Source organism: Glycine soja, chromosome 11 (assembly GCF_004193775.1).
Source record: "Glycine soja cultivar W05 chromosome 11, ASM419377v2, whole genome shotgun sequence".
Lineage (NCBI taxonomy): Eukaryota > Viridiplantae > Streptophyta > Magnoliopsida > Fabales > Fabaceae > Glycine > Glycine soja.
Genome location: NC_041012.1, coordinates 7371735 through 7430015, shown reverse-complemented (window position 1 = coordinate 7430015; position 58281 = coordinate 7371735). Strand labels below are relative to the sequence as shown.

The 58281-nt window shown below is 29.5% G+C and overlaps 6 protein-coding genes across 7 annotated transcripts; 2 read left to right on the top strand and 4 right to left on the bottom strand.

The window, feature by feature from the left end:
• Positions 1-8081: 8081 nt before the first annotated feature.
• On the bottom strand, positions 8082-8480 carry LOC114376891 (auxin-responsive protein SAUR64-like). The gene has a single exon (XM_028335201.1). The coding sequence runs from the start codon at positions 8478-8480 to the stop codon at positions 8082-8084; it is 399 nt and encodes a 132-aa protein (XP_028191002.1).
• A 2535-nt stretch (positions 8481-11015) lies between these two features.
• Positions 11016-11438, bottom strand: LOC114376887 (auxin-responsive protein SAUR68-like). The gene has a single exon (XM_028335198.1). It carries the CDS (start codon positions 11436-11438, stop codon positions 11016-11018), a length of 423 nt encoding a protein of 140 aa, XP_028190999.1.
• Positions 11439-15688: 4250 nt separating this feature from the next.
• On the top strand, positions 15689-17930 carry LOC114377455 (expansin-like A2). The gene is made up of 5 exons (XM_028335968.1): positions 15689-16258; positions 16359-16468; positions 16591-16769; positions 17250-17382; positions 17453-17930. The coding sequence occupies exons 1-5, from the start codon at positions 16141-16143 to the stop codon at positions 17690-17692; spliced, it is 780 nt and encodes a 259-aa protein (XP_028191769.1). The 5' UTR covers positions 15689-16140; the 3' UTR covers positions 17693-17930.
• An 11370-nt stretch (positions 17931-29300) lies between these two features.
• On the top strand, positions 29301-31433 carry LOC114373034 (NAC domain-containing protein 22-like). Its single transcript, XM_028330588.1, has 3 exons — positions 29301-29598; positions 29742-30010; positions 30685-31433. The coding sequence occupies exons 1-3, from the start codon at positions 29406-29408 to the stop codon at positions 31129-31131; spliced, it is 909 nt and encodes a 302-aa protein (XP_028186389.1). The 5' UTR covers positions 29301-29405; the 3' UTR covers positions 31132-31433.
• An 8762-nt stretch (positions 31434-40195) lies between these two features.
• LOC114376127 (scarecrow-like protein 23) lies at positions 40196-42288 on the bottom strand. Its single transcript, XM_028334060.1, has one exon. It carries the CDS (start codon positions 42006-42008, stop codon positions 40680-40682), a length of 1329 nt encoding a protein of 442 aa, XP_028189861.1. The 5' UTR covers positions 42009-42288; the 3' UTR covers positions 40196-40679.
• Positions 42289-45436: 3148 nt separating this feature from the next.
• LOC114374974 (myosin-2-like) lies at positions 45437-56326 on the bottom strand. 2 transcript variants are annotated; one of them, XM_028332702.1, is made up of 7 exons: positions 56159-56323; positions 51824-51926; positions 47780-50965; positions 47384-47626; positions 47088-47246; positions 46597-46752; positions 45437-46149 (listed from the first exon to the last, which is right to left on the bottom strand). In XM_028332702.1, exons 2-7 carry the CDS (start codon positions 51905-51907, stop codon positions 45904-45906), a joined length of 4074 nt encoding a protein of 1357 aa, XP_028188503.1. In that variant the 5' UTR covers positions 51908-51926; positions 56159-56323; the 3' UTR covers positions 45437-45903. The 2 variants fall into 2 exon arrangements, with proteins under 2 accessions (XP_028188503.1, XP_028188504.1); XM_028332703.1 differs by lacking the exon at positions 46597-46752 and having other exon boundaries at positions 56159-56326.
• Between the last annotated feature and the right edge of the window lie 1955 nt (positions 56327-58281).

Here is a 58281-nt window from a genome sequence, read left to right as displayed (position 1 = left end):
GTTGACAACAACTAATTCTCGAATGAAGTGATCAAGTTCTTGTCGAAAGCCTTATACCTAATGGTAGCTCTATGTACACTTCTTTAAAGTGGTCATCATTCACCCTAGGATGAAGCATTTTGGGAGGGTAATGTATTTTTTTTTAGGGTATAGTATTTTAATTGCTGCTAATTAAAATGTTTAGTTTGAATGTTTAGTAAGAGGATATGAAGAATTCTCCAAATTTTGTATCTTTTGTTAAGATTAGGAATTTAAAATTCTCCCAAAATATATGGAATTTAAAAAATTTCTTACTCTCCATTTTTATTTAACCTAACATAAATTTATTGTCTTCAATCTTATCTTTTACCACTTTATTCCTTTCATTTTTTCAATGACTTAGTGACTGAATGGTGCGATGAAGATAACGACAGTCAAGGAAAAGCAAGTTTACACAATGGTTGACAAGGTTGAGTCATTAAAGCTTAAGTTCAACCGTTATGCCTCCACTCTATGAATGTTCCATTCACCACGTAGTCATCAACACTATAAAGAATTTTTGTTACATTGTTATCATTGTCAATGTCATGGATTTCTATAAGGTCTTTGATCATGTCAACACCTCTATTGATAATTAAAAGTGGTCGTGAATGAATATGTTTCTTTAATATAAGATAATATAACTTGAAATTTGTTGAAGTTTTTGGAATTCAATTTTTGAGGTGAGATTTGTGCTATAATAATGGGATTGATGGTTGAGATGTGTGATAGAGACACAAAGCATGAGAAGAGAAAAGAAAATCACGAGAAATATTTGTTTTAAAATTTAATTATTTACAAAATTTTATAATCCAAATAAATTATTTTATAATTAATTGGAATTTATTTTTTCCATTAAATTTCTCTGCATTTAAAATTCTGTCATTTAGAAATTCTTCATCCTGGGTTAAAGAAACAAATAAAAATACTATCAAATTGAATTAATTGTCATTGCTTGATTACCTTTTGACAATGATAAGTTACGCTACTCGAGAAGAAATGTCTGAAAAATCTATATCTATATTCAACAAAAATACTTAAAATAAATTCTCTAACATATTCTTTTAAACACACTTTATCATATATCAAATATATAACTAATAAAATTAAAATTGAGATTGCAATGTTAATATTTATGTTTAAGTTTATATATAGGGAGATATTTTTATTTAAATTAAAAACATTTATAGCATAATGAAATTTATTTTTTATTGAGAATTTTCATTCACTAATTTAAAAATCTAGACGTTATTTATAGAAAATAAAAATTATATACATTATTTTTTTACAACAAGTATTTACATTAATTAGTTATCAACTGATTTTTACATCTCTTGTTTTAATGTTATTTGGTGTATAACTTAATAATAAATAAAAAATAATCGAGAAAAGAAACTCTCCCGAATATAGCCATTAAGTATTTTTAATAGATATTAATAATCAACAAATTAAGTTAATAAATACTGCGTTGTATGGAGAATGTCCGGGACCAAGTGGGTTGTGCGCGAATGTCGATCCCTGTCTAAAGGTGCTTATAAAATAATACCAACCACAATAATGGATGAAAAACTAATATGATAACAAATTTAAGATTTGAGAAAATCAATTTATTTTTTCAATTGGATTGAATAAGTTTAAGATTTTGTGTTGAAAATGAATCAAATTCAAAACTATGCAACAATTGTGTTCTAATAGGATAAATCCCTTTTATATGTGTATATATAAAATATGATTTCAATGAGAATACTGAGAGTATAAAAAAATTATTAAATTATAATTAAAAATAATAATAAAATATTTATTATTTTTAATCATAATTTAACGATTATTATTAATTATTCTGGTCTTCTTACAAGAATTATATATATATATATATACTAAAAAGTTGTAATAAATAAATAAAATTATATATACAATTATATTTTGAAATTATAATGAATAATTTAAATGAGATTTAAGATTTTTTAAATTATTGACAATTTCTTTTAAAAAAATTATTGGAATCTAATTTTAAGATGAAGATAAAAGATGAAAACCGCCATATCTCATAAGTACACTTCTGATTATTGTAAATACATGACTTTAATTTATGGATTTATTATTTATTAATTGTTTAGTTTAGATTAATTTAATTTTAGCTTTGAATCTATTTTTTAAATAGTTAAATATATTATTTTTAATTTTACGAAATAATTGTGTAAACTTTTTATAATGTTAAATATATTCCGCTTTTAATTTATACTTTTTTGATTGAATTAGTTTTACGTATTATTTTCTGTTTTAATGTTATATATTTAATATAAAAAAATATTGCCTACTTTTATTTTTTTATCCATTTTGCTTCCTTCGTTTATGCATTGTCACCGTTTCCCACTAACCACAATTGGAAAAGAGTGAGTGACCGCTTTCACCATGTCTCACTTTTTTTGAGTGCTAGACAGGAAAGGTTGATAAATTCTTATATGCTACAAAAATGTTATATTCATTGAACTCATCAAAATATAATATTCAATCCGGTACTTATTATAAGGTTTAATTAATTCATTAATTAAAAATAGTTAATTTTAAGAATATTGAATTTATTTTAAATTAATATATTTTTTAAAAACTATTCATGGGAATAAATCTAACAAACATTAATAGATTTTTTTATTACCACTTCATTCTAAAACTAAGACCGACTTTAACTAAGAGAATCTTTCAAAAAAAGGAAATAATATTTTAGATTAAACTTTCTAATAAGTATTAAATTATACTTTTAATTTAGATCTTATAATAATAACAACAATTTTTTATATAAAAATATATTTTTTGGAAAAAAGTAAAAAATAAGTAATAAACAATAAAATATATTAAGAAATTAAATAAAACTACATTTAAATTATACATCAATAGATAAATATAAAACAATAAAATATAAATACAACAATATCATATTCACTAGGATTCTTTTATAAGGGAAACCTTACATTAGACAATATAATGGAAGGGGCATGAGTACTGTGAGTGTCGCAACTAACCGACAAATGTATCTTTATCTTGTGGTGGCCCATGCATCCTCTCTTAAGTGCATTGCTTTTAGTAATGCCATTAGTAGTTAGATTTATCCTTCATTTTCCATTAATTAATACAAGTGGCAACCCTTTTTCACATCAAAACATATATATTAAAGCCATACGAGAAAAATGTAGTTTCTTTTTCTTTAGTGGAGGAAAAAAAATGTAAATCAGATATGATGTGAGATTGCAAAAGCCACCACTACGAATGAAAATGAGTTTGTTGGGGCAATTTTAATTATACTGTCATTTGAGTCCATCCGCAATGATGTATACTATTAATTAATTGTATACGCTTATTTAAAAATATCAAAGAAACTACTTCTCATCCATGCGATAATTAAAATTATTTATACTAATTTTACAATGTTTTGTCATATCAAACTTATTTAATTATTATAATAATTACTTAAGAATCCTTAATGATGTAAAACGCATGATTAAATTATTAGATATAAATATAGTGGTGGAGAGTTTAGGTAATGTGTATATGGTCATAAATTCTAACTCAGTACGATCATTAAATACCAAAAAATGATTAAATATAAATTTTAACAAAAATTATCAAATATAACTGTTCTTTTAAGGAGATGGTATATATTATAGTTTATATTAGAGAGGAGATAAGGAAGTGAAAATATAGGAAACACATTTATAAACAAACAATTTATGTCTCACTAGCTAGCTACTTGAGCAGTTAAACTAACCCCAGTTTGTTATGCACCGAAAAAAAAAATCCACTATGTTAAACTTAAACTCTTAATATATACCTATATTAATTTTTTTAAGAGATACCTATATTCATTTTATTCTCTTAATAAATACATCATCATGTACTAGTTATTGTCGAAATTATTAAATTGTTTATTTCAAATGAAAACACGTTAATTAGTACTAAGATTGTTTATATTGACAACGGAATAAATCAGCCTTCATAAATTAAATATTTTAATTATTTTATAATAAATTTAATATACAATAAGAATATTCCTGAACTTATCTAATTTAATGTTAACTGCAAAAATGGGGCCAAAAAGAGCTAAGTAAGAACCACGTAAATAAACACATGGTAATTTTTTGTTTGGCAAAAAAGCATGATAATTATTATTTTCACCTCCCAATTTTATTAATATGATTTTCTTTATATATTTTTTCAATTTTTTTCTGAAAATTACTATTCAAAATGTCAAAATTTTAACACATTTCAAAAAAAATACTTTCTAGAAATAGAAAAAAATTAATATTTCAAAAAAATTCCTTGGAAGAACATCTATTAAAAAAATTGGCCTCTTAAATGAATTTTATACTTTGAGAAATTAGTATTTTGACTTTTAATTAAATACACATGGATTCAAAAGCTTTTGGATTTTTTTATATATTAGATTAAGTGGATTTTGAATTTAATTTTAAAAATCTTAACCCAATTCAACGCAAACTAGCTTGTATGCATAAACCTACGAACACGTGTATACTCATATGAGAACAATTAAAAATAATCAAACTTTAATATATAAATAAAGTAGAAGAACTAATAAATTATAATACCTGTTTTTTTTTAGAATGAGATCAATTGATACTAACTTTTAAACCATTAAATTTTATTTTTTATTAACAATCTTAAAAGATAGATTAAATGATTTTGTTGCTTTATATTTTGATAATAAAATGTTGCAAACACTCAATTGTAAAATTTTAATCAATAATTTTATAGTCGACAAAAAATTTGCCAAATTAAATTAAAATAAACTTTAAAGAATATAAATTTCATATAAAACCTCAAAATTTCTATACCAGCCTAATAAATGAACTGTATATAACTATTTTGGACATTTTTCCATAAGGCACGGACATGGAAAACGAATTGGATAATGGAATTGGTTATTCTGCATTTTAACATTTTCCATTGCACAATGGAAAACGAATCCATTATCTCGTAAGGGATGTCATGACGTATTTCTTTTCGTTTCAAATCTAAGGCTAAGCCTATGTTCGTGGAGATCATCATGATTGCATCTTTACCCTTTTTCTAGATATGTTGAACCACTACACAATGGAAAAATATTCGTATTTGCTAAAACAAATGGAAAGTGATATTAAAGTTATTTTTCTAGAAGATGTTAACAAAGAGGATAAAATGCAAGTGGAGTTTTCTTTAACTCATGATCAATCGTTTTAAATCGTTAATTTATTAAAAATAAAAATTAAACAAATTACAACCATATTTTTATATGATATAATTTAGTTTTCAATTTTTATGTTCAAAACTATATCAAACCAAATCCAACCATAAGTATATTAAATACATATTAATTTTCCATTCTACCAACATAGAAATTCAGTTAAAATATATTTTATTAAATCTATTTCTATTTTATGGAATGTATATTACTAAACTAAATGTACTGATTAGTAATTTGACTAAATTATGATTTATAATAAGATTTAATACTCTAGTTATTTTTTATATTTATATTATGTATTTGAATTTTTACTTAATAAGTATTATTTATTGAATAGAAAAAAAATATTTCTAATGTTACTTTAGTTAACAAAATGTCATTAACCAGTTGACTAAAAAAATAGAATTTAGCTGGTCTAAACTGAGCAAAAATAAAATAAATAATTTAGATGTTTGAAAAATCAGCTATTGATATTTCAGCAAATTGATAATTCATTATAAATATGCATATGTAATATTGACTATTATTTTGAGAAAATATTATATGTAATGTTTTTAGTTTTTACATTGTCATTGAATTAAAATTAACATGTATGGTAAGGTTGATGAGAATTTTTAATTGCATAAGATTAATGAGCTTATTTTTTAAGCACTTTTATTCGAATCCAAACTATAAACATAGGATGAGATTAATTTAATTTTGATATTATTTTTTAAAAATCATTCAAAGCGAACCACAAATTTCTTTTATGATCAAATTAGATTTTAAAAAAAAAATGATATAAAGCAAATTGCAATTATTTTTTGCTCACAAGCCTTTATAAACCAAGCCACAAATCCTTATCAATGCCTAGTCTAGGTAGCTGAAATTAACCTAACCTAAGTTAATGCCTATTTGAATGCATTTTCTAAAAATACTTCTATAAGAGAAAAAATAAGTAGAGCAAAAAAAATGAATTTCTTCACAAGTTATAATAAATTTTTCTCTCGTGTAACTTTTCTAAAAAATGAGAGCATATTTACAAATTAACTAATTAATGGATAATTTATTTTAACTTATTGATAAACTCTTTTTTTTTTCTTTTCTTCTTCTTCTTCTAGAAGTAATTCTAGAAAAACTTACTCAAACAGATCTTTAATGAATATGTCTTCTTATTCTAAATATATTCTTAAAAAATAAAAATAAAGAATATTGAAGTAATGAACTGAAATCGGTTGAGGATCTTAAGGTGATAATCAAATTATGAGTTCAGTTCATTTGGTTTTGGAATCGATTTGCTCTCATTGTGCTTGGGTGCAGAACTTGACCCTTATTTATTCATTTTAATTAGAATTTTGGTGTTCTATCGTTGAATATGATTCCCCCCATCCTCTTTGGGTCAAGGTTTTGCATCAAGTTGAAAGAAAATCGCGTCAAAATTCATACGTTCACGGCAAAACATGGTATATATGACTCAGCATCATATGATGTAATTAAGTAATCAATATGAACTCGTGATTAATATTAAAATTGAATCGTTTGGATAACATAAAAAAAAATCAATATCTTCTTGAATCAATTTTTCTCTGAAACATATGTACATATGTATGTGTACACTACAGAGTCACTTTCTTAGATTAACTATATTAGAAAATAATAACACTATTTTTTTTTTATAAATTATCCACGTCATCCAATGCCTTTGCCAAACCTTACTGCTGGTCCAATAACCCCTGCAACTTCAATTTCCATAAACTGAAGTCGTTGGAGCTGTCAAGTGACTCTCATAGCACTTGTTAGGAAATCATAGGTACAAGCAAAAACATATAGAAGCCTACCAAAAGAAAAAGTTAAAACATATACAAAATAACGTGAAGAAGGATAGAAAATATTAGAGCACACAAGTGCTTACACAACCAGATTCATTTATCACAATGTGTACCAATAAATAAATCAAAATATTGTATACTTAAATTTAAGGGGAAAATGTATCCGTTTAAAAATAAGTGGAAAACCATATAACAGTTTGATATCCAAATAGTTTATTTTATCTAAAAGTATTATATATAAACTCAAATTCAAATTTATAATTTCATAGTACGCTAACTGTATAATTAAGGACATGGATCCTCTGCAGCAAGTTTTTCTACAGCTTCCCTGTAGCCTCTCTATCTCTCTAACTTTCCTTCATTTGTTTTTCTTTGTCCTCTCTTTTCCTATGTTTTCTCTCTAACAGTGCAGGTAGAAGATCCATTTTAGTTATGTTCTATATAAGATATTTTTTTATTGTATGACTATAGATATATAATGATAAATTATAGAAATAGAAAAAAATTAAAAAAATAATAATTTATTTATCACATGAAAAAGTGAATGTTAATGAGTGATTTAAGGACATGTAATTTAAAGAGCAAAAGAATATAAAAGTAATTCAAAACTTGATTTTTTAAAGTAATTTAAAATATTTAATAGAACATAATTAATATTTTATATGACATCCCTATTGATTCAATAGTCAATAATAGTAGTGTTTCATACCATATGAATTATATAGATAATGAATGTTGAAGATGAGAAGTAACTCTTAAAAGAGTTACTAGTGATTCTCTCTTCATGCCTAAGAGAATACATATATATTTCATACAAACATCGAGAGTTGGGGACACTTAACAAATGCCCAGAGCACATGCCTTGGAATGAAAGATAAATCGTATTCGAATTATCAATGTATGATTCATTTATTAATACATTTGTCAAATAGGTTCAGTTGACAGCAAAAATGAATTCAAAGAATAGGTTATTAGCAACAACAAAAAAACGGTCAAATCATCTACAAATAGTGCTCTAATTAGTAGCTGTAAAGCAAATGTTGATTGGTTCGTTCACGATGAAGATCAACATATGATTGGCATCGACTAGTAGCTACGAACATTAACACAGCTTCCTCCAGATCCTTAGTTATGTTTCTCTGGATAAACGTTATTACGTACTCTATTAATGTGGCTTCACAAGGCAACGTTAGGGGCACGTTGCTAGAAAGACCAAATTCTTCTTCTGCCAATTTGAAAAGCTCTCTGAAGATATTGTTGTTCAAATACAGCAAAGGAAGCACAAAGCGCCTCTTATCTGAGCTATACACAACAAAGTGACCCTTCTCTGCTTTTGCTGCATTATTTTCTTGAGTCTTTGGCCATAGGATTCTCCTCATTTGGTAATTTGTGACCTCTTTTTGCCACTTCCAAGCCATTTGGATGATCTTTTTGGAACTAATCATATTCTTTTGATTACCTTTGATAATTATTGATATAGTGAACTATGGGATATGTGAAACTATGAAGTCGCTGGTTTTTTATATATAATATATAAGAGCCCCACTTAGACAATTTCTTCAATGCTGCTGATATTGTGCCTGCTTTCATGTGGAAGCGAAACCATGTGACGTATACATAAACATGTAGTAGAATTTGCAAGGGGTGCATGGACGTTGTTGTGGTCTTTAGGGAATGGATTTATATCAAGTGTGTCCCAAATCAATTTGACATGTATGCAATATTTGTGACTACCCACTTGCTATATGGTTTATTGGATCCAAGATAGGACTAAATGGTGGCCAAGAACCATAGGAAAAATAAACATTATTGTATTAACTCTTTCCAAAGTTTGTACGAGCATGTGCTCATGCCTTTAATTGTGAAATTTGTAGCCAATCGCCGACTAATGGACAATTCAAAGCCATGATGGTGATGGGCCAAATGAAAAAGGTAAGGAAGCGGGGCATGTTGGGCCCGAATTGTTTCTGAACTGTCTGACACAAGAATTTTATGGCTAAATCGAATGTACACTCTATAGTACTTTTTCACTGCATCAATAGTTTAAGAAAAATTATTTCAAGTTGCTCAAATAATTGTATAGATAGAGTTGGACTAGTATCCACTTGTGTATGTATGTGTGTGGAGAGGCTAAGCTCCACGACCAAAATATAATACTGCCTGCCAAGCTGAAGCTGAATATTTACTGGCCCTAAAGTACCAAGTATGAATCGCAATGGATCCCGTGTGTTTGTGAATCGGGTTTAATTTCACTGGTTGAGGGAAGAAAAATTAACCCTCTTGATTTTTATTTTTTTTATTTTATAATCTCACTCGTTGGTTTAGTTCAACGAAGATATAAATTTTGTCTGTTTTATTTCAAACCAACCATATTTTAAATTGATTTTTTTTATAATAGTCTATTTCATAAAAATGTTTCAAAAAAGTTAAAATTCACAATAATACTTTAAAGTTTAAACGTGTGTAATATAAAATTTTAATTTCATTTTAAATCTTATAATTCGTACATATTCAAATAAAAGGAAAGAAAAGTTTTGGTTTCAGTTATATTATATATAACAATAAAATAAATATCTAAGTATAGTTAATTTGAAAATTTATTAAGTAAATTTTCATTAAAAAACAAAAGGCTAAAATATATGTTTGGTCCACTAATTTATTTTTCAATTCTAAATTAGTTTCTTATGTTTTAAAAATTCTAAAACATCCTCTAAAAAATTGTTTTAGTAACACGTTAGTCTTTTTGTTAGTTTTAATCTAAACGGCTTTAAACCTATATCACCAAGAAGTCAATTGTGATTTCTCCCCATTAATTGTTAACATTGTTGCACCGGTTACACTTGTGGAGTTCACCTTAAATGACCTCAAAGGATATATTTTTACAATCAACTGAAGAGAGTGCAAAAGAGTACTAATTTTGTGAGAAAAAAATAACATATTTTATCAAACTTGTTTAATTCAACTTATCTGAAACAAATAATACCTTTTTTTTTACATTATTATGCTTCAAAAGCACAACCTTCTTACTAATGGGTCATTCGTGAGAGTATTATATATATATGTTTAATTCTTCTATCTATATAATGTCTCGGATTTAAAATTTATGTATAGAAACAATCTGTGTTCGGAAAGCTAGCTAAATTCAACAGTGTATATTCTCATCTCAAACACAATTATTTCTCATAAAAAAATTTGTGATCTTAAAAAAAACTATTAATATTAATCAATTCACTCGTTAACGATCTGTTTGACATGTGAGATATATATAGAAAGAGAAATAGAGGGCAGATGATAGAAAATGATGCGCGTTGTTGTTGTTAAAAGAGAAGAGAGAGAAAAATAAAATAATTTTAAGATATTATAGAGATGAATCAATTAACTTGTTTTTTTTTTTTCAATATACAATCAATTAACTTGTTAATTTGATAGTAAACCATATAATGATCATATAATATATACATATATATTCGTTAAATCATAAAAGGACTTGGATGCGAAAACTGACAAATATTATTTGATGCATGACGTGACAGTTTGTCTCAGATATAAATGGTACAGAAACATATTTTTATAGACGCAGCATCGTATGGCTGTATGTATGACTATAAGGAGATCATTTTGGAAAGTATAGAGGAAAGGGTATTCTGCAGTAAAACTGATTTTTATGATTTTATGGATGGCATGTTCAAGATATCAATAGATTGATATATATATATATATATATGTACGGCTATTGCTGGTATAGTATAGTGGTATACACATATTTGATCCTTATCCTAAACAGAAAGATAGAAAAAATCGTGAGAGAATCAGAGAAATTATACTTAAATTCGTTCTCATATTTAATTACAAAACTGGTTCTGAAGCATCAGAACAAGCAATAGTGGCTCTACAAATTTAATGATTTGTATTAGTAATATATATTGTATACACACAAGTTCAAAATCATCGCTTCAAAAGCCATAGATAATCATTGGCTCGTTGCTCTGCCTAAGACCACGCGAAGATGATGATGATGCCTCGTGGTGGCATGCAACCATTGAAGTGATCAAAGCTTTCTCCACTTCTTCAGGAACGCGTTCTCGAATTAGCGAGATTACGTAGTCCAAGAACACGCTATCACAAGGCAGCGTAATAGGTCCATTGGAAGGTAACCCAAACTCCTCTTCGGACCAATTCAGTAGCTCTCTGAACACGTTCGTGCTAAGGTACTTAAGGGGAACCTCGAATCGCTTATGATCGACGCTGTAAACAACGAAGTGTCCCTTATTGGCTGTGGATGAATAATGCATATGAACAATATTATTATGGTTCCTTGGTGGGTATGAAATTCTCTTGCGATTTCCCACTGCCATTTTCTGCCACTTTCTTGCCATTTCAATGAGTCTATTTGCGCTGATCATGATGGAAATTTGTGAGGACTTGAAGAAAGGGATTGTGGAGTTAATTGGTGCAATGAAAATCCTGAATGTGAGAGATTGTGTTGAATGGGATATCAATCGTTCTAGTATTTATAGGCACAAAATTAGACAGCAGCATATGCTAGTGTGTCCGGGGTGTTGTGCTGATATGGTACATGTGCCACGTGGCATCATACACAAACCACATAACAGGCGATATATGTGAAATCTGGTTGTAGAGTCATTTATTCCTAAACATATTTGCCACAAAAGCTAAAGATGAATGCTTGCATCGTTTTCTTCCTAGAAGGTACACGAACCATACATTACATTAGCATTTTAGGCCCAATTAGCTATGCCCCCCCAAACAGGCATCTGGCCGGGAGGTAACATATACCTAAACTAATTGAAAGATCATATAGGATAAATCCACACTATTATACACTTTTTATAAGATGCATGAATGTCAACAAAGATCAGAAATTAATTAAAACAGTTATATATCTATAAAGTCTTTGATACATCAAATCGCATGTCTACCATTAATATATAACACCACATGGCTGACTGTTTACACATATAGGGAGGCACACATACACAACTTTGATGATCATTGTAGCATAGATGTTCAAGTGAAAAATGTAAATGTTTCTATAATAATTTTCCTCCCATAACTTCACATATTTTTCATTATCATTTTTCTCTCTCCTTTCTCTTCAAAGAAAAATCAGTATTCGTAACATTAACAACAAAATTATATTTTTAAAACAATCTACTTTGTATTCAAAATATACCAGAAAAATGTAAATTTTTTTAGTGTGTACCTAAAAATCTTGAAGAATTAAAATTTGCTTTTAATTGTGTGAAGGCTCGTGTATCCATATTGAAACGAATTTCAACTATCATGTCTTTAATAGGTAGAACTAGACAAAAAAAAAAGTCCTCTTAAATATTCTGGTGGTTGCGAGCCTCGTGGGCAAAGAGAAGCCAAAACCGGAAGGAATAGTAAGAACCATATGTTCCTAATGGATAAAAAATACAGCAATTTTGTTCTAATTGATAGAAACATTAAACACAATATTAATGTTAAGTGTCATTAAAAACCATATGGAAAATATTTTATATCGTAATTTGAATAAATCTCTAAAGTGTTTGATAAGTTAAACTATAAATATTTAGTAAAATTACATGTTAAAGCGGTTGATAAGTGTAAAATAACATAAATATACATATTTAAATTATACTTTTTATATAAAATTTAATTTAATTGTATTGATAAAAATATATTTTTGGGCATTTATAATTTATTTATTTTAATTAACTTTAAACTCTTATAATTTTTATTTATAGAAAAAAAAATTTAATTAATTATATTGCTTAACTTCAATTATTATATTTTTTTCATATTGTATATTTTATTGCTAATCTTATACAATATCTTATAATATTTTTAATCAAGGAAGTTTAGCTTAAGTGATTAAATAATATATTTAAATTGTAATAAATTTATTAATATTTAAATTCGATTTCGATGAATAAAAATAAAAATAACACACTTAAATAAATGTCATTTTATCATATTCATCTTTTTATATAATTTGATTATGTTGGTTTGTGTAATGGTTAAAATATCCGAAAATGTAACAAAATCTACCTTATTTTAAAAGGATAAAATACAAATTCAATAAACATTATAAAGATAAAAATGAAATAAATATAAAAGGCAAGAAGTTAATGTGTAAAAAAAATGCTACAAGTTAATAAAAAGAATCTTGTTTGTCTGACATTGTTTTTAGGATTAAACAGAATTTTCAACTATTAAAAAAAAGTTAGAAGTTAATCTCCTTAGCAATATGGTTATGCACTTAAAAAAAGGGAATAGGGTTATGATTTATTCAATTTTTTGCGTGAAGGGTAATCTTTCTTAATTAGAGAGAATTTTATTTTGCCACTCATGAACGTCAACTCCTTTTTATGTAAGGGAACAGGTCCTATAGGACTATCACATTCTCATTCCATTCCTTTCACTTTTTTACACCTATAACCTACTGGTTTAAGTATTACGAGTAAGATAAACCTATTAATAAAATTAAAATTTTACATTAAGATAAACACAATTACTTGTTTAAGTTCTCCAAAAATATAGAAAAAGTGAGAGTATTCTAAGTAAAAATAAAATAAAAAAAATCAACCAAATCCCAACTATTAGGCTATTTACCACTGCTTTGTTATAAGATATTTGAAAATTGAGACATTTGGCTTGAATAAATGAATATATATTTGACAGGAAGCAAAAGACGAGTACTGTGTTATTGCTATATCACAATTTTACACTGTCAAAAGAATTATGTTGCAACAACTGTCAAAGCATATGTTGGCCAATAAATAAAATGTAAACTGCTCCAAGGACACCAATAATAACATTGTTTCAATAGACACCTGTCAAAAAATTAAGGAAAATCCCTTGTACATTGATTTATTATTTAGATAATAGAATAGACACCACCCATCAGCACAACAACACTACTATTGAGATTTGTTGGACTGCAGGGAGTATAATGGCAGCTAATTGTGGTTTTTAGTAAAGTGAATGATTTGGATCTGCAAAAAGTATTGGGGCCTAATGTAGCGATCTGAATAGATCCTTCTTTTCATTTTTGTAATGTTTGGACAAGCACTGAGGGGTAAGCTGAATCACCGACAGGTGTGGGTAAAATGTGTATGATATTATGGCCTTTTTTCTATTCCATTTGTTTGTATCCCTTAAGAAAATATTTGGGCTAATGGGTCTATTTGGGTCTTATTAGAGGGTTGGGTTTATCTCTAGTGGACTAAGAGAAGAAATTAGTACAGTAAACAAAATACAATATTGGCAAAATGATAAATAGATAAATAGGTTCAGAGAAGATAAAAAAAAAATGGGAATGAAATGGAAGTAATTGGTTCACGTTCTGTTGAATTTTATATAGATATGCACTTCCATTACTTGCTTTATATTTAAAATGTTGCTTGTACAAGTGTTTTTACATGGTATTCCTTTATATATATGTACACTAATACTAATGCTCATCCGTAGTAGAAATAGATTGTGATTCTACACAATTTTTATTTGTAACATTTCGAGTTTAAATCTTAAACAGTACCTAACTAGTATCACCAGTAATCTAAGGATTGGTCTCACAAGTCACTTTTCCAATAAAAATATCTGGCCGAAAACAAATAAGAAAAAAAAATGCTCCTATTTCTTGTCTAGAATGACCAGTCTGTGTGTATAGTAATTCAAAAACAGTGGAAAGAGTGGAAGACCGATGGTTTATCACAGATGCCAACTGCTATACCGTGTCTCTGAAGATTTATCACAAATTATTCCACCTCAGTTCCCTGTTACACAACTCAATGATTCAATTTCAGATTCCAATATACGCCATTTGTTTTGATATAGAAGAAAAAATTAACACCAAAGGAAGTAAGAGACGTTCACTTCCGAGATACTACTAGAAAATGTTTTAGCTTTTACTTAATCAACTTTTTTTTATTCTTAAAAATCAAAGACAGATATTAAAGATTTACAATAATTTATATATATATATATATATATATATATATATTATTTATTCAAGTTAAATTCCTTAGTCATTTACCAACTTTCATAACATTTACAACTTATTTTAGTTAATTTTATAAGAAAATAAATAGCTGGTGATAATAATGAAATTAAAACGAGAAGATCACATTTTGAATCGCATCATATCGAATCAAATATATGACTAAGTTTGATCGTATCCTTACTTGGCAAATGGGGTGCGAGTTGTAAACTTTGTTCCTAAATTCCCACTCATGAACAAGCAAACAATCATTTCCCCATCCCTACCTTCTTAAAAGCTTCATTTCTTTTTGTCTTTTGGAACGCCATACGCGGAAACGTTATAAAAAATCAACCAACATGCCACAATACCTCGTTTTCTGTTTTTTTCCTATTTGATTTTAATTTTTCTATACATATTTGTTGGTATCTTGATTCCCGCGCTGCAGTGATGCACAGCTGTTAAACTAGAGACACCAAGATATTGTTTTGTTCCCCTTCACAATGTGTGGTGATTTTTAAGCCATTGACTATAGGTGACAAATAAAAGCTAATTAAATGGCATTTCAAAAAAGTTAAATTAACCCTTTTTTTTCCTTTTTTCTTCTTGTATGTTCCAAGCCTTAGTTTATTAGTTCCACAAACGAAAGTGGGAAAGGAACTTCCGAAAGTGTGAAAAAGTTTTGGCACCAAAACATAATCATCACCTCGTAATCAAGGTCCATCTTCATCATCTAGTAACAGTATAGTAGCACTTGCCACATATAAGGGAAAAGGCACAACACGGCCACAGTTAAATTAATTAAAAGAAAGAAAACACGTTCTAACAGTTAGCACGCACACATAGAGAGAAACAGCTGTTTGAGATTGGCGCATAGATACGCAGGGTCGGTGAGTGAAGTCAGAAAGTGACCCCATTTAGTTTCTTTGTGCAGCCGCGTTCGCTGAGTGCGTGTCCCCTTTCATTTCATTCTTATCTGATACCAATGCCTTTTTGGAAAATGCTGACCTGTGACCCTATATTCCTGAGTGTACCCTGCTAGTATATATACCTCGCTTCTTCCCCTTGCTTTCTGAACCAAACAACAAATATTCATGGCTTTCTTTATTCTCTCCTTCCTCTTCCTTCTTCTTGTTTCATCTGCCACTGCTTGTGATCGCTGCTTGTATCAATCCAAGGCTTCCTATTTCTCCAAAGCTTCTGCTCTTTCATGTAATTAACAACATTCATTATTATTATTATCTTCAATTTCAGGCCAAGTATAGAATGATCATACTAATTTAATTATTATGTGAATTTGAAATTGAATTAGCTGGGGCATGTGGGTATGGCTCTTTGGCACTAGACATAAGTGGTGGACACCTTGCAGCTGGTGTGGATTCTCTCTTCAAAAATGGAGCAGGTTGTGGTGCCTGCTTTCAGGTGGGTGTGTGTACAATTATCAGGACCACGTCCAACCAATTTTTATTTCATTAATTATTATTGTCATGAGAGTAGTCTAATGAACATTTTTTTTAATGTAATTAATGGATGATATGCTGCAGATAAGATGCAAGAACCCAACTCTATGTAGCAAAGAAGGTACCAAAGTGGTATTGACTGATCTTAATCACAACAATCAAACTGATTTTGTGCTAAGCAGCAGAGCCTTTGCGGGCATGGCTCAAAAGGGTATGGGCCAACAAATACTGAAGCTTGGCATTGCTGAAATTGAATACAAGAGGTAGGCCTAAATCAAATCAACTTTAGTTTTAGATAAGTTTTATTTTATCCTTTTCTTTCTTGCTTTGCGAGTGGTTTTGGTTTTGGTTTTGGTTTTGGTCCGTCCCCACTTCCCACCTAACGGCCAGCGCCACCGGCCCACCCACCACCTATAGGGAACAATCAATGTGGACCAACGTTTAACTATGGAATCCCTAGGACAATCATGTGCCACTTTAGTTACAGTAACGTTCTAATGTGTTTACTATATAATAATGTATAAGGTCAGATATTTCATGACCCAATATTAATTTTATTATTATGTTTATTATGTGGCCTCAGCTAAGTGGAAGTAATTACTAATTATATAAGGTCAAGGTTTTCAGTCAAAGGAAAAAAAAATAGATAAGATCAAGATTGAAATGAATGTTCATGCATCATATTTGCATAATTTTCTATCACCGAATACTGACTCTTTCTGCTTTGGTGTTTAATGGAGCAGAGTACCTTGTGATTACAAAAATCAGAATTTGGCCGTTCGAGTTGAAGAATCAAGCAAGAAGCCTGATTACTTGGCAATTAAATTTTTGTATCAAGGGGGACAAACAGAGATAGTAGCCGTTGATGTGGCTCAGGTGTGTTGCAAGACATAAAACATTATTTGTAATTTGGTTGAATAAAATTATGCTAACTATTATTTATTAGGTTGGGTCTTCAAACTGGAGCTTCATGAGCAGAAACCACGGGGCAGTATGGGACACAAGCAGGGTACCCCAAGGCGCATTGCAATTTAGGTTAGTGGTAACGGCAGGGTATGATGGCAAGTGGATTTGGGCAAAGAAGGTCCTACCTGCTGATTGGAAAAATGGACTTATATATGATTCTGGCCTTCAGATTACTGACATTGCACAAGAGGCTTGTTCCCCCTGCGATGATGGGACATGATTCTTTGCTGAAAAATAACTCACATATACGCATAGATAGTAGGCATCAATTTTATTAATACTATACTATAGGCTCACAATGCAACTTATAATAATACTAAGGAATCATGGACTAGCTTAATAAATTTGAAAAGCATTCTTATTTGTAAACCACTCTCCACTTCGTTACTTTATATTCTTTCTCATTGTAAGTTGTAACCAACCAAAATAATATATTCTTCCTTTTTGGAGTATATGAATTACATTTTAACTTTTTTAGATGAGCATCAAAGGTACGTTAATCCTAACTTATATAAACTTTCTTCATGGAGGCCATAAAATTTCCATTACAATGGTTATATGGCGCTCTGAATATAACAAGATTAAATTAAATAATTCTCCATAAAATGAGGGAAAGACCTAGTCTCTAATTAGTTCTCAACAAGAACAGTTTGGAAAATGTGAAAATCACCGGAGTAAAAACATAATTGTTCTAACTTTTAAGTTACCTTTCAAATCAGTCGCTTTATTTTCCCTTCTTAAGATGTGTGATCTGTTACTCTTTCAGTATAAAATTAAGAAATGTGTTATTCATACAACTCAACAATTTATATGACAACACTTTTTTTTCTTTATATGTTTCAATCACATTTCTCACTTTTCTCTCTTTTCTGGCTCACTCTCGTTGTTATAAGAAATTTGTACACAAATAACATTATTCTAAAATTAATTTAGAATTCTAACAATGTGACTTTGGCCGAAGTAGCTTCCAACAAAATTCAAAATCCAATATTGCAGGTCTAAAATTAATTATAAGATCCTTTTAATTAAATTACATCTCTTAAATAAATTAGTTATTGCATACAATTATTCCAAAATTACTCTTTTATTCTCTTTCTATTCACTTACTTATTTTTCATTAATGTCTGGAAAAAAAATAATAAGGATATATGAAAAAGAAATGTATCTATAAATTAGAAGAAAATCTTATAAAAAGTGATAAATAAATTTTTAAAAAAGATCTTATAATTAAAAACAGAGAAAGTATTAAGTTTATTTATGTCTATCTAATGTGGATTTTCTTGATAATGAGATATATTGTTTAACACGCTTCTTTTGATATATTTTTCATTATTGGTTAAAAAATGTTAAAAAATACCTTATACTTTTTAAATAAAATTTAGTCAATAATAAACGGTGTGTTAAAAAAATTACCATTCTTTCTCTAATTAGCAATTTTTTATTAATTACTACATAATTATCTCAACAATCATACAGATTTAAAGACTAAACCCTAAACCAGAAATCTAAAAAGTGAAAAAGATAGTTGATTTTTCCAGTTAAATCGTTCGAATACGATGATGAATTAAGAGAGCACGAAATTATCAATCCATCAACACTGTTCTTAAATCAGATACAAGTTTAATTCTACACTACAAAATACTCCAAAACAGTGTGTTAAAAAATTATACTTTTTTTTTTCTAGTGATCCAAAACAGACTTCATTTTCATTTTGAAAATCACATTATGGTTTTCATAACACTATTATTATTATGATAGGTGAATTGACTCAACATGATTGTGTTTCATTGAGATAAAGAACATAAAAAAATGAATAATTAAAATCAAAATATTAACATATAAACAAAATTGTAACACTCAAAGCTAAATGTATAAAAAACAATAAATACTAATAATGTATTTTCATATTTATTTTAATTTTTCAAAAGTGGTAGAAATAAAGTGTTTATAATTAATTTTAAATATTTATCTTTAAAAATTTTAAAAGTAATTAAGAGTCAGAAGTAGAAATAACCAAATTTATATTAACTAAAAAAAACCATACGCAATTCACTAATCCTCAATTTGATGTAATGCCAGATAAAGAGAGTCAGTCAACTCTCAATTTGTTGCAACAATTAACAATGGGTTGTCATGTGGAAAGTGACATAAAAATAAGGTAAATTTTATTATATTTTTATAATTTAAAGCGACAGATTGCAATTTGGAAAGTACATTATGTTTCACACATTATGATTTATTTTGAGAAAATTGTATTTAAAAGTTTTTTTTTTTTTTGAAGGCAAAGAAGATAGTATGATTATTGGAAAAAAGCAAAACATACAAACTCCCACCAAGTCAGAAGAGAAGGAGTGAAAGGTAGAAGAAGCGTTGCAGAGAATAACCTTCCCAAAAGTTTCCCTTCCTAAATAATGACCCAAAAAGGTGTCTGTCTTTGCCTACCCGAAGCGGATGACTTGTAAAAACAACTCAGGGTCTCAAAGTACAATTCCCATCAGAAGTGGTGGTATTCCAAGAATAAAAACACAACCCATAACCCATGATACAAATCAGGATAAAGTTTACTGTCCATGAAGATCTTCATAGACAGATGTTAAGAAATGTAGGAAATGCACAGCAAAGGATTTAAGTTCCAATCAAAGAGCCAGAATTTTCTATCCAAGCCCATGCTTTCAATATATTCACAATTAGAATTTTCTATTTCAATAATTAATATAAGTTAATATTATAAAATAATTATATTAACTATTTATTATCAGTGAGTTTTATTTTATGTAATCAAATTAAATTAACTCGTTAGACCACAAACTCAAATGATATAGATTTAATTGATCATGTATAAGTATTAGCTTATTAGGAGATGATGATGATAATTCTATTAAGTTAATATGCTATAAGAAAATTATGATTCTTAATATAATCGTCACATATAGTTTTTTTATCCGTTAAGAATGTCATATTCTGGAATAAAGAATTTCTGGTTGAGGAAGAATTATGAAATCACCAGTTATATTATTAATCGGTTATCCGTTCGATAACACATACTAATAAGAGTATATAAATCAGAAATGATCTACTAATTCAGATTCTATTACATTTGTTTGATCAATCATTATGCATCTAGATATTTCTAAATTATTTTTTTTTTATAGTCTTCTAAAATTCCAACACTGCTTCCCATGTCACTAATTAAAGAATTTTGTTGGCTGGAAATGGAGTATAGCCTAGGGAAAGTGTCCTTGAGTGTTAAATCCCCGCACCAACAGAAGAAGTAACCCTTGACTCCAACCAACTATTTATATCCGTGTAACATCCTTCCACCAGAGGGAGCCTTGACCATATTTTGCCTTAGACAGTTTCCCTCGCAAAAATTATACTTTGCTTTTAAAAGATCTTTATTTCTTAGTTTTATCATAATTCATAATTACTGTTAAAAAAACAGTTAATTCATAATTACATTTACGACCTCAATATTTAGAATTTCATATCCTACTTTGCTAGAATGATAAAATTTAATTTAGTAATGTTTTTTTACGTAAATTTAGTGATGTTTTTAAAATAACACTTTTTATTTAATTCAACTACTTACACTTACACAATAATGTAATTTACATCTTATATTTTATTAAATTGAATGTAATATTCTCATGATATACGATATTTTCATTTTTTCCTCCGCTGTTAAATTTGTTTTTGATTTACGCCTAGCTCAATTTACGACTGATTCGTAGCTTTCTATATATCTCTCTTTAACGAGTAAAGTGACAAATCAACAGTGTATTTATCGTTTATTTTCATTAAAATATCTTTTAAATTTAACTAATTTTAGATTGTTAATAAATATATTTTTATTTTGTTATTTTAGAATATCTACAATGCTGTTGCTCATGCGAGTTGCTTAAAAAAAAGTTTATTTAATTAAGATGATATCATTAAAAAAAGTAAACATTAAAAAATATTTTAAACAATGTAAATTTATTTATTTAAATTATATTTTTTTATAAAAGAATGGAAACATATTACTACAAATAAAAAATAAATAAATAATGATCATCATCTATAATGTAAAATAATCAATTCTTCGTAATTTTTTTACAATATAAAGTTTAGAAACATTTCCCTATTTTTTAAGATAATAGTGGTAAGTTATAAATGGGGATAATTTTATATGTTTGTGTGCACAAAAATGTTTGGTAAAACTTTGGAAGACTTTATAAGTTTTTTTAACAATTTACTGTAGTAACTTCTGAAGTACCTTACAGAAAAATAAGTTAGGTTATAAGTTAATAGTTTTTTTCTTCTTTTCAATTTTATTCTCACTAGTTTATTTTTTTATTTTTTATTCTTTTATTCAATAATAAATTCAGTTAAAAACAATTTTTAATTTTAAGAACACATCTGAAAAGTATTATTAGAGGTGTTCTTAGATCCTAAATAATTTAACAATTTCATATCCAATAAATAATTATATGAAAATATTGAAAGAAATAGCGATCTGCTATCCATGTGTTATATGGCTGGAAACATATGTTGAAATGAGGATTAAATTTGGCAGATGCACCCAAAGAAGATGAAGGTCATGTCTTGACCCATTATGTTACTTTTTCTGTTTTTATTTATAAGATTAAAGCTTAAGAATAGGAATGTTAATGGATTAGGTTAGATCCGGTTTAACTAAACTTATCATTGGATCTTATCAAAATTTAATAGATTGAGTTTGTGTTATTTTTTTTTTACATATTCCATCCAACCTGATCATAATAGGTTGAGTCGGGTTGGATTAGTTAAGTTTGAATATTTTTAAATTATCTTGTATTTTGTAAAAATTATTTATTTAAGAATAATAATTTATTATTGTCTAAATTTTTGTAAATACATGATAACTAAATGCATTCATAGATGGTTTAATTTAATAAATTGTATGAGTTAAAAAATAATGTTTTATAATTAATAATTAATTTATATATAATAATAAATTTAATTATATGATTTTGGTTGAAAAAAAAACAAAATCAATTATACCGTTTGTACATAATTGGGTTGGATTATATTTAACTCGAACATCAAAGAATATTCAAATTGGGTTGGATTGAATTGAGTCTCACATTGATTCAGACGTATAAAGATTCTTTAAAATGTTGTTTATTTTTTTTTTATAAAATCTAATTTATAATATTGTTTGTATTAATTATTTTTAGACTTTAAATATTTCTCGTTAAAAGAAGAAAAAAATATATTGACAAATAATTAGAGGAAATAAATATTAATGACAAGGATAATTTTTAAAAAATAAATAAATTTAAGATAAATTTATTATTATAAATTAAATTAATATTTTTTTTAATTTTAATGAATTAGATGATTGAATTTTATATGGGAATTGACGAGTGCCAATTACTATTATACTCGGTTTATGCAACCTTTTTCATGCTAAACCAACTTACTAATGTCCGTACCCTTTCTCTTTTCGGAAGGTGCACACTGGTAATTTTGACTAATTAATGATCGAGTACTCAGTAACAGATTAATATTTTTTACATTTATAAAGTTATTAAAATTCTAAATTAATTTAATTTGTGAATGCTTTGAGTTGAAAATAAGAATTTAAGGGTTTTAAGGAAAAGAAAAATTGTTATAGAACGATTATATTATATTTACTTCTTTCTAAAAAAATACAGAGATTCAGTTAACTGAAAAAATTAAAGGCTAAAGTTTTACATAATTCAAATACGTTATTAAACTTACTCATTCTTATCTAATGACCACACTTCTTCATTCATTATTTAAACAATCTCCATTCAAAGAAACATGTCAATCAAGATATCAAATTTGACTCACTGCAAAAGAATTTTTAAGATTTTTCTCTTCAAACCATAAATTTGTATCCCATTAAAAAGCCTTTAAAATTTATTGATCTTTTACTAAATTTATGAATGATTTTATTAAAATATCATTAAAATTCTGATTTTTAGATTTTTAAAATTATTTCATATCCTAATTACATAAAAACTTCTCTAAATCTTTAAAAAGAAAATTAAAATGTAAGGATATTAATTAAACTAAATAAACACTAATACTAAATTTAATTAATTTTCATTAAAAATATATAAGAACTTAATTAATTATAAGAATTCTTAAAAAAGAAAACCATGCACAATTTAAACTAAATGGATAAAAAATTTAATTAGACCAGAATCATATCACAAATTATCCAGGTAAGTTATAACTTGATATGGTAAAACAGACGAATGACATTTTAAATCCACAAAAGAAAACTGGATCTTAATTGATAATCAGTTTTGGAATTGATTACCACGAAATTTCCTTTCCCATTAAGAAATTCAGTTCGTACTCGTATGCTTCTGGTATAAAAATGAGTAGCAGATTGAAAGCATGTGCTTTGGCTTTCAGTTGTAATTTCTCTCAAGCAGATACATCTAGTACAGTCACGTAACCACTGTCTGTCACTGTGTTTCTTTTATAAAATACAATTCAATCATCTTCTGGGCCATGCATGACAAATTTAAAATTTTATCTTTTTGGCAAAGGAGGCACAAAATCGAGAAAATTCTAGGAAATAGCATAGGAAGTAGCTTTCGATATGTTGCGCACAATAAAACAATTTTTTAAGACTTTGATCTGGTAATAGCCATCACCAAATAAGATTCAAGAAAGGAATTAAAAAAAATGAGCCTCATGGTCATTTACTTGAGATAGAAAAACCTATTGGAGTCTACGGGGAAGACTTCCAAGTCAAAGCCAAAATCATATCCATTAAAAATATCCTCTATTTTCGTTTATTTTGTAAACTTTCAAGAGAGAGAAAGTGTGTGTGATTTCAAACAAAAATAGTAGAATACATGAAAATAATGTTGCAAACGCGGAGATGCTTTTGAATTGGCAATCAAATATTTGGAAAATAAAAAATAAAAAAAGTACTTTGTATTCTTTGTGCAATTGTGCTGTTATCACTCTAAAAGACTTCGGTAATATAAACAAATTGACTTCACAGACAAAATAACGAGGTGCCCTTATTTTTTTCATTATCAATAACTATAATAAAAAAAAAACACCTCTTTTAGTCTCTACTTTTTATTACACTAATTTGTCCTTTAATTATTTTTTAAATTACCTACTACTTTATCTCTGAGTAATGATATTGTACTTTTTGAAAAATATTTGCTTAGCACCCACCTAGTTATATGATTGATTATATTAATAAGTATGGTTATTTTTAGTTTACAAGTGTTTAACGGTGAATAAACGTAATTATATACAAGATGGATGTTAGCAACGTTCTTTTCAAACACTCTTTTTGTACAACTTTTTGTTTAGATAAGTGCTGAATTTTATTCATGCAAACTAGAAACAGAAATTACATCTGAAGAAATTTATTGGTACAACCTTTTTAACATTGCTTATTATTGATTAAAAAAATTTAAAATTAGAAATTTTGATATGTCTTACATTTAAATAAGGAGAGTTATTTAATGATAAATAAGAATTATCAAAAGTTATCATTTTCAATTAATTATAACAAATAACAAATAATGTTGTTATCACTTCTCTATTTTTTTTATAAAGTGGAAAAATAACAAAAAAGATTAATTCACTAACCATAAGTAACAGATTAAGTGCAGGTGGGATAGACTCCTACACCACTATATGATACGATCCAAGTGATCCAGATTGGTCAGGAGTGCCTTTCATTTCATGAAGTATAGGTTGGAGCTCTAATATTACATTTCAATAATCTCGTGACATTATTAGAGCTTTAATGTAAGTGTTTTATAAGTTAGATTAACAAATTTTTATTACTCGAACATATGACTTGATAAGAAATTACATATATAAGTAATTGTTACTTAATTTATTTTTACCAATTAAAGAATTATTTTACAATTATAAAATTTAATGTGACTCAAATTAAATACTTATTCTAATAATTTTAGTATTGAAATAAATTTATGTAAAAATTTTAAATCAACATGATATTATAAGATTCACAATTTTAAAATAAACAACTAATTCAAATAATCATGCATTTATAATGTTGATAGTCACTTATGTTAGACATTTTAATAATATCATAACACTGTTAATCACTCATGAAACAAAACTAACCTATATTAGGCATGGTTTTAGTTTTCTTTTTAGTTTATTTTTTATTATATGATAAAATCGCATCCATTAGTAATTAGTTGCGGCCACGTGCATATTTTGATTGAAACTTTTTTGTCTCGTAGCTGAAAAAAGACCCAGGTGTTTGCGCTTTTTCTGCGTATATGTATCAATATGGATCTGTCTCGCCAAAATTCTATTTTTTTTTTCTTTCTTTTACTTATCTTAATTTTGTTTATATAATTCATTGTTTATTGTTATACAACATCATTATTTCTTTCTATGCGACATAAACTAAATGTAACCAATGATTAATTTTTTTTCTTTTGACAGATGTAACCAATAATTCAATCCATAGGTTTACATTAAGAAAATCCAAAATCTAGTATTTTCAGGTTTCTTAAAAATCTTTTTTCGTATAGAGGAAGGTATACAAAGCTTTATAGTTAATGTAAGTTTGTTTCGGATAAAACGTGAAATGAGTTTATATTTTCCATTTAATTTCGTGACAATGTATTTAATGCCACGCCTCGTCAATTTCAGTTAGAAAAATATTTCATGAACACGAATTTGGGATAGTAAAGAGTTTTTTCTTTTTTTTTACTGAGGGGATAGTAAAGAGTTGTCGTATTGATTTCGTGGTTTATATTTTTTTCTTAAATCAGAAATTATGCTTATTTTTTTAATACTGTGTCTGTGTTAGACATTAATTGTACTCCCAATATATAATTGTTATTATCTCAATAAAATTTTACACATAATAAAAAATAAAATAAATTTTGTTACTAACTAAATTATTATGACTGTATCAATCATTTGGATTTTCATGATTTATATTTGTGATACATATTAGCATATATAATATTAAAAAGATAAAAAAGGAAAAATAAAAATAATTATATATAATATCACATACATTGAATAAGATTATAAAAAATATAAATTACCCATAACATTTTTTTAAAAGAATCATTAACAAAAAAAAAAAACTAGCTCATCAATGAATTCCACAATTAACGGGCCTTTGTCCAATCTAATCACACATATAGATATTACAATGACGCGTTGAAGCACCAAAAAAAAAAAAAAAGATTGAGAAAAGGACACTCAAAGAAAAGAAAAAATAACAACATACTTTGTTTGTTCTCGTCAATTGCGATATATTTTTTTCTCCACCATATATTATGCTTATTGCATCTGGCTCTGGGCTTTCTATGTATGGTAAAACTAAACACCCATATGCACTAAGACTATAAATTAAAAACTAACTTACAAGAATTTTTAGTATTTAATATTAGAAAATTGTATATATTATTTAAGGGATTATTTATTTGGGCTTTTAATTAAAAAAGTGGTTTTAAGAATGTAAAATGAAGTTTCCTTCTCAAAGAATGCATGTTTATCAATGAATAAAGATACTAAAGTCTACATTCTTTATAAGCACCCAGCAGTAAAAAAATAATAATAATTAAAAGCAACAAGTTCCCCCTAAACATAAAAAATTTGTAGACATAGAACCTGCTAATATCATTAAGTCTTGACATAAACATAACAAAGTGATATATATTTTAGAGATCTTATGAAAGTAGAAGTTATAATTTGTTTATATATATGTAATACATACATATGCAATAATTTTTATGATAATTTATACTATTATTTTTTAGATGTAATGAATAAATAATACTATTTACGAAAATAATATTATTTATTCATTACATTAATTTTAAGCTTTTTTTCTTTCTATTTCTCTTAATTGTATGAGAATCATTTATTTTTGTTATCGCTTGTTTTTTAATTATGACTACCTTCTACATAAATAATTAAATATTTATGGCTCTCATATCTTTTTCAACCATTCCGAAAATAAAAAATAATTAAAATAGTATTTTATTATCTTTCAATAATTTTTATAATTAATTTCACATTTTGATCTATTAGCATATTATAATTTTTTTGATCTTTTACTTTTGTTTTAACAAGCAATATCATTTACTTCTTATCATATAAACATGTAAAATTAATTTCCTTTATTAATAAGAGAGATGTTTAAAAAAAGGAATAATTAGCTACCATCATGATTCACGTGGGTCCGCAGGATCTCCGTTCTAATATTTCTCATTTACTTTTTATACATTTCAAACGAGTCTCACCATTGTATATCATTTATTTCTATTTTTATTACTTAAGCAATTTTTAGCTTTAACTTATTAACTTTAAATTTTGTTACTAAATGAGTACCACAAACAACTCCATATCTTTATATTTCATCTATATATATTCCAGAAAGAAAGAAAGATCACACAAGACTACAAAAATCTTTAGGCATCCGTGGTTATTTAACCACCTGCAAATTCATAGGTGATAGATGCTTCTTAAGCATTTGTTCCAACCACAACTCTTAATAAAATTAGAGATTATAAGCATTGCAATTGGCAATTGCAGTCAATCTGGTTAATTATATTTCCTACTTCGCTGGCAAGACTGTGTAAGAGAGTCGTTATTCTTCCATCGGAATTTGGAATCCAAGCTAAGGGTTATACTTGAACTTGTAAATTTGGACGCACACCAAAGAATCAAAATTTTGACTACATTTTCAAATATTGAAGCTCCTTTTAATATTTGAGACTCTACTACACTAATAATCCATCTTTTGCCAAGGGCGTAATATACCGGAAGTTGTTTTAATGAGTCAAATTAATCGCTGTTGAAGAATTCAGTCTAGTAAAAGGAACTAATAACATCCTATAAAATATAGTAATAACTACGATTGAAATTCTCACTGTAAAAAAAAATTAATTACGGCTAAACTTTGAGAAATATTACATAAGATATGTTTAGGAAAAAATTGTATTCTCTAAGAAAGTCATTTGAGTTAAGGCTTCCATTAAGGCTTATTAAAAATTTAAGGCTTCATTAAATTAACGCTGCAGTATTTTATTTGGAGTTATTCCATTGAAGAACCCAATAAGAGTGTGCACGTATTTATATGTGAGGAACTTTCGAGAGGTTGGAGTTGAGTCTGGCAAGTTGTTATTTTCTCGTTTGCTAAGTCATTTGGCATGTAAGTGAAATAATGACGATGTAGAAATACATTTATTTTGAGCCCAAGTCATTTAGCAAATAATACGAACTTGTTTCTTTGCTACAAGGTACTTAGTAAAGCCATAGACAAACAAACTAACCATAATCTGCCATATATCAAATCTCATAACCCTTCCTCGTCCATCTCCAGGTGATTGAGACCTTCATCTCTCGTGAACTTCCCTTAAAATCCTTACATGCATTAAAAACAAGTTCACGGTAAGGTAATTTTTGTACCGTGCATTTTTTACATGCCCACATGGATGAAATTAAAGAACAGAAAGTATGGCCATGAATCTTGTAAGAGGAATTTCCGAGTAAAAGTCCAAAACCGAAAGAAAATCAGGTCAAGCCATAACAATTATATGTCCCACCACAGTTTAGTCTCTGCAGACTTTTTGTCAAGCCGCGTGGGTCCCACCACACAAATCTCGTAATAATTTGCAGAGTCGTAATTACAAATCCATTTTCTTTCAAGATTTCTTACAGAGACTTTTGTGCCCCTATGCCTCCACGACCAAGTCATAGCCCAAACATAAATATTTAATAAAAATAAAATCATCAATTTAGCATAGTTATGAAACCAACCATTCCTTATAAATACCCTCACGTCACATATTCATCTTATATCAACTAACTTTGTGTTCCTCCGCAGAAAAATAAAAAGTAGGTAAAGTGCATAGTAGCACTAGCTAAACAGTACGTAGTGATCATAAGCAAGCATACTGATGATTAATATGGCAACCATGGAAGACATGAGCAACATGAGTGGTGAAATTACACTTCCAGGGTTCCGATTCCACCCAACTGAAGAAGAGCTTCTGGATTTCTATCTCAAAAACATGGTTGTTGGCAAGAAACTTCGTTACGATGTTATTGGTTTCCTCAACATCTATCAGCATGATCCATGGGATTTGCCTGGTAATCAATCAATTTAATTAGTTAAAGCAAATCATGTCTTTGTTTTAGTCTATGATTTGTGCATGCCACTTAATTGGTATGGCATGTAATATAATATATATATTCATGGACATTAATTTGACAATGTTACATATATATTTTAGGTTTGGCAAAGGTTGGGGAAAGAGAGTGGTACTTCTTCGTGCCAAGGGACAAAAAACATGGAAGCGGTGGAAGGCCAAACCGCACCACTGAAAAAGGGTTCTGGAAAGCCACCGGTTCAGACCGGAAAATAGTTACCTTATCTGATCCAAAGCGCATAATTGGGTTAAGGAAGACCCTGGTTTTCTATCAGGGAAGAGCTCCTAGGGGATGCAAGACCGATTGGGTCATGAATGAGTACCGTTTACCTGACAATTGCAAACTACCCAAGGTATATACATGATATTATTATCTCAAATCAACTATTACAATTTTTATTTTTTATTTTTTAGGCTGCTGTGATGAGAAAAAAATTAGATTCCTGCCACGAGTATTTCATATCACATATTCATGTCCCCATCTTTCCTTTGCGCGTCAAGTAATTTCTCATTCAAATTTGAGTAATTAGAATAATTTTGTTGACTTTTACTTGAAAGTCATGCAAATGATTTAAACATAACATAAAAGTTAAACTCTTTAAATTAGTATGTATATTTATTTATAAGTTTAATTGACATAAAATGTCGGAGTAATATTTTATTGGAGGACATCTTAACTGTATATCCTATTTTTTCTTTGTTTATTTCGTTACTTTTAACTTCTTTCAAAATACCAGTAGTTTTCCTAGGTACAAGTGTATCGTTAATAATAGGGAAGGAAGTTTCCAAGAAGAGACAGAAAAGAGAACGATAGTTACTTTCTGTACGGCTAGGATGTGAATACATTTAGTGTGGACCCTTTTGGTCTTTTTATGAACCCCTTTGTTCCATTCACAATAAAGCTAAGAAATATGCAACTTAATGTATGTCTTTAAATTCCAAGTAGTTAACATTACATTACAAATTAATGGTACTAAAAGTAGTTAATATAAATAAACCATTTAATGATTGTGATATTTGGGTACAGGAAATCGTGTTATGCAAGATATATCGAAAGGCAACTTCGTTGAAAGTGCTGGAGCAAAGGGCAGCACTAGAGGAAGAGAGAGAGAAGAAGCAAATGGTTGATAATTCCCCTGCTTCTCCTCCTTCCTCCACGGACACCATGTCCTTTAGCAGCCCACAGGAAGAGCAAAACGTGCCCTTGCCCTTGTTGCAGCATGTTCTTAAGAAAGAGTCTGAAACAACTGAAGACATGGTAGTGTCAAAACAAGAAAAAACAACGAACCAATTGACCTTAAAAGACACCAAAAGCACTTGTGGCACATCACTTCAAATGCCCTTTGGGAAAGAGAAGCTGCCAGACCTTCAGCTTCCTATGCTCTCGGATTGGACCCAAGATACCTTTTGGGCTCAGTTGAATAGTCCTTGGCTCCAAAACTTTACTCCCACCAATATTCTAAACTTCTACTGACTCCACTCTATGTGCATCATTACTCAAATATAATATATCAACTGCAAGTTAATTAGTCAATATTACCTATTTATTTTGGAATGTATATGCAGTGAATTAGTAATTAATAACGTTTTTATTATATTAACTCAATTAACTAGACATGTTTTCATGCACATATATGTTTTTTCCTATCAAGTTCAGTCTAGCTGGAACTTGTTGTCAACCCTTTACCCCTGTCCCTTGAAGATGTTTCACTCTTTCAATGAATGTTCAAGAAGTAAAATTCATCAGCAGATTCAATTCGGCAGTTTCACTATTCACTTTTTGGAGATTTGTTTTAATAGCCATTCTGCTCTTGTTCCAGCCCATGAACATTTGACATTAAGATTTAAGGATCACAGTTCCTTTTATATTTCTTTGCAATAAAGAAAACTTGTTTCCTAAGGTCATTTTGGAACACTTCAATTCTAGAATTGAAATCATTAAATTTGAAATGAAATTAGTTAGGCCGAATTTACATACCATGAAGAACTAAACTCCAAAATCCAAATAGAGGACGTGGCCTAAATCCTATTAATATATCAAAGTAGTTTTCAAGAAGAGTTGTACAAAAAGGAGAATTTTTTACTTAGACGTGGACGTGCCTAATGCACTAATTTAGACATCCAGTTCGGTTAGGTTATGTCCTTGTTTTCAAAAAACTTCTATCAGATCAATTTTGGTAAAATGCAATTAGTGTAAATGAGGAGAAGTAAATTCAATTATTAAAATCAATGGCTAAAAACATTTTTTTAATTAGGTATTCTTAGTTAAAAGTTAAGGATTAATCTCTCTAAATAATGAAATTTATTTAAGGGAGAAGAGTGACCTAAATCCTTCTTTTAATGTCAATGTTCTGACTTTAAGTGGCATTGTTGGAGCTCTCGTATTTAAGGTATTATCTGCTTAGGTATTCGATAATTGTCACGATCTTATCCTTACAAAAGACACATCAATGACTTGAGGATAAATGATGTTTATAAACAAACCGTGATCTTAGACTCTTAAACGATGAGACTTTGTGACTATCAGAACATCTACCAATTACACCATAACATGCTGGTGAATGATGACTATAAACTTAATTGATTACTATTTAAAAAAAGATTTTAGATTATGAAAATTAAAAAGAAAACTTATTTAATAAAAGTTTCGTTCAAAATAAGTTTAAAAAATAATTTACTGCATGATTGAGTTGTTGTAAAAAATGTTGCTACACCCATTTTAATGCACATCCAACGGAGCAATGCATAAGAAATGATTGAGATTAGTTTGCAAACTTAATTTTGAGGCTTGTGAACATTTATTCAAACATATTCTTATATCTTCAGATGTGTTTGTTGGCAATTTTTTGAATAAATAATTTTATTAACCGTAATATTGTTATTTTGGGGCTAAAACCCAAAGAATTTGAACTAACTAAAGCAACCCCATCTAAAGGCAACTCCAGAGAGGTAAGCCACTACAGAAACAGAGTCAACGATCTACTGCTACTCGTAGACTACCACATCCACATTCCCTTCACTCAAGGTGTGACACCAGTTAACATTAGAGTAAAGAAAGGACTTTCTCCTAATGTGGTTCACAAGAGAGGCACAATACAAGGAGCATCCAACTTCCATAAATCTGATTGCAGTCCCGAAGAACATGAATAATGGTCTCATGATATGATGATTCCACGCGAACATGATCCATTAATAGTAAATTGTCATATTCTATTTGTTGGAAGCCATTATATGTATGTAAAATGTTAGTTACATATTAGTTACATCATTTAAAAAATTAGTTGCATGCTCTGATTGACTATATAAGTCCTATTGTACTCCTTGTAAATTTACCTATTTCATTATTCAATTCATTTTTATACTTTTCTTTCAATTCTCTCTTCTTAACCATGTTTTCTAACAAAAGACATGATTAATTTCCATCTTGTAAGGTTGCCCAACATTCCTAGAAAACAAAACTTAAGTTTTATCTTGTTGAGACATTGACCCCAGCTTTGGCAGAACAAATCAAGGCAATTATTGATAATTTCAAATTGAGATAGGTGAGAGAGTTTATGGTAATCTTTGGATAGCTGAACCGATTTCCACAGACCTTGATGCAACAATTGTATAAATTAATAAAGAATCCCCTAGGTGTACGCATCTGCTACGACAACATACATTTATTGTTTCTCCGATGAATGCCACAATAACTGCATCTAGGAGAGGGAAATGCATTTCATAATAACATTACAGTTTCATCGATCAATTTTCATTATGCCTATCATTTTTTACAGAAAGACTTTGTAATAAGTGAAATTAGAGGCTTGATTAGTAAGTTAGTTGTCATTTTATTTTAAGAAGATAATTAGTCATTAGCTGTCAAAAACAAAAGAAAAAAAGTAAGGAATAGGTTGCTTAAAATAGGAATAGCAGTAATTGAAGGAAAATCTGGATTAAAAGGATATAAATAAATGCTCTTATGTACATTCTTATTTATTCATGAATAAAGTTTTGAATTGTTCCTGGGTAAAGAGTGAATGAGGGTTGAATTGGATAATTTTATTTCCTATTGTTAGAGACTTAAAGTACAAGAGAAGAATCAATCCAAAAAACCTTATTATTTGAGTATCATCATATTAAGCCTTTTAACGGTCATAAATCCTGTTTTTATCATTAATGGAATGAATTACTTCTGGGACAATAATAAATAATGTCGTCTACAATATCTTTGTGAGACAAAGCTACTTTGAGCACAACTCTTACCAACTGATTGGTGACACTTTTTAGTCTATTAGCCATAATATGGTATAAAGGTTAATAGGTATAAATTGGTTGATAATCGTCCCAATATCGTAATCTTATTAAGAGTACTTTAATATTGTAATACAAACATCAATTCCAAACTCAAACTACCCGTTGCTGTCTCCCTGCTCTTCAAGTTTCGTTCTGTGTTCCATCGTTCTTTTCTCAACTCCATTTTGATCCAATGGTTGCTTGGGTGGGTGAACAAATATCAATTTATGCTGGAATTTATTTTGACTGTACCCTCACAATTATATGTTGTATCATGAAACATTTAATAAACATATAAGATAAAGTTATCTTAAATTGTTGGATTGTGACTGCGCCAACCTGTAGTTGCTTTTCAATTGTAGGGAATCTGGTGCGCAAAAGAAAGAGATGATGGAATTGGAACCATTGATTGGTGAGTGGCGTAGACTTCTTCAAAGGGGATAAATTTCAACATGAAAAAGACTTCTATGATATCCTCGTGTTAGCGAGTAAAATATTACGTTAGGTGTGTTTGATTTACAAAACCTATATTGTTTATGCATTTTCTTTGTTTCCATTATAACTGGATCAGTTACTTTGAATCACGATCCATTTTTCTCTTTCAAATTATGCATTTTTGCTTTTTGCATATTAGTGTTATTTTTGTGGTTGATTATTGTCAAAGGCTTGCTTGTTGACATTCGAAAGGAAAGGACAGATCGTAGTATTTTTGGCTTCACGTGGTATTTCCATTGATGGTTCAACATATATCTGGAAAAAATTCGACCAAAACTATTCTACCTAAAGGGAAGTTAGGCAACTTGCCATTCTGCTACATTAAACTTTATGATTATTTTTTTAATTGTGAATTCTGATCGAATAACATTTTTTTTTAATTTTGTAATTTATGTATTTGATTCAACATTTTTTATATAACTTTCTGAGAATTTTCTATATAAAAAAAAGACTATTTTAAAAAAATGCTATTAATTTGTTGATGGGTTTATGGTATTTTTGCGCCATAAACTTTATCAAAAATTTCGACGAAAGACTATGATTATACTATGCAAATTATTTAAACTTTTCATTATAAATCCGATTTTAATAGGTTAGATAAATTATTTAAAATTTATATTATTATTATGATTATTTACAATTTCTGATCACTTTTTGCACCCGGACTAATGGTAACAATTAGCCAAATTTCAAATTTTCATATGCAGAACGTTGAATTGAAGATTGGCCACATGGGCACCAAAGGGAGAACACGACTTGGTCGCTTAATTCAGGATCAAAATATTGAATTGTTCAAAAGTAAAATTTCTATTTTCAGTTTGTCTGATTGAAGAAAGAATACAAGGAAAGGAGAAAGAATATAAAAAAGAAAACGACCGAGAAGAAAAATAAGACTCAAAATGTTTTTTATTTTTATTTTCTGCGTAATATAAACAATTTTGGAAAGGAGAAAAAGTGATTTTATAAAATAAAAAATTGGGTGGAAAAAGTGATTTTATAATTTTTGAACTATATTGCTTCAATATTTTATATCTTTCATTATTATTTATAAGGATATAAAAATATATTTATTTTATCATTTTTATGAGATTGAATTCTCTTGGGCGAAGTTTTCATTTGAGTTCTCTCATGTGAAAATCTCCACCATTCAAATCTCACGTCCTCCTTTTTTTTTGTTATTTGAATTTTCTTTCCTACTTTTAATTGAATCTATCTTACAATTACTCCAAATCTTCAATTAACTTATAACTTATTTAACTAGTTAATATACTTGTTTAACAAAATAAAGACGTTTGAGGAATGAGTTAATCTCGCTTACTTATGACGTTTTCCTTTGAATTTTAATTGAAGAAGCGTTGGAAATTATAGTTTATTATATTTTTATTCACATTATTTAAATGAATTCCTAATTTAGTACATCCTTTCATATTACATTACATTATTTATTTCAATTTTTCGAGAAATGTTTTAGCCTTAGATTTTATATTTATTGATTAATTTTAAATACTAACAAATTAATAAATTAATGTAACAACTTTCTACCAACAATTTTTAGCTAAAAATAATCTTTAACTTAAAGTTAGTTTATCAATTATTTTTATAACATAGCCGTAAAATATTTGAAAAGCGAAAAGGAAAAAAAACAAGCTGTAAATTAAGGAAAAAGTTGGTTAGAAGTGGAGGTTTTGTCCTTTTTTATGAGACTCGTTGGCTGAAATGGACAAAAGATCTCCTGCACTCTTGAGTCAGAAATTGATGCTCTGGACTTGCTAGGATGTTTTGTGTGTTGTAAAATGATAATTTAAGTAAATTGAGAGTAATGCTTTGGCACTATTCCAAGTTGGACACGTTCAACTTCAACCACACTTGTTAACATTAACAACAGTTCAACAAAGCAGTTCCTTCAATAAAAGGGAATATGAGTTCGTAAATAACACTGCCATTTGACAAATTGAATTGACACCTAAGCTTTAGTCATGGAAGAAAGTGCAGAATTATAATTTTTTAAAACAATTATCCTCGGCCACGTTACTTGCTGTGGAACATTTCAAACACCATTCGTCCAACCAGAAACACAAGTAAAATGGGTTTAATTCAGTAAAAAAAAAAAAAAAACTCCGAATCTTTCTGTTTCACTCTTTTGAGGTCCAACAGCAGAAGCCCAATCGCCTATTTTGTTTGTGTCTTTATTTTTTATATTGTTTGTGTTTATTTTTTATTGTGACTCGTGAGAATCACTTTCTTGTTCCGCTAGGCTATATAGTTTCGAACCATTATAGAAGTTAGCATCATAGGTTGGGCCAAGAATAAGGTTGTCTTATTCTCTGGAATGATCCGGCTATGGTTCCAAAAATGAGATTTTCTTTAAATTTACAAAAAGAGTTGAACAAAGACAATTTCGTAACGAGAAATTGATTGTTACCCTTTTCCAATAAAATAATAGTATGTAGAACTGTAGAAGAGATTTTATGTTGTTTTTTTATTGTGAGTTGCCAGAGTCGTTTTCTTGTTCCGCTAGGCTGTAGTTTTGGGCCACACTGGGGAGGTTAACATCATTTGTTGGGCTGCAGAAGGTTGTCTTATTCTTTGGATTGGATCCAGCTAAAGGTGACAAAAATGGGATTTACTGTACTTTAGAAATTTACAAAAAAGAATTCCGTAGACCAATGATGACTCAAGTTTTTTATTGGTTGAATCGTGTTTATGGTCCAAATGGGACTATCCGGTAAGGGACTGGATTCGAATTCTGACGCAATAACCGTCCAAAGTCATGTTTATGGTTCATGAAAATAACTTTTTATTGATGAAAAATGATTTAGAAATGGTTCACATGTGATTTCAAGTCAAAATATGGTGTTTTGTGAGTCACAAGAGTAACTACTTAAAAAAATTATCAATTATTTTGATTCATTCGGATGCTCTTATGAATCAAAGTAATCAATTATCTTCTAATAATTGGTCGATTTTTTTTTTCTTCTAGAGAGTATGCTTTGAATTCTGCCACCAAAGTAGTTGACTGCTTGGCTTGAGTAATAAACTGCATTGCCTTATTTGGGATTGATAATCCTTTGGATTGTCAAAATGTTTCGATACTTTTAATGAAATCCAAGTTACTTGTTTTGAATGTTATCTACCTTGTTTTCTAAACTTTATTTAGGATGTCTATTTATTTTCTTTTATATTGGTGTTTTTATTTTAGTTATAAAGAAAAAATAGTTTTAATGGATTGATAAAATATAAATAAATAAAAAGATAGTCCAAAATGCACAAAAATATGGCGTTTAAAGCATTGATTTCCCCCACCATATTGTACATCAAACCCATATATAAAAGGATTAAGAGAAGGAGAAATAGGGATATTTGGACACTCATTACCTCTCTCCAAGATTTCTTTGAGTACAATAAAGAGAAAAATGTTCACGTCTCTTCAAGGATCTGTGGAGGTTTCTTTTATCCTTTCTTATTTTATATTTCTCTAGATAAACCTTTTTTTTTATGAGATTTAGTTGATTTGTTTTTTTTTTCTGTCTAGCTTTAGGTGAATTTTTATGCGATCCTTAGATATCTATCGTGGATTATTAATAAAATTTGATCTTTATATTTTGTGCTTAACGATTTTAAGACTTGATTAATTTTAAGATGATTGTTGATCTATATTGTGAATTAAAATTTCCTTTATAGATGTACTAAGAGACATAAACCTTTTAATTCCTTAAGCTAGGAATGGTTGTTGGCTACTCTCTCTGCCTTTAGGGATTTCTACCCCTGAAAGTATTTTCTTTTAATTTGAACTTTTTTTTTACATAAACTTTAATTTTACCTAAGAACTTGGGGTTCTTATTTTAAAAAACAAAAGGTTTAATTGTCAAAGGAGTTGTGATTTAAATAAAATAGAAAATTTAGTAGAGAAAGTAGAAACCAAAATTAATAAATGTCTGTGTTAGAAATTATAAAGGAAATTGAATGAAACTTAATGATTTTCTCATTTGAATCAAATTAGTTTCTCTTGTATTTTATGTTTTCTCATACCTAAAAAAAACAATCCTTTTTTTAATTTAATTTGAATTGCCATTTTCATCAAACAGATCAAATTTATATATATATATATATATATATATATATATATATATATATATATATATATATATAATTCCTGTTAGAATTGTTTTTGTGAGCTACAAAACACTTGATCTTAGAAAATTACACTTGAATTTAATCCTTTTTATTACTTGCAATGAGTTAATACACTTGTCGGGTCCCATCTCAGGTAGATAATTTGTTCACACTTCGTTGAGAACACAAAATTAACATTAAAAAAATAACTTTCCTTGAGATGCCAAAAAATTACATTGAGTCATTAACATAAAAAAGATTGAAGATCAAACTGGACTTTCATTGGCATAACTTGATCATAATTGAGTACTACTAGTGCTCCTTGAATGTTGGTCACTGGTCACTGCAACGGTTTGTTAGAGAAGTTGCTATGGCTCGAGGTGCAATTGGATTTTATCAAAGGCGTGGCTTCAAAAATCAAAAGTGTGATGTTGAATTTCTTTGAAAATTGACGAAGTAATTATGGTTTAAGGATAGTTAAGAAAGATTGTCCAACTTTCGGAGAAATATAGATATAAAGGTGGGTTTAAGGATGTGATGGAGATGACACATAATCATAGCATGTGTTGGGTTGACTTTTATAATAATATCACCTTTAGACCTAATTAAATTATCTATTACATGTAGGAAGAGATTGATAAAAGAAATATGTAATATAATAAGTATCTCAGACGACTTATAATAGTAACTTGTATTAAGAATATATTATATTATGTTTTTTTTTACAACATTCTGTTATGTTACTACGTTTTATTTTTATTATAATGTTTTGAGTTATTTTTTAAAAAGAAGTTTTTCAAAAAGTAAATTTATTCCTCCTTTTGGCTAGAGTAGTTTAGCCAACTACAACCAAAGCAAATGGGTTGAGAAATATTAACAATATATTATTTCAAAAATAAACTTAATTCTTGATTGAAATTTATCAAAATTTACAAAATCAATAAAGCTTAATAATAAAGAATAAAACCCACAATGTCATAATTACTAATAAATTTATTTACTAATAAGAAAATTATAAAAAAAAAAGATAATAGTATTAGAAAGTGTTTATTAATATTTTTCTATTTTAAAACTTATTTTACTACGTAGAATACTACGTGTCAAAAAATGTTACAAATAACTAATTTGTAATTAAATTTTTTATATAATTATCTTTTGGGCTCGTAGTCAGTCCTTCATTCTTATTATTCAAGTTTCTTTTTATGCATTCAATGATTATAAAAAAAATGGTTTTTATCTTGTTATTCCCTTTCCAAAGCAATCTGGTTCAAGATATCGTCAAACACCGCATGAACTTTAATTGAGGAAATCTTCTTTAAAATAAAATAAGTTATAATAATTATTGACTAAAAAGTTATCATAAAATTTAAAAGTTAAATAAATATATAAATTATGACGTGCATGTAAATCTTTATTCATAATATCAATTATTAATTTTCTTATTTTATCTTCTAAAATTTATCTCTCATTTTAAAGAATTTTTTTAAAGATCATTTAATAGAAACTAAATGCAAACAGAAACAAGTGAACACCTTAATACTGGCCTCTCCCAAATTATTTCGTCTTAGCATATTTCAAATGTTATAGTACTGTCTACATATGCAACAGCCCTTTACTGGTATTTTTTTATAGCTAAAATAACAAAAAAATTAGCATTGATTACTAATACTCTTCATCATTTTTTTGCTAAAATAAGTAACAATTCATTAAACATGAGAAGACATAAAAAAAAAAAAGTTGGGTCCACCAAGAAAATTGTAAGGTGAACTCTCACTCTCTCCACAAGAAGGCGATGAGGAAATTGACTAGTAGAAGTAGAAGTAGAAATATTCTTGGGCTTTGTGTGTAGCCTAGTGGAACCAGTGGACGTGGATCTAACGTCATTCCCTTCTTAATTCTACTACTACTATCATTATTTATTGAACCTATGAGGACTGGTGTTTGGTATCCACAACCACATCATTATCGGTATTATTAATTTATTACTATACACAACCCCCCATCATCTCATACCATATTGCATAACCTCTCCCATCTAATGGGAGAAAACCCTAACAATTTGAGTCTGAATCAATTAAACAATTAATAATAAATAAATTCCAAAAGCATAGTTGATAGTTGCAATGATTCATAAAAGTTTCAATCAGGATAAGTAATCATCAAATCTGACGGTTGCCAAGCGGAGGCGATCAACAGAGACAAATCCTTCCAACCAAGCTTGAGGGAACCATTCTCTTCGACCAGTGTATACCCTCTCCAAGGGAACATTCCCAGCAACAAGCTCGCTTGTGCAGCCGGGTTGCCCCTGAGCGAAACGGGCCCAAACCCGGCCCGTTTCAACTCATCCCCCCACCTCTCCAACTTAACCTCGCCGGTCCTCTTGGGCCCGCCCACGGCCACGATGTTCCTGATCTCGCAGCCCAACAGATGCTGCTCCACCGTGTGCCTCTCCAGGCTGTCCGCACCCAAACCATCCCCTAGCGCGTCGAACAACGCGCTGTAATAATGCAAGGCCTCCACGAACCGCGCCAGGAAGCTCCCTGCGTGGCTTAGATCCTGCTCAACGGTCGTTATCAGTTTCGGCCGAAGTTGAGTCAGCAATCTCAACGTCCCTAAATCGCTCCCCGTTATGTCGTATAAGCAGTGGTGCATCCAGTGCACCACGATTGCCTCGTTAGGTCGAACGCCGAGTTGACTCAGTTCCGTCACGCTTCCGATTTTGCCTTCCACGGGGAAGAACTCGAAGGGAAGACCGAGCGAGCTCGCAAAATCGGCGAGTCTCCGGCCGGTGGAGTCGAGGAGCTCCGAGGAGGATCCGAATCCGGTGATTCTCACGGAGCGGATTTTTTTGGAGCGAGAGGCGAGGATGTGAAACAATCCTGGCCATTGGAGGCCTTGCATGATGTCGAGGTCGATGATGTGGACTCGATCCTCGCCGTCTAAGGCCTGGAAGATCGCCTGGTTCGCGGTGAAGTGCGAGAACTTCACCAGTGGCGACACCGAGTTGTAGGATTGGAACGCGTTGAAGATTTTCTGCGACTGAGTTAGGGTTACCGATTTCGCGGTCAGCGGAGAGTAGGAGCCGATGCAGGAGCTCACCACGCGCGCCTGCAGCGCCTGGGCGAAGTACGCACCGACGCGCTCCGGCGAGGTCCCGTACGGCGAAGAGAGTTCCGCGATCTCCGGGAGGAGGTCGTTGGCGAAGTCGAGGTTGTCCATGGCGACGCACTCCGCGCATTGGAGGAGCAGACCGAGGAGTTTGAGACCGGTGGAATCGCCGCCGTGAGGCTCGGGATCGAAGGCTTGCTCCTCCTCAGCTTCGGCCGTAGTTTTCTCGCCGGAGAAGTTGGTCCGCTTGAAGGAAGGTTCGTCGGCGGGGGAATCGCCTCCGGCGTCAACGGCGCGCTTAGTTTTCATAGCGTTGGGGTTTGAAGTGCGAGGGGATCGGGGGACCAAGCTTTGAAGCATGATCGGTGCGGGTCGAGAGAGAGAATCGAAAGCTTTGGAGGAAAGTTTTGGGGGAAAAGTGACAAAACTGAGAGGGAAAGACAAGGAAAGTTTGTGCAGATAGGTAGACGGTGTGTCAGAAAAGGAGTGTTTGGAGAGAGAGAGAGAGAAAAAAAATAAAATAAAATTAAGAGAGGTAAAAAAAAAAAAAAAAAAAGAAAGGAGACAGAAAGGGTGATGACTTTGTAGCCCAGAAAAGTTAGTTTGGGTGTTATGTTATCCTCTTTGGGTGCTCCGTTCTGTTATCGATATTTCGTCGTTACCTTGGTTTTTATATCCCCAAAGCCTCTCATTATTAATTTGTCTCGCTAATCACACTCATCATCTCGGGCTGTGGATTAATTAAGGAAGATTAGTTTTTTAATTGCGTCATCTTTGGTTGTGCCAAAAACCCTTTAATTTACTCATCAAATTTTGTCCTATGTCCTACGAGTAGGACACCCGAAAATGATATATGTCTCGTTTTATCGACTATTGATCAATGATCAACTTCCCCGTATTATAATACTCCAAAATCTGACGATGACCATTTATTTGATAATTATTACTTGCTTGCAGCCTAGTTTTGGTATTTTTCTTCCACTTGCATCATATCTTTATTTTTTTCGTCTGCTAAATAACTATTTCTACTAAAAATATATATATTAAATTGCATCGCACTATAATTGATAATTGAGGATCTATATTATATTTTAGTTGACTCGATTAAAAAAATATTTTAAGGGTATTTTTGTTTAGTGAGTATTGGGTTTTAATATTATTGATAAAAAAATTAAATATTTATTATTAACCTTAAAATCTTTAGAAATAAAATTAAAAACTTTACGTCACCTCAAAATATATAATATGATTGTTTAGAATTCTTTTTATGTGTCTTTTTTAATTTTAATTTAATATTTAGAATATATAAAATTAATTGTCGATTACTCGTAATCACAGAAGTAAAACACACATCCTTACGTATAAAATCAAGAACGATTGGTAACAGTTTTATTTATATCAAATATAATGTTTTTTCAACTTCCCTGAAAAACAAGTTTGAAATAAAAGTATGGTTTCTTTAAATATATATATATATATATATTAAACATTTCTTGAAGATAATAAAGTGTAGTTATCTTCTTCTCTTCTTTTTTTCCTGGTACAATGCTACTTGATATTATATGAAGCTGATTACAACCTATCTAATTTTTTACTTGGGTTGGGGTATCCAACCCCAAAGGTTGGTAGCATGACCCCACGTACGAGTTAAAATTTGTGTTCTTTATCTTTTATGCATAAGTAAATTAACATTCTTAGAATAGAAAGTTTCTCACTTTTATTTTTCTTTTTTTCCCCTTTCTAAGTATCGTCATTCTACTATTCATATGATAATAATAAATTCTAAATTAACGGCAAAAAATCATTCGATTCCATCCAAACAAAACTCTTTATTCTCTCTAAACTACATGACTCGTGCCAAGCAAATACCAACAAGCTTTATTAATGTTATTACTCAGGTATTTTCGATACGCTGATTATTTTTGTATCCTAATAAAGCTCTCTCATGTAATAGAACAGTTTCACAAACCTGTTTTAATTAAGGCGACCAAATATATAAATCATTAAAAAAAAGTTGAAAATCTTGCTGAAATTTTGATTCTTTTTACTTTTGATCCAAAAAATTTCTTTTTTGGGCACATATTTCATATAGCAAAATAATTTATCTTTTAAATATATTAAAATAATCTCATTTTTTATTTATATTTGTATATTTTACACTTTGAAGTTTTAACTGTTTATCTCTTTCTATATGATCATTTGTCACTATTTCTCAATCAAATTTTAATAGATTTTTTTTTTAAAAAAAAATATCAATAAGAAAGCATAAACCTTATATTATAAATTATATTATTCATTTTAAATCCATTTTTTAAAAGGGTGTAAACCCAAATTATCGATAATATAGAGTAGTGTTTACAAATATTCATACCATATTGTAAAAAAATTATTAAATAAAATAATAAATATATTAAATATTTTAAAAGCATAAAACACATTCAATACTTAAGAGGCGTTTATTTTACGAAAACATCTTGCGTTTCAGGAAATCACATCCCCAAGAATATTATAGTTATGAATATTATTCTTTGGAATATATAAAAATGTGTTTCATTAACTTTTAACATTCCTAAAAATATTTTTAAAGTTTTAAAATAATAAATAAAATGGAATTTACAGTGAAGTTAGAAAATAACTTCCAACATTTGTACCAAAATGTAACTTTCTCACTCCATTAGTATGAGAATAAAAAGTTGTGAAAACATAAGAATGTTTTTTTTTAGAATAAAGGATATTAGAAAAATATTTTCTGATCATCTTCTAAAAAACTTGGGAATAAGCATTTTTACTTTCATTTTTAGAGGGTGTAAGATGGTTATTTGAAACAAACGTTTCCTTATTGTATTAGAATAATAGGAGGATTAATAAGAATATATATATATATATATATATATATATATATATATATATATGAAAGATTCAAATATAAAATTGTACTTGAAAATAGTTAAATTTGTTGACCTTCGAAGCAGTTTTATGTTATGATGATTGCAATCATAAGTTAAATGAAATTAATGTCGTGGATCTTGTGCGACCGAAAACAAAACAAGAACAACAGAGTGGTAAGAAAAACAGGCTATCATTTTCTGAACAGTCCCTCTTATTCAATATTCAATGTTCCGAAACTTCTACCAATGACTATGGTCCAGTCAGTTCGGTCACGATGAAATTGCTACTAGTTATGAAAATATGCATATGTTATGTGGTGGAGATTAAATAAGAAGAATATGAATTCATTTTAAAGTGAACAAGTTGTTTCAGAGAGAGAAATAAAAATTAGGCTTAATTATATTTGAGTAAATTACTTTAATGCCTCATGAGGTTTTTTAAATATTTCTATTTCTTTTTTCTTTATAACTAAGATGAATATTGATTTTGTTGTCTTTTTTTTTCTTATCCAAATTAAACAAGAGTGAATAGTATACACCTCCAATTTATTATTAATCCGATTAAGTATATAGTCGAAAATTGCCAAACACCAGGTTAATTGACAGCAAATCATATTTCACAAAGGCAAATCAAACAATTCCAAGTTTAAATACCGTCAAGGTAAATATCTTTATACGGTTAACTAATTAAAAATTACTTCAAACATAAAAAATTTATATGTACTCCACATATAATTTTGAATTAATATAAAATACAACTGATACATTATAATGCAAGATTGAGCAAGATCAATACTATAATTAACTTCATTTAATTAATTCTTCAAAAGTTATTGTAAATTGTAAAATAAATTCAAAAACAAATTGCGCACAGTCCAGCCGAAAACACATTTCATACAATTAATAAATACAAAAACAAAGCAAAATTATTATAAGAAATAGATTTCTACACCCTAAGCAAAAATATTTTCCCCCCATATATTATACACAGCAGGGAGGAGAAAGTAAATAAATCTTTACACCATGTTTAGCCATTTAGGTACAAAGTTTTCTAGCTGCCCAAATGGCCAAATCCTCCACTCCAGACATAAAATTGAGAAGAAAAATGTGCTCCATAGCAAAAACAGCTCGCGCTCAAATTATTAAAATTCCAAAAAAAAAAAAACATTAACCAAACCCCATTTCTTTTACACGCAGGCAAGGGATAGGAATTAAAACAAGTTCCCTGACCAAGCTGATGACTTGAGTTTGAAAGCCTTTCAATCTGGTATTTAATCTTAATCAACGGGAAAGGAGAGAAAAAAAAAACATAAAAATGAAAAAACATGATGAAAATAAACAAAATCAAAAGCCATAGACTGCTGATACTAGTAACGCTTCCCAAGAATTATGCCAAAGACAATGGACACAAGAGCTACTCCCAAGATGAACTTGAAATTTATGATAGGAGAATCATGGCCAGTTTGAACATGAGTCTCGGATGAAGATGATGTTTGAGCACTTGTTACTTCTGACTTTTTCTTGCTCTTTCTTTTTGATGGAATTGAAAGGCTTGATCCAATGTCCCTGGATTTTACTTCCAACCCTTCTTTCTGATCAACACCCTCATCGCCCTGAAACATCATTAGAAAATAGAAACATGTCATTTAATTAGAATAATCCTTGGACCTAAACTAAATAGTAGAGATTTCATTTGTTTTCTTGGACTCTAATGTTTTTAACTTATCCATTTCACTTTGACAAGGTATAAGTTTGTCTGGGGGAAGAGTTCAAATTTCAACATTCTCCAAATCATAATAATATTATATTTCCACAAAAATGACGAATATTTTCAGAAAATCAGCCCCTCCCCAGGCTCCCAATAAAGTCAATGAAAATATTGCTGAGGAAGTGTTTTGATGGCATTCGTTTGATGTCATTTGGGAAATTGAAATGAATGCAAATCATGTCATTTCTGGTTATAAAACTACAAGGAGGAACATTATCATGATGCCAAAAGATTTTCCATTTGTTCAAACACAAAAACACGAGTGGTTGGGAACTTTTGGTAGGAGAATTACCTTGACTGAGGATTTATCACCAGCGACTTGCAATTTCTGCTCTAGATCTGTCACTTGTTTCTGTAAAAGAGAGATATCATTTTTCTTAGTTTCAAGTTCTTCAAGAGAATTCTTCAATGCTGCCTCTAGTTCCAACTTCTGGGACTCTGCTCCTTTCTGTTTTTTTTAAATAAAATAACAAAAATCAGTGTGACACACATCACTTATATAAGTGGAGAAATTATCACATGGTTCAGACCACCACGTGAACAAGGTCACCATCAATAACCACGTAACACATAACTAAGTTTTTTAACTTATGAACAAGAGTTAATAAAATTCGATTATGTGTCATGTAGAGATTGATTGGGATTTGAGACCATAGTAGTCCGGGACTAGGTAATAATTCTTCCAACGATGAGAGAATTAAGTTTTTTTTATCATTTTTCTTTTTTCAACATTTCTTGTTACCATGAAAAAATATGTAATTCGAGTGAAAGTATATGGGATACCTGGTTAGCAATAGCATCCCGTGCAAGTTGCAACTCTTTCTCAAGTTCTGCAACCTTATCATTCAATACATTTCTATCATTGAATTTTTGTGCATAGTCTTCCAACTTTGAACTTAAATCTGCTTCTCGTTGAGAAGCAGCAGCTTGAACACTTTCAACCTGCAAAACATCAGATTAAATGATTAATCAGCAAAGTTCATTCAATTTAACAGTATTTTAACAATTTAGTTCCCAATAGGTACTATGTTTCTAAACATTGCACTTAATTACAAAAATCAGGAACTCTCAGCACTAACCTCTTCATTTAGTCTAGATTCAGCTTGTGCCAGTTTCCCTTCAATTTCCTCCAGCTGACTTTGCAATGTAGATTTCTCAGCAACCTCAACTTTGAGAGTTTCAACCTCAGATCTCAGGGAACCTTCAATTTTCTGTTGTTCCTTCAGCTTCTCTTCAAGGTCAAATATCAGAGACTGAAGTTCCTTCTTTAAATTCTGATTAGTTTCATTGAGCATGTTCTTCTCATCCCCCACTGAAGATATCTGCAAGTTGATATCATTTCATTCAAAGATCAATTCTCTATTAATCATGATTTACACAAAATGATTATTTCAGGAAATTATATTACCACCCCTAGCAATAGAAGAAAGAAAATAGGGGAATATCAATACGAATAGTCTGTATATTTCACGTACCTGTGAATTTAATGTCTGCACTTCTGCACTATGTGCTGTCCCTAATTCTTTTATGACATCCTTCAAGGTGAGTAGCTCTTTAACTGTTTCCTCCTTCTCAACAAGTGCTGCAGAGAGCTTCTCCTGTAAATCACTTAATTTAGATTCATAGCTAGCTATTCCCTGATTAAGCTTTGAGTTCTCTTCATTCAGCCCTGTAGTTTCTTTTTCAAGATGGAGTGACTTGTTTTGAAGATCCTCAATGACAGTTTCAAGATGCTTTAATTTTACGAGACTCTCCTCCAGTTCAGCTTTATGAGTTCCAGAAGTTGCAACTGCTTCACGTGCCTGTTCTTCGAAAAGCTTTATTTGGTTATCTAGTGTACTCAGCTTCTCATTCAATTCTATGGTTTCTGATTCCTTCTCAGTATGCCTCTGCAATGCTTCTTGTAATTGTGATTCTACTTCTAGAATGCGAGCTTCATTTGCACGTTGAATTTCGGAGGATTTTGATTGTAAGTCATTCAGTTCAGTTATACTGTTCTTATGAGACACAAGTTCTTGAGCAGCGGCTTCCTTCTCTGATAGAGCATGGTTCAATGATTCTTCAAGTTCATCAATCTTGGTTTTCAGTTGAATGTTTGTTCCTACAAGTAATTCATTTTCACTAAAAGACTGAGAACTTTTGCTCTCGGCATCTAAAATTTGCCGTTTCAAATCTTCATTTTCACTTTCCAATGAAGTCAGTTTGCTCAAACTCTCTTCAAATTCATTCTTCAAGGATGTAGACTGTTCCCCAGCCTTTGCTATCTGTTCCTCCAAAATCTTAATTTTCTCAAGCAGGGACTGAACCTCAGAATCCTTGTTGTTGAATTTTTCTATAGCTTCTTGGAGTTTCTGTTCTGAATCTCTCGTCAGAGACTCGTGCAACAATTGAAGTTCTGAGTGTCTTGTAGCAGTCTCCTCTATATCTCTTCCTCTTACGACAAGATTTTCTTCAGAAGATTTAAGTTTCTCAATTATTTCACTCTCTCTCAATTCAGCAGCCCGGAGCTCACTTTCAGTGCTTTGCAATTTATCTTGTGTGAGATTTAAATCATCCCTCAAAATTTCCAATAGGTTTTCTTTCTCAGCAAGCTTCTCATTCAAACTGTTAGCAGCATCCTCTAACTTTTTCTTTTCTTCTGTCACAGCATTCAAAGAATCTTCCAACTCCTTTCCTCTTTCATTAGCCGCTTGCAGTGTAGTTTCGAGGGTTGAGGCTCGTGCTTGAATTGCCTCAAGTTCTGATGTCAGATTAGATACATCATCAAGGTATTTATTGGCCTGCGCTTCTGAAGCGTTACGCTTCTCATCTAATGTGCTTATTTGTTGTTCAAGTTCCTGAATTCTGTATTTCTCTGCTTCTAGTAACAACTCCAACTCACTCACCTTTTTATCAGTATCTTCCAATTTGGAGTGAGAACTCTGGATTAAATCTTCCAGTTCTCGGCTACGCTGATGGTTCATACTGGCTCGGTCTTCATGCTCAGCACACTTGCCGTTGATTGTCTTCAGCTCCTCCTCTAATTGTGAACTCCTTAAAGATGATTGATTTAATTCGGATTCAAGTTGAGCTACCTTTTCCGTGTATTCCTGTACCTGGCAATTAAGAAGATTCTTCTCTTCCTCGGCCTCTTCCAATTTTGCGTTGAGATTAGATATTTTCTCAGATAATTCAGCCACTTCTCTCTCAGCATCACTGGTTTTCAACTGTACTAAGTTTAATTGTTGCTCAAGCTCCACGTTCCTCTGCTCTGCTGCTATGAAGCGTGTTTCCAGCTCCCTCAATTGTGATTTTGCCTCTTCTGCAGCTGCAGTTGATGTCTGAATATGTCCCTCAAGTTCTAGGCTCCTTTGAGTAGCAGTAGCTGCAGCAGCTCCAGATTCATTATGGAGATCTTCCAAAGACTTCACCTTCTGTTCAAGCTCTGCACTGTTTGAAAGTGCCTGAGATAAAAGAGAATCTGTTTTAAGAAAATTTTCGTCTGAGAGCTTTAGCTTTTCCTCTAAATCAGCGCACAGCTCCTCAAACTTCTTCAAACTACCAGTTAGATCTTCCACGGTTGCTTCAAGAGTTTCTTTTTCTGTTTTAAATTTAGTCAGTTCCTCTTGTACAGTGACAAACTGAGCTTCCTGACTCTTGAGTGCAGCTTCAATTGATTCCCTCAATTTTTCCTCCTCCTGCAACTTGGACCTTGCAATTTCTAACTCAGAAATTTTTTCTTGCATTTCTTCCTTTGTAGAGGCCAATAGATTTTGAAGTGCTAACATATCTTCCTTTACCTGTGTTTCTGAAGTCTTTATCAGGTTTAATTCCTGGGTCAACTCGTCCACTAAAGAGTCCCGTGAAGACAGTCTTTTCTCAACTTCCAATAGCTGGGATTTTGAGAGTGTCAACTCCTCCTGGATGGTAGAGAGTTCTGCTGTTGTTGTTTTAAGTGCTTCTTCAACCTTTTGATTTTCAGCAATCTTATCATAAACTCCCTTCAATTCTTCCTTAAGGGATGACATCTCATCTTCCATTCCTTTTGCAGTCAGCTTGGCTTCTTCAAGTAGTCTCTCAAATTCTAAGGCCTTCTTTCCCTCAGATTCAGCATGTGAACCACTTTGCTTATGTAGCTCCTCGAATTTCCGTGCCTCATCTGCTGAAAGTTGTAGCTCATCCTGCAATTCCTGCATCCTCTTTCTGGAGTTTTCAAGCTCAAGGTTCATACCATCAAATGCTTCCTTCACTTGAAAAAGCTCCTTCTGCTTCACTTCTTGACTTTGTAGTGCCTCTTCAAGAGTGCCGAGCTGCTGATTATATCTATTCTCAGCCTCAAGAATCTGCTCCTGCAATTTTTTGTGACTCAGATCGAGCTCTTCATATTTCTTTCCACTCTCCTCCAATTTCTCTTTTGTAACTGAGATCTCTCCCTTCAGCTGATCATTTTCATGCTCAGAGGTCTTCAAAGATTCTGTTAGTCTTTGGAGTTCAACCTCGAGTTCCTGTATCTTCTCTTGGGCTTCTAGAAATTCTCTGCTAGGAGAATCTGAGCTTCTTTCAGTTTTGTGGGACTTATCATCAATGACATTCTCTTCTTTCTCAACCTTAATGAATTCTCCATCAAAGGCATTCTCTTCCTCTTCTTTCTTAACTTCACTTGCCAGGTCTCCATTTGTCCCCTGCAATAAATCATTAAAAAAAATGCACATTAAACATTATATAGTTTGTACTAAAAGCTTGATACCACAATACTATCAAGTATCAACAGATGCGTGACCAATGCAACATCTAAGCATCTTAGCCTATGGTAAATGACTTAATGTAAATCATCTATTAAGAGTTAAAAGGTATGATCTCAAGTTCTTGGTTAATGGATTAAGCGTGCAGTAAGTGCTCACATTGTTGCTCTAATAACATATGGAAACAAAAGCAGCTGATCAAAGCTGCAGGTGATCAAGTAGAGAATAAATAAATAAAATATATACTCGAGTATCAACTAAATGAAGCATTATGCCAAGTCCATAATATGATTAGACTGGATTGACCTATCAAAATAGTGAAATAGAAGTTCTAAGTAATTTATTGGGTCTTGAAATTTATACTCTTTCAATTGATCATCATTTGTCAAAACAATATAATAACTTCTATGTCTCTTACAGTCTTCTTTTTTTTTATCGGCGTCTCATGTAATCTATCTGGATAGATACAACTATATCTTTAAAATTTGAAAATTTTCAAACTAAGCATACAGAGAGAGAGAGAGAGAAAACAGCAAAATGGCATCATTCTTTTCTGTATCATCTAATTCAGTCCTCATCTCCCATCCTCGTAATTCAATACCATTTCCACAAACACACAATTACTGAGTCTAAATGGAAGTAGGTGTGCACAATCTGTGGATTACATAAAAATATCCAATTGGAACTGGGAAGCCCAATAATGATCAGTTCAACAACGAAGCATATGCTAAAAAGAAACTTTAGAAAGAACTTATGACTAAGTACTTGTAAAATAACGAGTGAAGAAGACAATGATACCTTAATGCTATCATTCTTATGATCCGCCTCCTCAGCCACCTTTGTCACTGAAACTTCTGATATGACTTTTGTCTCTTCTTCCATGTTCGCTTCCTTATATTGACTGCTTTACAAGCCAAGAAAAAATAAGAGGATTTTAGATGTAGTTAGCGGGATATAGACTTAGTTGTTGCTGTGGAGGTACTTAATTCACAATCCTTTTAATGTAACAAATGAAATACGCATAATGGAATACATATATAAAATAAGAAAAAGAGAGGTAGGGAGGCCAAATGAAGACCAGAACACACTTTGTACAAGAAAATTTACAATAAAATGATAACAAAAAGAGTATAAGATATAATAAATGATATCACGGAAAAAAATGTTGTATAAATTAGTACTGTTTTTTTATTTATAAAAATCAAACTCAAATACCGAAAGCGTTTCAACTACTGCACACTACTCAGCAAGCATAGCTCCAGCCTTGGTTATAATTTAGTACTGTTATACTTCTTCTGTCTCTAATAAGATCTTTTTTTAAAAAAAAAAAATTATAATTTTTTTTTGTAATTTTTAAATGTATTAATTATTTTTTCGTAAATATGTTTATTTAGTTATTCTCCCTCCAAACAGTAATAAAAAAATAAGTAAGTAGATAGAAAACAAAATTTAAAATTATAATATAAATAATTGATAAATTTAATATAATAATTATTTTGAATATGAATTAAAAGAAAATATCTTAATGGGTTTGAATTTCAGATGTGGGATTTATTCCAACAAGTACCAACATTCGAATAACACGAATACTAGTATTAATTTCAATTTTCAAGGCTATCGTCATTTATGAATTCATTGTCATAATAGTTTCCCCACATGACACAATAAATGAGCTCATTACGAATATGAAATTTATATGAAAAAATGCCACTTGCTAAAATTTTCTCCACAAATAAATCAATCAATTCAGCATTGCCCAATTAAATAATAGAGTACTGTACTCCATGTAGTAATTTGTATTTCTAAAACGGAGAACTTAATTCTACAAAGATAGAGCTATGCACAAGAGCGAGGTACTGTAAGTGTCACTATATGGGTCAATGATACGCAGCTATACTTTTGCAGCAAAACCTTATAATTCTTCTTTATCGTATATTTAGATATTTAAGGTTAACGTATCTAAATTAAGAAGTACTTAATAAAAGTAAAGTATTATATTTGAACTAAAATGCCTTTATTTATTACTTTAATATTTGTACTACTAGTAGCAAAATATTAAATAAAGATATTTTTGAGAAAAAAAATATTAATAAAATTTTTAAATTCTAAAACATCAATTATTTTGAGATAAAAAAAAGTAGCTAAAATATATATATATATATATAGGAAGGAGGTAGTAATTAAGTGATTTTGGACGTCAAGATTCGTGCTCCTCTAATTAAAATGATTTGGGGAGTAAGAGTTTGTGGCATTGTATCACAACTCTAGAGAGGGAAAGGAGACATAGCCAACTTGAACAAAAAATATGTATTTTCAGTGTATAATTGTGTAATAGTAGTATCATGTAATATGATAAATTGGACACGGGACTTAGTTCAAGTGGATTCATGGGAAAACATTGGTACAAATGAATATATTTTTTTATTTTCCTACTATTATTACTAATAAATGTACACCGTCAAATAATAAATTGTTGTTATAATGACTAAATTAATAAATATTTTCAAGCACGGTATGGGGGGGGGGGGGGGGACATAACTAGAGATAGCTACAACACCTCAAAAATGAATACATCGGATCAACATTAAATAATTAGATATATTTTTAGTTATGCTGTTTCTAGATATAATTTTTGAATTACAAAATCATGTAAAAAAATTAAATATAAAGTAATAAATGTAAAAAGATTCACCGAGCTTTATCACGTCAAAATCTGATATAATTTCCATGTACATACGAAAGAATCTCTACCGAACATGTGTGAAAAAATCAGTCCTGACAATAATAATTAATAATTAATGACAACTATTAACAAGTGTCATAAAATATTAGTAAAAAGTTAAAAAAATATTTATTAGTAAAAAATTATTAATACCCTTACAATTAAAAAAATCTTGATTAAATTAATTTGACAAGCAAAAGATTTGATCTGGTTACTGGTTCTGTGAAGAATTGAAGATGGCATATGAAAGACCAACGTGTATGTGGGCCCCTAAATGTTGTGTTACAGCTTGATCTCACATATAAGACATTTCCCTGTCCACTACCCATGCCATGTCCATTATACTTCTTTTCCTTTCCTAGCTTTGGGCCTATTTCCAAAACATTTTTCTTTCTTTTTTCTACTTTTCTACAAAAATCAAATCTACCATATAATTTTCCAATATGGAAGAAGATTGCATCTGGAACGTTGGTTAGACATAAACATCATGGGACCCAAAGATCTAACATTCAAAGTTAAAAAGGAATCCAGACGGAATTTGCTACCTGTGATATATGAGTAGGCCCACTTTTGATACTTAGCCACTGAGCCCCCACCAAACCTTTTCCTTTTCTATTAATTTAAATAAATATATATCCAGCAAAGTTAGAGCGCGTTAATTTCACCTTTTTCATTCATGGTAAATCATAATCATCTGCGCTCTTCACGTTGATGCTTTCAAAAAACAAAATAATTTAATTTAAATATTTTCAAAATCCAATTTAAGAATTCATTTATTGTTATTGTATAATTAAATTAATTGAATTAAAATCTATACTATTCTTTTGTGTACAATGACAACAATCAAGTAAGAACTAAGTGGGTTACTCCATAATTCATTGACTTTATTTTTTATGCAATGTTATATGTTACTCAATAATTATTAATTAAGTTTAATTTGCATGCAATAATATTAGTGTAAAACCCTCTAAAAAATGTCAATATAAAAAAATTACACTATAAAAATCAAAATTTATTACAGATATAACTTTTAAATTAGTTATTATAAAAATAAATAAACTTAATATATATAATAAGTTGTAATTGAATAAATATAAAATAATTTTAAACTAGCAAGATATTTTAATTAAATTTATGTTTATAATTATGATTATTAAATTATAATAATGATGTAAAAATAAATAAATAAATAAATTTAGTGCATACGAATCAAACAAAAGTGTTTATAATTCACTTCTAATTAAAAAAATCTTTACCAAAAAAGTAATGAGTTGTTTTAATTGTTCTCGGTTAAATGTTTCCTTACATAAGCAGGTTTTCTTTTTAAAAAATAGTCTTTAAATTATAATAATAAATTGTCAAATTCCTTAAAATAGGATCCTCCTTAGTTGGCTAGTTGCAAAAAGACAAACCTAGTAAAAGTGAAGGTCAGAGTAGTGTTTTACCAAAAAAATTAGGGGTAGTTGTGAACTCTAAGAATCAAAATTTACGAACAAAGGCTGGCCGAGGCAGAGATTCCTTCGAAGACCTTTTATAACAGTAATACACAGCTGCAGTGAGTGAAAACTACCGTTTCTTTACTTTGGTTTTTTAATTAAATAATTTTTTTTCTATCACCTATCATTGCTTTGTCACTCAAAAAAAAAAAAACATCAAGCTACATCTGAACGTCTTTATATATTTATATTTATATTTAAAAATCAAAGTATATATAATGTATAAAAGAATCACCACCTAACGCCTGAAAGCTAAGACACAAGAATCAATTAAATGAAAAGCTTCTTGGTTTGATAACGATCAGTTTTTTCTAATTTTTAAAGAAACGTTTCAACAGAAACGACTGATTGCTTTTAAAGAGATCGATCTCCAGATCAAAAACCATTTCTCAATGAAATCCGGGCAAAAAATTGTGATGGAATAATATGAATCAAAGTTAGAGATGAAAATTGAAGATTAAACTAAGCCCAACACGATCAAAACAATAAGGGAATGATGATCGGGGTGAAAAACATCAACTATTTGTGATCGATCAGAGTACTGAAACACTCTTCAAAGTTGTATCCTATGCACAGCAGAAAGTATATAGAACAAACACAACCATTGATCATAATGAGCAAAACATATATAGAGAGAGAATAGATTCTGATCCAACAGAATAACGATCAAGTATCAAAAGATCAAGGAGACAAATAAGATGGCATGATATGAAAATCAAAACAGCACATGCATAGAGCTAGCTTGGGTTATTGAGTATTCAGAAAAGAAAAAAAAAGACAAAGGGAATCCGAAAACAGTCCAAAGCAGCTAGGTTGGTTGGTCAATTCATTCGGCATGATAAACCGACAGACACACACATATGACATAAGTATATATGAGTAAGGAAAGGGGAAAGAAAGAGAGAGAATTCTTGCCTGGGAAAAGTTGCTTTGCTGCTTGCAGAAAATGTTTAGTATTGTTTGAATTGGGAAAATGGTGAAGATGGTGTGTGATGAATGATGAGAAAGAGATAGAGAGAGAGAGAATGAGGTATGTAATGTAGGAGGAGATGAGAGAAGACCATCTCTTCTTTTTTTTCTTTAGGAGCATTAAGACAATGGTGGTGGGGCCCTGTAACAGCCAATCCGGCACATTAGTGGGTCGGAACGCCGCTAGTTTAGATATAGCCACCCTTTTATAATTTATTTACCAATTAAATCTTCTTGTGTCATATTTCATTCATCATCGTTATATTCTTTTTCTATAAATATTCAAATATTAAATATAAAATTAAATAAGTTTTGAGTTTAATCACACGTACGATATTTATATTTAATCATAAATCATTATTTATATAATTTTTAAATTAATTATTGTAAAATCAATAAATTTATTATACATAATAAATTATAATAATTACATGATAATATAAATTGTATCTCACCAATTATTATCTCTCATTCAATTTAATGTATTAGCTCTTAAGGGTAATTTGTCTCTTTAAATAAAAAATTATACTGTTTGACTCTATTTGATAATCATGGTAAGAGGAAGTATGATAGGATAATTATCTTATCATATTATAATTTATTGTTTGTTACCTCAATAATATATGATGGTATTATTTTATCTTATGATATAGGGAATTGAGTTAGGATTGACATGATAGGATAAGAGTTTTTCATTTTCTATATGCGGTTATAAATTAATTTATATAACATATATATGCAAATATAGTAATATATATATATATATATATATATATATATATATATATATATATATATTATGTAGCACGTTATTTTTTATATAATAATAATAATAATTTGGACACATAAATTTAAATTAAATTATTAATTAAAGTGTTAAAAATTAAATCATTACTATTCAATTATTTTTCAAAGTTAAATAATTTTAATGAATCAATATTTTTTAAAATTGAACATATCTTATTGTTATTGAAGCACACCAAATATTAGATAGGACAAAACTTATTATATTCTTATCTTGCTCGCATTTCTTATCATATGTTGATCACCAAACGAATCTTTTGTATATTAACTATTTTCTCATATGTTTTTAGATTTTTAACTTTTGACTTTTAATCTTATCAATTTTTACTTCACATTTATTTTTTAGTTTAATGATCATGTAACGTATTGATAGCTTATGTTGTCATCAAAAAACATGTTACACACTCTAACACTGAGTTTCATTTCCTATTTAATGATTCTTTTTTATTTTGTAATTTTTTAATTAATTTTAACCAATAAAAAAATATGTTTTTAGTACTAATGTATTGACTAGTAAATGACATGACAATTTGACACATATGTGACTTAGACACTATCAATGTGTTGTAGTGGCAATATGGATCAAAAATTAGATTATTCATGACATGTTCGAATATGTCAAATTGTCATATTATTATTTACGTGAGGATATCAATTTGGATTAAAAAAATTGATAACAGACGAGTAAAAGACTAAAATTGCTAAATATTAAAAACGTGGAAAATTAAATGTACAATAAAATATTTAGAGATAAAAATTGCCCAATCAAAAAATTATAAGCTTAGGTATCAAAAGTAAATTTAAACATAGTGAAAAAAAACATTAATGCAGAAATAATAATATGAGCATTCTAATGAATAAAAATTTATTTAATGACTTTCTCAGTCATTGTAAAACAAGTGAAGTACCTTATATGAAAAAACATCGAAAAAGAAAGCTATTCGATTGTATTTTTTTTCCCTAGAGATATCACATGTATTTTTATGTGGCGGCAATTCGACTTGACACAAATATAATTAGACATAAATATATTTTTATTTTTAATAAATATTTAATTTTTTATTTACCTTCTAATAAAAAAATTATATTGACTTTCTAATAAAATAATATTTTTTTATATTTGAAACTTATTTTTAGTCTTTGATAAATTAATAAATTTTATGTTGATTCCCTCATAAATTTTTTCTTTGTTATTAGTTAGGAAAAATAAAATTTGTTAATTTATTATAAATTAAACATAAAATTTATTAATTTATCATAGATTA

What these genes read in the sequence shown, in the direction of transcription:
- LOC114376891 (XM_028335201.1), bottom strand. Translation starts at nt 8,480, where the DNA reads ATGGCTTGGAAGTGGCAAAAAGAGGTCACAAATTACCAAATGAGGAGA.
- LOC114376127 (XM_028334060.1), bottom strand. Translation starts at nt 42,008, where the DNA reads ATGCTTCAAAGCTTGGTCCCCCGATCCCCTCGCACTTCAAACCCCAAC.
- LOC114376887 (XM_028335198.1), bottom strand. Translation starts at nt 11,438, where the DNA reads ATGGCAAGAAAGTGGCAGAAAATGGCAGTGGGAAATCGCAAGAGAATT.
- LOC114377455 (XM_028335968.1), top strand. Translation starts at nt 16,141, where the DNA reads ATGGCTTTCTTTATTCTCTCCTTCCTCTTCCTTCTTCTTGTTTCATCT. An exon ending in GCTGAAATTGAATACAAGAG is followed by an intron (nt 16,770 to 17,249) that starts GTAGGCCTAAAT and finishes TTAATGGAGCAG; the next exon opens with AGTACCTTGTGATTACAAAA. An exon ending in TAGCCGTTGATGTGGCTCAG is followed by an intron (nt 17,383 to 17,452) that starts GTGTGTTGCAAG and finishes ATTATTTATTAG; the next exon opens with GTTGGGTCTTCAAACTGGAG.
- LOC114374974 (XM_028332702.1), bottom strand. Translation starts at nt 51,907, where the DNA reads ATGGAAGAAGAGACAAAAGTCATATCAGAAGTTTCAGTGACAAAGGTG. An exon ending in AATCTAGACTAAATGAAGAG is followed by an intron (nt 47,247 to 47,383) that starts GTTAGTGCTGAG and finishes GATGTTTTGCAG; the next exon opens with GTTGAAAGTGTTCAAGCTGC. An exon ending in GGGATGCTATTGCTAACCAG is followed by an intron (nt 46,753 to 47,087) that starts GTATCCCATATA and finishes TAAAAAAAACAG; the next exon opens with AAAGGAGCAGAGTCCCAGAA.
- LOC114373034 (XM_028330588.1), top strand. Translation starts at nt 29,406, where the DNA reads ATGATTAATATGGCAACCATGGAAGACATGAGCAACATGAGTGGTGAA. An exon ending in TGATCCATGGGATTTGCCTG is followed by an intron (nt 29,599 to 29,741) that starts GTAATCAATCAA and finishes TATATATTTTAG; the next exon opens with GTTTGGCAAAGGTTGGGGAA. An exon ending in ACAATTGCAAACTACCCAAG is followed by an intron (nt 30,011 to 30,684) that starts GTATATACATGA and finishes ATTTGGGTACAG; the next exon opens with GAAATCGTGTTATGCAAGAT.